This window comes from Pseudonaja textilis, chromosome 1, assembly GCF_049901715.1.
Source record: "Pseudonaja textilis isolate UNSWEBS1 chromosome 1, rPseTex1.2, whole genome shotgun sequence".
Taxonomy (NCBI): Eukaryota; Metazoa; Chordata; class Lepidosauria; order Squamata; family Elapidae; genus Pseudonaja; species Pseudonaja textilis.
In genome coordinates, this window is record NC_141990.1 from 206,778,314 (window position 1) to 206,850,402 (window position 72,089).

General features: G+C 40.7%; 1 protein-coding gene and 1 long non-coding RNA gene across 2 annotated transcripts; one reads left to right on the forward strand and one right to left on the reverse strand.

Annotated features, from left to right (window-relative positions):
* Positions 1-15,913: 15,913 nt before the first annotated feature.
* On the reverse strand, positions 15,914-38,812 carry LOC148128001 (uncharacterized). The gene is made up of 3 exons (XR_015740795.1): positions 38,677-38,812; positions 19,348-19,486; positions 15,914-17,745 (listed from the first exon to the last, which is right to left on the reverse strand). It is a non-coding gene; the product is annotated as an uncharacterized LOC148128001 (long non-coding RNA).
* An 11,226-nt stretch (positions 38,813-50,038) lies between these two features.
* Positions 50,039-55,952, forward strand: CXCR4 (C-X-C motif chemokine receptor 4). The gene is made up of 2 exons (XM_026714639.2): positions 50,039-50,174; positions 54,237-55,952. The coding sequence occupies exons 1-2, from the start codon at positions 50,157-50,159 to the stop codon at positions 55,299-55,301; spliced, it is 1,083 nt and encodes a 360-aa protein (XP_026570424.1). The 5' UTR covers positions 50,039-50,156; the 3' UTR covers positions 55,302-55,952.
* Positions 55,953-72,089: the final 16,137 nt, after the last annotated feature.

Below are 72,089 nucleotides of genomic sequence, written 5' to 3' on the forward strand. Positions count from 1 at the left end.
AAACTCAATCTATCTGCTTTGCCTGCTTTTGGGTAAAAGTTGTTCTTTTTTATAAAAAAATTCAATATTTACATACATGGTGTGTTGTAAGTTAATTTTGTGAGTTTGCTTGCAAGCAAATTTTATGTGACAGACTGAGCTAGCCAATGGCAGATAGATAGATCACTGAATGATTCTATGAGCAACTCAATCTGCCTGCTTTGCCTGATTTTGGGTAAAAGTTGCTCTTTTTTTATAAAAAATTCAATATTTATATAAATATTTATAATATTTACATACAAGCCATGTCCAGCCAGTCACATGACCACCAAGCCACACCCACAAATTAAGCCACGCCCACAGAACCAGTTAGTGGTCCCTGGAATCTAAAATTATGCGTTTGGTGGTCCCTGAGGTCCAAAAGGTTGGCGACCCCTGTACTAGAAGATCTTCAAGATTCCTTCCAAATCTTTTCATATTTTATATCTTTGTTCCCTAGAAAACTACAGAGTGGTGATGGTGAACCTATGGCATGCAGAGCCCTCTCTCTGGGCACACGAGCCGTAGCCCCAGCTTAGCTCTGCTGTGAATGAGCTCACGCTTCCCACAGGCCAGCTGGTCTTCGGGTCTCTGCCGCACATGCATGGGGAGCAGGGAGCATTCATGGGGGAGCACATGGACAGGGGGCATGCACACATGTGCGGGGCAGGGCGCATGCGCAGGGATGCATGTGCATGTGCAGGGGACGCACACGCACTGCATTTTAGCAATATGCACGCATGTGTGCCCATTGGGCACTCCGTGCCAAAAAAGTTAGCCATCACTGCTATAGAGACTTCCCTGTGTACCAAAAGAAATCATTATAAAAACATCATCACTTAACATTTTCGTCTAAACAATCTTGCATAACTGGGAGTCAAATTTGGCTTACATTTTAACATGAAAATTTAAGATTTCCCCATTTCTTGTGAGAACTAGCACTGAACCTGTTTTCTACAGGGGAGCATATAAGAGAAGAGATACCTTTTTGCAGTTCCCAAGGAATGGAATTAGTAGCACATATTACCTTACTACAAAACTCCTGAGTGGTTTGCTTGCTTGTGGCTTATTGCAACATAAGGACAAAGCCACCTTGATTTATGATAGTTTCTACAACCTGGGCACCCTTTAGATGTGTGGAACTCCCAGAATTCTCCAGCCACTGTGGCCTTTGCTAGCAATTCTGGGAATTCCAACCTACACATCTGAAAGGTGGACTATTTTCAACCATGCACAGTTAAGCCACCCATGCAGAGATGAATAATGCAGGCAGCTTAACTTCTTCAGAAAATATCATTTATTCTAAGCTGCCTTCCATTCCAAGCAGTTGTCTCCTTTCATTAGACATTTAAATAATACGACACTGTTCACAGGAAAAAGTTATAGAAATAGTTTTGGTCAAAGTCCAAAGAGCCTCTTCGCTGACCTTGGATTCTGTCCCAACTGTTCCCACATTACAGCGAAACTATTTTGCCGGGTAGTATTTTCGCATCTCTTGAAACAAGGGCAGGAACAGCAACAGAAAAATTGAACAAGAGGACTCGGGAAATGAATTTATATGAGATTATTTGTTTTATACAGTATAAAGGCTATTTTTTTCAGCAAAGAAATCAAATAAGGTTTCAAAACACAAGGGCACAAGCCTTGCAACAAAATGTCAATAATTTAATTAAACAAAACAGACAACAAGGGTTATTCATTTACCAATTTCATTCAACTCCCCTTTCCCCAACTTGTCAGCACCCACTCATAATTGATTAACCATTGAAAATCTTTTCCCCCCCGGCATTTTTATGGAACTGAATGAAATACGCAACAAATTTTATGCAGAAATAATTACAGAAGCAGACAACCGTAGCAAAAAATAGAAAATGATGAAATACCGACGCCAGGAATAGCTGAGAGAATAATGAACGCGATACTGATCCATACTGATCTGGAGAACAGCTTTTGACTGAGTGCAACCTATCCATTTCTAGAGTTTGAGCAATTACTATTTCCAGGAAGGAAGTTTTAAATACATAAGCTAGCGAGTCTCTTCATTCTGCTGCCTTAGGTGGAAAAATTTCTGATGTTACAGTGTTCAGTAGAAAAACTGATCAGAATCTGGAATAAAATAAATATAGAATATTCATATGCCTTTCGTATGGACCGTACTTTGCTAGAATAATAAGCATCAAATGACAAGACTTACTTAGCTCCTCAAAGAAGATATAAACAAACAAACATCTTCAACCAAAGATGAGCATGGAATTAAAAAAGAACTAGTGATACATTGATGGCATTGCTACAAATATACTTCTTTTGTGCCAAATAAGAATCACTACAGAGAGAAGATACCTTTCAAGTTTCTTAAGAAAATTCACTTCTAGGTTTGAATTTCAGTTACATTTCAGTTACATATTTGCTTCTGGATGCAAGCCCAGTCTTGGCTTAGGGTGTTGTGTGAATACAAAAAGAGAAGGAAATACTAATAGAAAAGAATATATGTAGCTCAGGGGTGAACCTTGGCATCCTTGATGCTCTCAGAGCTTGGTTGTTTTCATGCTGACATTTCATTATCCAGCTAGGGAACATCTTCAATGCTAAATGTTTAGTAAGGGTTTGCTCTGTTTAGTAAGGGTTTGCCCTGATAGAATTGATGGAAGTCTGGTTTTCTCTTTGATGGTTTTTTGATTAAGCTATTGTTTACTACTTGATTGTTTGTCTGAGTTGGTTCCTAGATTATTTTCTGGGCTGCTGGGTCTTTTGGTTTACTAAGGTGTTTCGGAGGGCTTAGTTGGTTTGTGTGCTATGGTTAGGCCATGTGATTGTAATAGTCTCATGGTTGTTTCTGTGGGTTTTTTTATGTATAGCAGTGCTATCTTTTTCACAACTTGTGTTGGTTGTGCTGAAATAGATTGAGAGGTCAGGCACTTGTGGAGAAAGTTACATGGATATCCCTTTGGGTGGAAGATCTTGTATACGCAGTCTATTTCCCCTTTCTGGATTGCTATAGTATGTTTGCATTCATCTGAATAAAGAGCTTAGAGTTTCTCTTGTAGGACATTGGGTTGGGAGATTGGTACTTTGGTAGTGGAACAATTGGTTAGGATGGGTGGTTTTACTTGTGTTTGCTGACTGCCAACTGTCTACAGAGTTTGGCAGATTTACCAGGCTCAAGGTTGACTCAGTCGTCCATCCTTCCAAGATGGGTAAAATGAGGAGCCAAATTGTTGGGGCAATATCTGACTCTGTAAACTGCTTAGAGAGAGCTATAAACACTGTAAAGCGGTATACAAGTCTAAGTGCTATTGCTATTTCTAATTTGTTGGCATTTCCTCTGCTGATGAGGATAACCATATATTTTCTTCCTTTGTTAATTTTATTCTTTGGAAAATGTTGATTGTTTCATATACCTTCTCTAGCTGTTCCTTTTTATGGTGTCATCTACATACTTGATCCATAATTTGGGTTGTATGCATGGGAATGATATAGCTTCTAGACACAGCTATGAATCCTGATAGTGGTGATCCCATAGGCATTCCTCTGATTTGTTGGCATATTTGTCCACCCAACTGAAAATAAGTAATGAGGTATAGGATGATATGGTTCTGGATATTTCAATCTTGTGTATTTGGTTAGGTTGGGTGTGTTGTGTCGTACTGCTGCCATGCAGTCTTTCACTACTTCTGGGTCTATGGATATAGAGTGCTATGATATCAAATAAAAGGAAATGATATATTGCATATCTTGGTGAAGGCATAGAATATAAACTATACAGTAATATACTATGGTTTATATATTTTACAAAGATGTAATTTGATAGATAAGATCCAATTAACTGGATTTATATAGCATGCTAAACAATAAACCAGGAGTTCACACACAAAACAAGATCTAGCAAATTATATTGGAGCTTAGTGTGAAGTGTGCACACAAAATTTCTTCAGCATTTCTTTACAAAATGAAGAATAATGATTCTGTCTTTCTTTTACTGGAAACAGAATACTGGAATATATCCCCATCAGCTATAAAGGCTGAATGTGAGCAAAAATTGATGGGAGTCTTTTTAAACTACACCAAAATGGCAAATAAGACAGTAACCTTGAGCATTTTGAAGGGATATGAATTGGTCAAGACTTCACTCTTGATAGGTCATGGACAGATATTGAAAATGGGCATCAGCGCAGTGCAGCAAAACATAAAGTCGCTCAGCCTGAAGTTCTTGTGTTCCAATAAATTACAATTTCAAAACTTGTTGGACTAATCTTTGAACTTGCTGATAATAATAATAACCTTATCTTGGTTTGGTATGGTTTCGGGTTTTGAAGCAACATTTTTAAAAATGTATAGGAAATTGATGCGCGGAAGAAAAAGAAAGTTCAAAGAAAGCAGTGGAAATATGCAGCTGTCTGGTCCTCTGACTGATCCCTTCTTCCTTTAACAATTACATTCAGTCAACGTTGCCCTAACTTAGAAACTTCAGAGTTTGCTGTTTTCCATTGGCAGGATAGCTTCCATTTGAAGGCGGGCTCCATGTTTCATTTTGTGTTTATATACTGCACACCACACATCACACCCCATATTGTTTCCAAGCTGATTTCCTAAGGCACGGGAGCTATAGAAAAGACCTGTAATTTTTACCATTTTTTCTAATGAGAAAGTCACAAAATGTTGGGTCCAAACTGACTTTACCACATGAAAATAATGGATGATTAAACTATTACTGATTCTAACTTACAATTTAACATAATTGAATAATCAAGCCCTTGATGGATGGACAGATAGACCATAGAAATTCATGTATCTACAGAAAGACTGAATCACATGTCGTACCAACCTATGATATGGTTCGGTTGGCTTGAATTTAGCTTAGCACAATATGTAAAGTCAATCGCTACTGTTTATAAAGCCTAATTTCTCATAGGGCTCAATAACTAAGGCACCAGGCTAGGTACAAGAAGATTGTGAGTTCTAGTTCTGTCTTAGGCATGAAAGCCAACTGGGTGACTTTGGGCCAGTCACTTCCTCTCAGCCCAATTCATCTCACAAGGTTGCTGTGGGGAAAAACAGGGAGAGGAGAAAGCACTGGATATGTTTGCTTCCTTGAGGTATTTATAAAAATAATAAAGGCAGGATAAAAATATAAATACATACATAAATAAAACCCCAGCCAACTTTAGTAATTGCAGAAAGCATAATAGAAGCATGATATAGAGACAGGATTTGTATTCAGACTAAATATTTGGTCATAAATGTTAAAACAAAACAAAAGGTCATTGGAATTCTAAGCTGAAAAGAACCCCCAATTTTCTCATACCACAAGGCCAAATTTGTTTCATTCAGGGATAATCAAAATTGTACTTAAAGAGATAAGTGCACCATCCTAAGCCGTTTGTGATTTGTTCTGTTTTGTCTTAGCGTGCTTTACAAAGCCAATCATTGTGGTTTGCCAACTAGGATTTCTGACTCCACATAATAAGTGAACTTACCTTTATTTAATAAAACATAGTTAAGCAGGTTAGTCTTAGCAAGATGGATTGATCCGTTCTTTGATTGCTGAATGCAATATAAAGCACAAACTTGCAAGACAATTTCCATGAAGATACCTTCTTTGATTTCCTACTATTGGTTTAGATGAGACTGACAGTTCTTGAATAGCCAAATATCACATTAAAATAAAACTTCATGAACAAAGTTGTTGAGTAGGGATTAGTATCTAAAACCTGAACAGGAGACATGAATATTGAGGAGACTTGGATATCAGCAGGATATGTATGTATGTATGTATGTATGTATGTATGTATGTATGTATGTTGGCTGTCCTGAATTAAGGAGGTCTGCATTTTCTTTGATCTAGCAATCCAAAATAGAAGCGGGTTTACTGAATTACTCAGATATTTTCCCAACAAATGATTCCTATGTAAAGCTGGCCTCAAAGATAAAAATAATCTCTCCTGGTGTTTCTGTCCTTCAATAAAAGGGCAGTGTAAGTACAAGCAGGACACATTGGATGGCAGCTAAAGATATTACAGGATAAGGCTGGTTTGACAATAGAGTGATAATTGAAAACAGAGTGACAAAGTACCTGGAAAGAATAAGCTGCCACTAATTAACTTCTTATCATTAAGAAGATTAATGCATATATGGGAAGTTTTCTTCTACTTCTCCACAAGGTTTCTGACATTTGTAAATCGGATCACATTTTCTCTACGCAGAGGAAAATCAAAGTAAATTGGGCATATTAATGCTCTTTCATCTACCTGTATCTATATATCTTGGGAAAGAATGAAGTAAAAAAGGACTAGTCTCTGCCTAGCACACCTGCACATGGTCTACTGTAGTCTGATGCACACAGGTACAAGAAACTTTGACATCCAGCAATGCTTTAGTTAATCACAGGTAGAATTTTGACATCCCCTTTCCTTCAGTGCTGGAGTTAATCATACATGGCATTAAACATACTATGTAATCCTGTAAACATTTCAGAAGGCCTTAAGATGTTTCCTTATGCAGTACATATAGTTCAAAACAAAGCAAAACAAAACCATACATAGTAAGAAAAATAATTTTATTATTCTATAGTTTTATTATTTTTCTTACTATGTATGGTTTTGTTTTGTTTTGTTTTGAACTATATTGTACTCTACCCACATACCATGATATATCATGTATTGCGGTATCATCTTTCAAATGACCTGAAATTTATATTGGCCACATCCTGACATAAATGACATTAAAAAATCATAAATTTGTTTTGTGCAATCATGGCATTCAATGTTAACCCTCATTCAATTCACCAGGAACAAAACAAATCACATCTATAGTGCAATGTGTAAATCAAGTTCTTTCTCCCACCCACAAAATGCTCAAAAGCAGTCGCGGGGAGACTAGAAAGGAAATAGGTGAGCCTTAAAGCCAATGCCAAAAGAGAAGCAGGCCGAATAAATGCTTCCTATGTAAAAGGAAAGAAGTATCAAGAGGCCACTCTTCCACAAAAACCATCAACTCATCTCTCAAGTGCACTTTCAAGCTTTACTTGTAAGCACCACGTAGTCATTCCATGGGATGAAAGATGTAAGTAAAAGTTCATCAAAACAGTTCTTTGCATTGATATTATGTTCCCTTCTCGTCTAGCAACATGCATTTCTCTTTTTATTTCAACACATAATACAGGCACTAGTAAATCTCCTCCTCCTCTTCTTCTTCTCCTCTTCCTCCTCCTCCCCCTTCCCCTCCTCCTCCTCCTCCTCTTTCTACCATAAAAATATTATAGAGTTTCATAATTAAACTAAAATAATGCCTGCTATTTAACAATCTTCAAAACTCTTAGTGGATTTTTTTTTTCTTTAAATGCTCAAAATCTTTTCACCCGGGTAGGAAGAAAATCACATTCATGTCCAGCATTTTTGAATGGATTCCATGACAATTGAAAGTTACCCAAAATCCTCTTGAACATTTTGAAAAAATTTTCCACCTACTCTTAGATTTCTTGGGAATTGTATTCTTTTGCCCAGGATATATTTCCAGGTTCCTCAATTTAATAATTCAATAATTCTATGACTACTTGGTAATATAGGATTATGTCAAAATCTGGCTGGAGAAAAGAAAGCCTATTTAATTATGATGCATATATAGGTAAAAAGCCAGCCTGATGAAGCAATTCAGATGAATTGTGGCTTTACTGATTGAAATGAACAGATGGCAAGATTAGTTGGATCAGGAAGTAAGAGTTAGAAATACCATCCTAATCAAATAAGTGAGTCCAGTTTGGAATCATTTACTGGAATCCTTGCAGAATAGAAAGGAAATCAATGCTTAACAAAGAGATGGTCTCTAATCATGATCCCTGTATCTGTTGCCTGCTTTTGGAGGAAGAACATTTAATCAACATTAAAGCATCACCATCTGCGAAACAGAAGACTAATTTTTATTGTTGTCGAGGTCAAACCATAAATCATTCTCTGTATACTTGCTTTTATGCACGAAATCAAGAAATTTTAATTGGTGAAATTATATTCTCTATTCTTCCTTGCTCCCTAACAAACACATAAGCATATTGGGAAAATATTTAGTCTGCCAAAAAGGCAACAAACCTATGAAAGCTAGATTGACAGCAATTATAAAGAAATGTTATTTAAACAGTAACTATAAGACTACAGCAGAAAGTAGCACCTGGCTGGTCTGGAAAAGCTAACCAGCGTCAATCTTAGTTAATGTCTGAATAATAATATGTATTATTCTAGAAATAAAATATTGGGCTCTACTAATTAGATGAAATGTTAATGTATGTATGTATGTATGTGTATATATATATATATGTGTGTGTGTGTGTGTGTGTGTGTGTGTGTGTGTGTGTGTGTGTGTGTGTGTGTGTATTGCTAGTCCGTGTATGATATGCCATACCCCAAATAAATAAGTAAGTAAGTAAGTATATAAGTAAGTCTGAATAAGAGGTCAGAAAACATCTCAGACCTGTAGGCTAGACACAGAAGTTAGACAACATTCCAGAGAAAGATAGTAGAAAACTACTTCTCTATGGTTGCTATGAAAGCTATTTGGAAATATCTATGCAGTTACCAGGAGTGAAGCACCATTTGAGAAAGAGTTTATCTTTTAGTAGTCACCAACTTTTTTTTCAGTGAAGGGCCTCTGTTGGCATTTTCCAGGTGTCTAGAATAATTTTTTAAAATAAAATAATTATTAAATTTCAACATCAAACATTAAAATATGAACTAACATAAAGGGAAAAGGGAAAGGGAGTAACAAAACAATTTAAAAGTGACCACAAAAAATTAAACATCAAACAAATACAGTAACAACCACCAATTTACTTTTAGTACAGAGATAATAATACAACCACCTCTCTTTAGGTTTAAACAAATAATCCCAATCTATAAAGTACCTTCAAATACTAATAGTCAACATACTAAAGAAACACAGTCTTCATAAAATAGTCTTCTCTTAACTTCATCTAAAATGTAGTAAATTATCAAATGTGACTAATCTTATATTTTAAAATATACACTATTTTTTGAGTCAAACCTAGTCAAATCTTCAAATTCCCAACTCTAAAGTTGATTCTTCTCTTATTTTTTAAGATCTAACAATGGCCTCCAGGTCACATGAAATTTAATCAAATTATTGTCTCTAAGCAAAGTTGTCAATGTTGCCATCTTGGCTAGTTCCATTAATTTCTAAATTGTCCAGAATGATTGTAGTCAGCAACATCTAGTAGCAGCTTAACATCTGCCCGAGCATTTTGAAAATCCCTCATTTTAATTGGTACAAATACATAGGAGTTCACAAAGATTGGGTCAAAAATCAAGAAGGCTGCTTTAACCATAATAATGCATGTAAAGAAAGGATGGGGCTTTGATCACATGATACACCCACCATCTTGATATTCTTGATCTTCCATTGTGGATATCCTGCCCAAAGTTATCTAAGTCATTAAAGCAGGGGTCCCCAACCACCGGGCCGCGGACCAGTACCGGTCCGTGGAACATTTCCTACCGGGCTGCCGGTTTGCTGGGCACTGCCATCTTGTTTGACGAGAAAGTGCTTCCGGGTGAGCTTTTCCGTTTGGAAAGCGGCATTCGGGTCCTGAAGGATCTGCGCGCTTAGTTTCATTGAAGGGGGGGCTTCAAATGAAACTAAGGCATGAGGATTCTTTCAGCACCCAAGGCAAGGCAAGCCGAGCGACCGTCCCGAAGCCCATCGACAAAGGTACAAAGGAGGAGTTGAAGGTGGCGGGGAGAAGTGGGGGACGGCTGGCTGGCTGGTCGCTCGGCTCGCCTTGCCTTGTCATGCGTGCTGATGCCGGTACTGGGCCGTGGATCATTTTGTGATGCCGGTACCAGGCCGTGGCACAAAAAAGGTTGGGGGCCACTGCATTAAAGAAACCAAAGCAGCTTCTCAGAGAGGCAAATCCAGGATGTAGTAAAAGCTACAAATGTATTTATACACCCATTTATACAGTAACTATTTACATGGAAAGGAAAAGCATTTGGATTTTCTATCTCCAGATACCAAAACATTTGCTGATCTTCCCAAATTCTCTTTGATTGGCTGAAATTGGCCTTGAGATTGTGATATCAAGTTAGGAAAATATATTACTGATCATTCAGAGCAATAATGAAGCTGAAGAGAAACATGAAAGCTGAGTCAGTTGAGAAACATGACCCAAGCTGAGTCAGTTGAAGTTTCATGTTAATCTAAGCAGTAGGCTACAGTAATCAATTCACTGTACAATCCATAAAGTGAATTGTACTCTGGGGATTTCATATATATATATATTCGTAGATTTTCACGGGTACAGGTATGCAGGTCTTGGTGTGTTTGGGTCTTTTCCCGTGTAAGATTGAGAGCATCTTGGCAATGTTTTGACGAGGTCCCACTCACCATCTTCAGGCTGGTGCTTTCGGCTTTGTGCTTGTGCAAGCAAAGCGTGATAGGAGCTGCCATCTCTCTATACATACTGGTGGGGAGGTTGGCTGTGTTGTCATTTCTTGATTGGTTGATGGAGTTGATGTTTGCAGATTGGCTGGCTTTTTCATAAGAACATGTATGGCTGAGGTATAGGCTGTGTGTCTATTAGCCTCCTGTGTTGTAACGACTTGGGTAATGGGCTGTGTGATGACCTTCTGAGTTCTATTGTTTTGACATCCTGGGTCTTGTGCTGTAATCTCCTGGGTCGTAATGACCTTCTGAGTTCTATTCTTGTGGCATACTGGGTCTTGTGCTGTTATCTCCTGGGTCGTTGGCTGTGTTGCAACATCCTGAGGAGGTTTTGTGGTGTAACCTCCTGAGTTCTGTGAGGTGATATCCTGAGCAGGTGGCTGTGATGTGACATTCCGGGTTTTGGTTTGGCTCCGAGTTTGAGGATATGTGTTCATGGCGTGTGTCCATTTGCTCGGTTTGTGTCGGGGTGTGTGGCAGCTGGTGATGCAGCCATGGTCTGGTTTCTGGAAGGTAGTTGTCTTTTGTCCGTGGGAAGGGTTTGGGTTTGAGTCTGGTGAGGGAGAATGGTGGTGGTGTCATGTGTTGTTTTGGGTCCGGTTTTGGTTTCCGTAGTTTTCAACAAACGAGTCCCAGCCACGAAAACAAACACAACATGTTGTTCTATCATTTTTCCAACCACATGCATATTCTAGGCCAATATTTTTTAGCCTCGGTACATGTCCACCATATGTGATAGTATGATCCAGGTATTTGATAACATTTCCAACATTTCGATGATTTATCCTTGAACTATTCTTGCTGGGGGTAAGTGCCATTTGTAAAACATCTTGTATAAGTTCTCTCTGTAGGCCGTTGACATAGTTAACTTGTAATTTCTGGTCCATAGTATCTGCCATTTATCCAAGTCTATCCCATATCCAAAAAATTTCCCCCATGCAATCACTGGGGGTCTCTCTAATGAACTTCTATCCCTTTTCTTCTTGTCCCTGCTGTCAGCTGCTTTGGAGAATAAGTTATTCCCCCTCTTGTCTGTGATAGCCCTTCAATGATTGGAAAAACTGCTATCACGCTATCCCTAGTCCTTCTTTTCATTAAACTAGACATACATAATTCCTTTATCATACATTCATCATATGATTTAGACTCAAGACATCAAATCATCTTTGTTGCTCTGTTCTGCTCTCTTTCTAAGTCCCCAGCATTTTTTTTTTTTTTTGCATTGGGGTGACCAGAACTGGACGCAGCATTCTTCCTACATCATTTAAATCCGTCTCTTTGAATGTGAGGGGGCATCGCCTGGGCTTCCTTCCTTTTGCTCCTTGTCTTGAGAATTAATCTTCGGTTGAGGTTTGGAGTGGTCATCCCAGGACTGGACTGGATGGGGGAGGGAGATTCTTGGAGAGCCACAGATGAGGATTTGAGTCACCAGGATTGCAAAGGGCTGTGGGATTTCATTTGTTTTCTAGATTCTGATACCATTCTTCTTCCTCTGAGGGCCTTCTGGGTTCAAGGCAAGGCAGAGATCGAAGAAGAGAGGGCCAAAGACAGAGCCCTGGCCCCATTCAGTTCCTCGCTTCTCTTTCCTGAGGAGCCCCTAATGAGCTCTCTAGACAGGTAATGATTGGCCAAGCCTGAAATCACTTAATTCTCCTATCATCCAGAACCAAATGTAATTGACTTAACAGCCTCAACAGTAAAGCCTTAACAGTAAAGACCTCAAGCAAGGAAAATACATACTGCTTCACAGTGCTTTACAGCCCTCTTTAAGCATATTGCCCCCAACAATCTGAGTCCTCATTTACCAAACTCAGAAGAATTGGGCTGATGAGAATCGAACAGCTGGCAGCTGGCAGTCAGCAGAAATCAGCATGCCTTATTCCTAAAGTAGGAATCTAGTCAGAGAATTCATTTTATAAGGAGATTGAAAACCATTTTAGCATGCTGGTTAAGGTGTAAGGCAGATACTGCAATAACCCAGATTCAAGATCATTCTCAGCCACAGAAGCTCACTGAGTAACTCTGATCCAGTCACTCTCTTTCAGCCCAAGTTATTTTATAAATTTGTTGTCAGGGGAAAAAATGGAGGACAGTGTATAGTACAGGGAGGGGGGGAGGGAGGGAGGGAGGGAGGGGAGGAAGGAAGGAAGGAAGGAAGGAAGGAAGGAAGGAAGGAAGGAAGGAAGGAAGAAAGAAAGAAAGAAAGAAAGAAAGAAAGAAAGAAAGAAAGAAAGAAAGAAAGAAAGGACTCATTAAATCAGACAAAGCTTAACTAGATGGATAAATCTGATCCCATACAAGGTAGCTTCTTATGTGTCTTCACTGTTCTTTCTTTCTACCAGTCATTTGCAGACAAATCAAAAAGAGAGTTGACAGTTCTACATAGCAAATGAAGGAGAAATATTGCTAGCTGAAATAAGGGACATCCATTCTGATCTGTGGGGACCACACCATCCGCATAAAATTTTCAAAATTAATAGAGAATAGGGGATGGAGAAGGAAGGTTTCTTGGAAATACTGACATGCAATAAATCACTGCCCAGCAAATTTATGGTAGAATGTGACTCTCTTAAGGTGTCACCTGATCATACTAAATTGAGAGACATGCAGTTCTAATTCCACTGGTGTTTCGTTTGGCAGCATTAGCTACCTGTAAGGTTTCCTCCCATATCATTATTCTTATCACACGAGTGGTCCCTTATTAAAACCCAGGTTATTGTAATTCTGAGGCTACCTTGCTTATTATGGGAGTGCTGAAACCAGCAATGGTGCAAACATCCAGTTTAACAGAATTGACAAAAGGTCACGGAAGAGCTTCGAGCAATTAGGTGTAGCACGGCAAAATACTAATCCATTATTATTAATCAAATGTAATACCACCCTACCACTAAAGAGCTCAGAAAGTATCGTTGCATACTTGGCAACTATTCCTGAGTCTTTTATCGTTCTCTGCTCCTAGTATCCGCTTATTTTTGTAACACTTAATAGGCTAGTTGAGGGCTCTCGAAATGTTAATCCTTTTCCTCGAGTCAATTTCCAAAGTCTTATCTGGCGATTTTTTTTTTCTCTCATGATGGGCCCAGAATTTGCAGGAGAGGTATTTTCCTTAATAGCTGGTGCTTTTTTTTTCTTAAACAGTAAGACTCATTAGTCAAAAGAAATACCGACGGCATCCATTTCAGAGTTGAGTTCGTCCAAGCTGCTTTTTTTTTTCCCTGTCAGACTTGTTTTTGTGGTCCTATCATAATCTGATGGCAGATCGGAATTCTCTCGTTTCAGATGTTGATCACATTTTAATCTGAAATAGTTGGAAGAACTATTTGAGCTTGAAATGCAATGAATATTTGAAATGATGGGGGGAATCAACTAGCACAGAGAAGAGGGACAGAGAGGAGGGAGGGGGAGAGAGAGAGACAAAGAGAGAGAGAGACAGAGAGAGAGAGAGACAGAGAGAGATTTTGTAAGTGAAGCCTACTAGTTGTATCTTTCAGGTAGCCCTATCAGATCTGAAAATATTTCCCCAGCTTTCCCCATAGCCCTATCTCCAATTCACATCATTTCCTCAATTACTGGGATCTTTACCCTTCCTAATCTACTAAGAAGATGCCTCTCCCACAGCCTTATAAGTAGCTTGTTCAAACTTACAAAATGTGCTCAATTGAAAAGATAAGAAAATGAGGATTAGTATAAACTGGAAATTGCATTTGTCTGCCCCTTCTTCCATCTACACTTCCCTTTGAAATGCCCTAAAATGTCTCAGGGTGCTAAAGGCAGTCATTGATATAAGAGAAGCAAAAGAGAAGGAGGGGACTTTAATATTGTTATTTCTTTCACTTAGTGGACCATCCACCACTAAAGTCTGTTGATGGTTTATAATGATGATGAATATAAAAATCTTCAACACCTAATGACTATAAAACCAGGAAAATCAATATTTCAAGGGTAACAACCAGTACTCCGCAATCTTCCTGGAAACAAACAGGCAACAAGAGCGGTGTTTAAAGCATAGGCACCTATGTGTTCTGCCCAAATCCAGCTACAATTTGGATATTTTAATGTTTTCAGACTAGAAACAAAGCAGCCTCACATAAAGCATGTTATCTTAGACAAACCTGGAAATTATTAGAAAATGTATTAAGAATTTTTTTTATCTTAATACAGTTTAAGATACTTTTTTCCAGAAGGAACTCAGCTGCCCTATCAACCAAAGTTAATTAAAAATGATCATAATTGGTGTCATAATCATAGAAATCAAACATAGAATGAAATCCAGAAGCTCACCCAAACAAGCTATTTAATATTCCATTTAAGAAAGGGGTGTCAAACTCGATTTCACTGAGGGCAGCATCAGGGTTGTGTTTGAGCTTGGGAGGGGGCATGGTAGGTATGGCCAGGGTGGGCGTGGCCAGCTCAACATCACTTGTGTCGGGGGTACCCGTGGTGGTCCGAGCGTTCTACCAATGAAAAAGGTCCCTAGCTCAGTTTTCAGCTGCAACGGCCTCCTGCAACACTTTGCCACTGAAAACAGAGCTTGGGAGGACCATGTGCAGCCCTCCCAAACTCTGTTCTCGCTGGCAGAGGCACCACAGACCGGTCCTTCGTTATTTCCAGGGCAGCCCCACAAGCCAGATCGAAGCACCCTGCAGGCCGGATCCAGCCCCAGGCCTTGAGATTGACACTGCTGATTTAAGAGAACTACTTTCCATTGTAAAATACTCAGTTCTACCAGCTCTCTGTCATTATGGCTGCTCAGAATAAACATCTCCATTTTTGCCTGTGTACACTTGTAATTTATCTCTCATCCAATCCATTACTGATGGTGGAAAACATACAAGGGAACCAAACCATTGTTTGAAAGTGTCACAGAGAAATAAATTTGAGTGTCATTAGCACACTGATAGTACCATAATCCTGCTCATCTAGTAGTTTCATGTGGTTTTTGGAATAGATATGAGACAGAATCCCGAAGGACAGTATAGTTTTCTCCTATTCTGAGGAAAAATTACCTTCACGCAACACCAATTGAACTCTAAATGTTCTAGTAATTTCACCTTTTTCCAGATATTACTCTCCTCACAATCCCCCAAAAATCTCATCAGGGAATGAATTTGCACGTGCAATGCACAGAAAAATCTGTTTCTTTACAGCGTATCAGTTTTTAGAACTTGGAAGAGTAGAACCAGGACCTCAAAGAACCAGAGTTTGCTCCTTTGTCATGCCAGGTTGGTTCAAAATAAATCTGAGATCATGCACAATTTGAGAATCAGGGATGAGAAGCCCAATTTGGTAGAGTTCATCTCAGTTCTCTCTTCCAGCTAAGAACTGATGTGGGAAGTCCCAGCTTCAGCTTCTCTCTCAGTCAAGGAAGGTCACCAGATGGCTTTGGACAAACCAAAGCAAGATGGATGGACTAAGTAACAGTAGCGTTTAGAATGGAAGAAATGAAGGACTAGCTTATGAACAGTTTATTATAAAGTTCGCCTATCTTTGTGGGTCATTATGAGTCAACACTAATTTGATGGCATAATATCCATCAATCAGCCTTGAGAAAACTTGGGAGTACAATGATGGGAAATCGCTTTTCCTCAGAGTTTTCATAAACAACTTAAACAATGATGAAAGTTGGGAATACCTTTATAAATTTCTTTTTGAACTTTTCCTGTTGGAAGTTTTCATTATCTGGTGAGTCTTGTAACTTGAAAGTAAAAGACTGTGGCACTGCTATTATCCACGATATCTTTGGAGAACTGGAAGCTTGTACAATAATACCTTACACTTAACAAGACGTTGATTTTTGCAAAAAGAATGGGCACCTAAAACATGAAGCAGATATAACACTGCATGATCTGATAAACATCCATCTCATCCATACAGAACAGAAAAGTTTTCTTCCCCAACTTTAATTCCTCTTCAAATGGCCAACTCCTAGATAATCATAAGGCTGTAGGCATCTGAAGCTAGCCCTAGGAACCAAGATAATAAAATGGGAAACATATTGTCATTGTCAACCCTGAAGCTGGCTTGTCTGGAGCCATCTTGGGGCTTCGATGCTGCCACATTAGAGCTGAGAGATAGGGATTAGAGATAGCTGGAGCTGTATAATCAAAATAAAATACTTTCTCTTGGAACCAAGGACCTTCTCACACCTGGCCGGAGGAAGGAGGAGTGATGTCACAAGACCAGCAGATGCTGCCAGGATTGGGCCTTGTGACTGGTTGTTTGGGATGGGGGAGGGAACTTTCATTTTAATTAGGTGAAAACCAAAGGACCCTTCAGTATTGGTTTTCACCAGATATGCGCCAACATGATATTTCCAATAAAGCTATTCTTTGAGGAATCTACCTGCCTTGAAGTTTTTGCTTGCAATGGATCTCTGACTTGAAACCCTGAAAGTCATAATGCAAGCTCTGCCCTTTTATATTTGTGTGGCAATTTCACCTACAAGGAGATGAGAGGTAGAGCTTATACTTCACAGCTGCTTGCAGATATCCCCCCAACAAGGCAACGCTGGTTGAGTTAACCCATTTTGCAAAGCCAAGGGTAAAAAATGACTGGCCTCTGGACCACATGTAGTTTTAGAGGAATCAGATGTGGCCCATGTTGTTCCTTTGACCTACATCTTTTTTTTTTTCTATCTTTACCTATTTGCTGCCATACACACTGTACTTTATCCACAGGCTTTTTCACCATCACAAATATTGTCTTTTCTTCTCACTGGCTCTCTTCTATGTTCTAAGTTGTTTTTTTCATGGTTCCAACTCCTCTTCAGCTAGACTATAATGCAATTTCCTCTTTACATGTTGTTTGAACAAGCATGATGGTTTATTTAATGAATCTCATTAAAGAAACCTTGATTTAGTATGTGGTGTGAATACAGTTCACTATTTGTGAACATAATTTAGTCATGGACAAAGCCTTGGAGTAGTTTAGAAGCATCTTGACTCCTGACTGAAGTCATGTCATCCAATGAAAACCAGTAGAAACCATAATAATATAAAAATGATGGAACATGCTTTGTGATATCCCAACATAAACTCCAGCTTAAACATCAACTACAAGTGCATAAGTCATGCAGTTTGTGCTATAACATGTATTCCCCTTTGATCATACAGTATCTCTCTAGGATAACTATGATACGATTAGCTTGTTTGGAGAAGTAGTCCAACTTTTCTTCTGACTTTTCACTGGAAGTTGAACCAAAATAGTGTCATTCCCCAACACCGGCCAACAATTCTTGCAATTTGTGGCTCCGCAGAACGTCTTGCCTAACAGGCCTTCCGTGTCCTACACATAGGAAAGAGAAAAGGTTTAGGCAGTCAATACTCTTCTCACCATTAAAATTAATAGCCTGTGAGTTTCGGACTGAATTTTAAAATGGCTGGTTGAAGAATTCTGGAAGTTGAAGTCCACATATCGTCATTTTGCCAAGGCTGAGAAATACCGATGTGGAGGAAAGTAGTTACACTAAAAGGAGTAACTTCAACTGCTGAATCAATTTGGAGGGAAGTTCCCTTGGGCTTTGGTGCTGAGACTCATTTCAAGAGGTCTTATAGCAAACTTCTGCCTGCAATGGTGCGTCAAACTTAAAATACAGGAAAAAGAGTCATTCCAAAGCCATTTGTCCACGGTATCATTCATTCCATTCCGCAATGGCTATTCAGATCTCCCAGCAACAGTAGACAGCAGCTTTTGAGAGCCTGCATAAACAGTTATAGCAACCCCAGCTCATAATGGATAAAAAGCTTCAAGTCAAAGGCTTAGATATTACATTGTGCAAGTTTTGAATGATTATATAACCCTCCTTGTAAACTGTTGCTCCCAAAGCCTAAGGCTATAAATTCTTGATCGGGCTAGCCAGTTTTAAAAGGCTACATCCTGCTTCTTTTTCCTGCCCTTAGGATCCTTTGTGCAAAGCTCATTGTTGAACTAAGCAGAGACACTAACAAAGGGAATCATTTTACAGTTTGAACGCTATGCAGAAAGAATATTGAGGAGGGGCGAGGCGTTTAGTGCTCTTAACTGCCAGCATTTCAGAGGTACCTAATTGATGATCCTCTACTGGTTTAACTCTTCCAGGCTTTATACAACTCCGAGTAAATTTTTTAAAAAACTGACCCTAATTTAGCACTGGTCACTCTAAGCCAGAAACGATGCTTTACAAATCATCATGCAAGTAACACTGTAATGTGTTGTATTCATGACAACTGATCCAAGTTAAGGTATAAAGAGAAACATATTATTAATTTGTAGGATTCATGAAGTCAGGCATCGTCCCACTAGCAATTGGGAGCCTGAAGATGACTTCCTGAACTGTGTTCACTGAACATGCAGTGATGTTTAACTTTCAGTGGTACAGTAGTTTAAAACACAAAAAAAACAACTTCTACTAATACGAATGAATACATACGTATGAATTCACTCCATCCTGTTTCCTCATCCCTAGATGGGATGAGTTCTAAGGCCGCAGATGAAATTCAATGTAAAATGTATAAGCATGCTTCAACATCAACTATAGTTTCTTAATGATCTAATGTCCTACATTCACTATGTCTCACAATTATTTAAAGTGCACCAACCTCTCCTCGACTGTATGAGTGGATGCTGCCAAAATGAAACCATGTAGGATTGAATTGACATCTATTGATCTAATTACAATTTATTTCAAAGTTATGCATGTTCCCCCCCCTCCATTTTTTTAATACTGGAAAAGAACAAAGAAGGCAACTGAAAAGAAAAAGGTGGCAATCATTTGTTGACCCATGAAATATTCCAAATTGGAAGGGCTGATAAAGGGACAGAAGATGTCCTAAGGAAAGAGAGAAGCATTGGGACTTGATAGTAAGGGTCAAGAGCAATGGGTGTATCAACTGTATGAGACTGTCAGACCTGGAGTATTTGACCATCCCTTATATTTCTTTAGAATGTAGTAGAAGTCCTTAGTCCATGTGATTCCAACTCCCATGATCCCCAGTGATTAGCCAAAGGGGAGGCACAGTTAGTATCCTGTAGAATTTGCAGTTCAATACTACCTACAAAGAAACAAAGGTTGACAAATTTGTTAAGTTTGATCATCCATGCCCAAAAATACCATGGTAGCTAACAGCTAGACTAAGGAGATTCTCAATCATCCAGGTCATGGCTGTCCCAAAGGTGTGGTTCAAAAGGCAACTGGACTTTCTTGGAGGGTTTTTCCCTTGAAAAAATTCAAATTTAATATCCCGTTGCTCCGCTATGGTCTGTGAGTGCTCTTTTACAAATGCAAAGGGGACAGGAGCTGTTTCTAGTTATGATTGGGAGGGCAATCATCTCATCAGCAGAGAAACTCTCTGCGGCTGGAGGAGTGCAGTGTGGTCTAGCGACATTTCACTATCTTATCCTGCATTGCGCCAACTCCATGTGCATCAACTGGTTTCAAAAGTTCAGTCATTTGGGCTTGCCTCTAACCACAAACCTCAGTCTTTCACAATTCTTCTCCAGTGAACCACCCTGGAAAGTGACTGTAAGACTGGGCTAATACAAAGAAAGTACTCAAAACCAAAGGAGTCCTGAGCACTTGACTGAAGGGAGACTGAAGCCACCAGAGCCTTTGGAAACAATTAGATCATGATTTGTAGAAAGGAATCCCCCAAGAAGGAATTTCCCGTGGTCTATTCTGCTTTCACAGAAATATATGCATGTGGGATTTCTATTCCCTATTCTACAATCTCCCTTAGAATCCACAGATGTCATTGCCCCAAAGATGCTTTTCCAAAAGGCAACTCAACTTTTTGGGTTTTTTTTTTTCCCTTGAAAATGTTTTGCTTCTTATCCAAGAAGCTTCTACAGTTCTGACTGAAGAAACTTCTTGGATGACAAGTGAAATGTTTCCAAAGAAACCACGAACATCCAGTTGGCTTTAGGAAAAAGCTTCTTTGGGACAACCATCACCTGGATGATTGAAAATCTCCACAGACATGCATATGTCATTCAAATCAAAATTCAGTTGGAATACCGACTACACCACTTGAGATACTGTTCTGTGATTGACTTATCGCAATTTTATACCACTTTTTAAGGAACAAATGCTTTTGCAGTCTAAGGAATTGCTAAATCGAACTGTTCAGTAACAAAGAGTTCCTATAGTTAAACAAAAGACCCATTGAAAACATCAGTATTTTTATTCAATTAGAAGCAAAGCGGAACATCCTTAAGCCTCCTTTGCAAATAAGTGAAGGAAAAGCCAGGTCCTTAAGTAAAATGAGATCTTAGTCATAGAAGAAAGAGAAGGTCTGGGAAATATCCAGAAAGAATTGACACAGAAGTTAGTTGGGGAGTTAAGCTTTGTGCTCAAAAAACGAATGAACATTTGCAAGTAGTTTATATATTTAATTATTGCAAATAAACTATCTATTGTTGTTTAATTAGATAGAGTTAAGAGATTTCCAGGTGTAAATCTACCTATTGATTCATTTTGCTGGTTTGTTTTTATACAATTTTTATATATTACCCAAGGCGGCCAATGTATCTAATTCTCCTTCTTCCTCCCATTTGCCCCACAACAACAACACTGTGAGATGAGGTTGCTGAGAGAGAGCAACTGGTCCAAAGTCACCCAACAAGCTTTTATGTCTACAGTGGCACTAGAATCCATGACCTTAAGTCCAGTACTTATACAATTACCATCAAGGCAACCCTATAAAGGCTGCAGAACTCCAAATGACCATTAGAGGCCATCAAAAAACAAACAAACCAACCAACAACCAGAGAACTCAAACTGAATTTCATGCCCAATATGGAATCTCTGCATGCAATTGGGTCACAATTGGGTCACAACATGGTGTTGCTGTGCTTATGATCTTAGCCTTCTGCTGTTTGTGTTTCTGCTGTTGGAACTGACTGCTGAATGAGAAAATTGAAAGGGACTGAAAAAAAAAACCATGGTTGTATCGCAAACCTGTTTTGAAAACAAGAAAGATCATCTTATGATCTTATGCCAGGCTATGGGAAGTTTCTTTGCAAATCAGTAGCCAATACTACATATTTTGAAACTGATAAGAGAAGCTGTCTAGAGAAGCCTCCAGACGTTCACTCATTTCTAAACTTCCACTGCATCCCTTGCAAATAGGAACGTATATTGCTTGGGAGGTACGTACTACAGGTGCAGAAAAACATGAGTTTAAAGTATACTTGCTCCGTGGTTTTATTTGTTGGTTTATTACTTCAATTTATATAGCTGCCCATCTCAGGTACATAACTCTGAGCCCAGGGAGCATCTGTTGCAATGGACTTAAGTGCATTGAAACCATTTTTTATAGATCCAGAAATAGAAATATTAACCTTAAAAATTCTTCCAATTAAAAAAAAAAAGACTCGGGAAGCAGCCATTCCTTATCGGTCTACATAGCTTGTATCAGTCCTGCTATTCTCTAAAGTAAAAAAAGCAGAACTAGAAAGGATGGGCAATGTGAGATGACCAATCATTGAATACATTAATGGCAGTACTGCCCAAGAAACAAGCCACATTTGTGTACATCTAAATACCTCAACAACCCCTCTGACAACGTCTTCTGTGTTGGGCAGATATCAAAGTATCTTTCTCTGCTTGATACTACAAATGAGTTTCAACAGATCCACGCAGTATCAAATTAATTAAGCTTGTTGTATTACTTGGTAGATTTTTCTTTCAAATGTTACCTTTTAGGATTTAAAGTACATCTCAATTGTTTCCCTCCCTCCCCCCAAAAAATTGTCAGGGACTTTCCATTAATGACTTCTTGATTTACGAAATCACAAAACATGAATATAAGAAAGAACACATAGCATAAAGTCCAAGCAGCCAAACCCAACTATCTAAAATTGAAGAAAATCAAATACTTTGCTTGCATACCCCAGAAAGCTCACATATCTGGGAAGCTGCATAAATGACTGAAGAGTGAGCCCAAATTCAAAACAAGGTAAAAATTATTTTAGAAATAGCTGAGTATTGTACAGTTCACTGGCGGCCTTGTATTGTAAAAGACTGATGCCACAATTTACAAAGATCATACCCTCTTTAAATAAATATTTAAACCAATATATTTGGCATGTAAGAATACAAAATGATGCTTTCAACAATGTAAAAAAAAACAAACAAACCCAACACTCTCTTCAGTTTATCTCCAGTGCTGTCATTCATGATAGCTGGTTCATTATGGTGAGTGCTAACTTTAACAGATAAATAGGAGGAGGAAACTATATTTTATAGGATAAGGACATATTTAGAGGAGAAGCAAAAGATAACCTGAGAGTACTCCTACGAAAAGCTGTCAAAAATAGTACACTCAGTTACTGTTGTGTAGATACGACAAGCTAATGAGGCTGAAGTGAAAGCCTCCAGCGAAATGGGGCAATCACAGAACAAGCCTAGTTCCTTATCTCACAAACATGATGGAGCGAATCCTTCACAAAGTATGATAATCCTGTGTATCTTTCATGCTTTGTCCTACAGCTTCACAATGACAATACTTCATTCATGATAACTAGGACAGGCAGACAGGAAAGGGCTCCAAAAGGAACCATGGGGCAGCAGGGGCTATGGTTCAGAGTTTCTGGAACCAAGCTGGAAGGCTGAGAATACACATTCCTTCGTGGAGGATGAAGTCGGGGGCACCCATCCATCATTTTGCCCGCCTTCTGCTGGCATTGAATAGAGCAATATCAACTGCAACTAGGAGGGGTTACAACATTTCACTTCCTTCTCCAAATGACAAAGCGAAGGGAGTTGTTTGCATAAACACCCCTGTTTATGCAACTAATGGGCTGCATAAACTCACCACTTAAGCCATTGGCTCAACATGAAAAAAATAACGAGGAAAATCTTGGGTTTTGTACTTGGCCATGAGGGAGTTCTGGTACTGTTGGTACATGCTCATCTAAAGAGTTAAAATAGAAGCCAGTTCAGTCTAGTGGTTCAGGCACCAGGCTAGATGCCAGGAGGTGTTCTGGTCCTGAGTTCTAGTCTTGCTTTAGACATGAAAGCCAGCTGGGTGACTTTGGGCCAATCTCTCTCTTTCAGTTCAACTCCACTTGCAGGGTTGCTGTTGTGGAGAAAATAAGTGGAGGAAGGAGCATTAGGTGTGTAAAGGCAGGATGATCAAGATAGATAGATAGATAGATAGATAGATAGATAGATAGATAGATAGATAGATAGATAGATAGATAGATAGACGGATGATAATGGAACAGCTTGAAGGAGAGGTGCATTTCTAATCTTGTGTGTCCCAAGCCAACTCATAGGGTTGATGTTGTGGGAAAAAGAGGAAAACATGTTGGATATGTTTGCCACCTTGAGTTATATGTAAAAAAGTAATAAAGGAAAAAAGGAAGGAAGGAAGGAAGGAAAGGAAGGAAGGAAGGAAGAAAGAAAGAAAGAAAGAAAGAAAGAAAGAAAGAAAGAAAGAAAGAAAGAAAGAAAGAAAGAAAGAAAGAAAGAAAGAAAGAAAGAAAGAAAGAAAGAGGCGGAGGGAGGGAGGGAAGGATGACAGGTCAATTTTACAAAAACAACTATCAGGACAGGCAAAACTGGCTTCAAATGTAAAGAATCAAACTATTAAGTGTCACTGGCAGGCCAAATCATTTAAATATGAATGTATATCAATCAAATATGAAAGGATATCACCATTTAGAGCAAGCAGTAGGGATACTGAAAGAAACTTAAGCCACCACCTAGAGACTGGCTTCACTCTTATTTTCACAATCCCAGAGTATTTTTTTTTCCAACTTTGACATTGGAAATTGTTGGATTGGGAACACATTAGGCCCGCCATGTATGTAATCTTAAGAGCATCCCTAAATTGAAATAATTGATCTAACACACATTGACTCTTGGTTTCAGAATTGGCAGCAGTACAGACAGGAAATGGGCGTTGGTACTTACCTGACACGCCCGTTCTCTTTGAGCTGTGAAGAGCATCCAGTAGTAGGAGGTGCTTCAGTCTCTGCATGTGTAGGCTGGGCTTAATTTGTGGAACGCTCCTCCTCCTCCACGGGACTCCTCCCCAGCGTTCCCCAGTTTTGGCGAAGACGAGAGAAATAAACGCCCTCGTCCTCAATGCCCTAACAATTCGTTGGCCAAAACAGGACCCTACCAGACGGAAAAGGGGTGGGGCTGGATGCTCTTCACAGCTCAAAGAGAACGGGCATGTCAGGTAAGTACCAATGCCCATTCTCCCATGAGCTGTTCAGAGCATCCAGTAGTGGGACATACCAAAGCTTGGCCTGTCCTACGGGAGAGACTCCGTCTCGCCTGCAATCTCCTCCTGGTCCCTGTGAACCCGTTGTAGAACTCTTCTGCCAAAGGAAGCCTCAGCGGATGCAAACACATCTATTTTATAATGCCTAATGAATGGCGATGGAAAGGCCCAGGTTGCAGCTCAACAAATTTCAGTTATTGGTGCCTGTGTGGCCCACGCTGCTGATGTTGCAGCGCTCCTTGTTGAATGAGCTGTTATGCCCCTGGGCACCTGCATGGATTGAGTCTGATATGTTTTTGCTATTGCGGCCTGTAGCCAACGGCCTATCGTAGAAGGTGAGACCTTGCATCCCTGAGTGTTGGGCTGAAAGGACACGAATAAGGCCTCCGTTTTTCTGAAAGCCGCTGTGCGGTTGATATATATTCACAATGCTCACTTCACATCCAGTCTATGCCATTGCAGTTCCATTGCTTGGGATGGTCTGGAGCAAAAATTAGGAAGTATCAGCTCTTGTGCCCTATGAAAAGCCGAGTTAATTTTGGGTATAAATGTACGATCAGGGCGAAGGACCACCCGGTCAGCATGGAAAACACAAAGATCTTGTCTGATAGACAAGGCTGCAATCTCCGAAATACGACGAGCAGAAGTGATCGCTACAAGGAAAACTACTTTATAAGTCAGAAATTGTAGACTTGAAGATTTTAAGCGTTCTAAACGGCCCTTAGTGAGTGCGACAAGAACCTTGTTAAGGTCCCAGGTGGGATAGCAGTGTACCGCTGGAGGGCATAAATTTGTGGCTCCTCGAAGAAAGACCGTATGCGTAGATGATGGGAAAGAGAAAATAGGCCTTCACAAGTGAGAACTGACGACAAGGCCGCCACCTGTCTTTTCAACATATTAGGTGATAACCCCTTGTCAAGTTCCTCTTGCAAGAACTCTAGAATTTGAGCCACAGAAGGAAAGGTGAGATCAATTCAAGACTCGGTACACCATTTGCAGAAGCTGGACCATGTCGCATTGTAAATGCGAGTTGTTGAGGGGCGTCTGGCGGCTAGGATAGTGGCGATAACTCTGTTGGTAAACTTTTCGCTCTTCAGACAACTTCGCTCAACCTCCAGACGGTCAGGAGCAACCATTGAGGGTCCGGATGTTGAAAGGGCCCCTGAGTTAACTAAAACCTGGCTGGCGGGATTCTCCATGGAGCTGATACAGAGAGACTGTGGAGGTCTGCAAACCATGGCCATCTGGGCCAGTAAGGAGCTACTAGAAGTAGTTCTGCCCTCTTGTCTAGCAATTTCTGGATGACCTTGGAAGTCAGTGGAAGGGGCGGGAATGCATACAGGAGTCCCGGGGGCCAACAAAAGCAGAGCGAGTTGAAGTTCTCCGCTCCTTGTGAGGGGTACCTGGAAAAAAATCTCAGGAGCTGAGTGTTGAGGGGGGAAGCGAACAGGTCCACCACCAGTTGTCCAAATGTCCTGACCACTTCTTGAAACAGGGAGGGATGAAGGCGCCACTCCGATTGATCGATGGTGGCCCTGCTCAGCCAGTCTGCCTGTGTATTCGACAGATCCGAAATGTGCTCTGCTCTGATGGAAAATAGGTTGGTTTCCGCCCAACGACACAAGCGCTCCGCTTCCCGCATGAGATGTTTCGACTGTGTGCCCCCCTGTTTGTTTATGTGAGCTTTGGCTGTTACGTTGTCGGTCAGTATTAGTATGTGCTGATTGCATACCTGAGGAAGGAAGCTGTGGAGAGCCAGGTATACTGCTCGAAGCTCCAGCCAGTTTATGCTGCACGACTCTTCTATGGCGGACCAGCGGCCTTGGGTTGTAAGTGATTGAACGTGAGCTCCCCATCCAAACAGGCTGGCATCGGTGGTGATAGTAAGTCTGTGTGGCTCCTTGAAGAGGCAGCCTCTGTTGATGACTGGTCTGGTCCACCAGAGGAGAGATATGAGGACCCTTGGTGGTACCCTGACCTTGTGTTTGGAGTTGCCTCGGCTGGAGCGCTGGTATGGAACCAGGAACCACTGGAGAGATCTAGTGTGGAGCCGGGCCCAAGGGATGATAGAGATACATGAAATCATCTTGCCTAACAATTTTGATAGATCAGCTAGGGACGCCCTCTTAAAACCCCTGATCTCTTTAACTAATTGCTGAATGCTGTTTAGTCTATCTGGTGACAGGTAAACCTTGCCTTCCACCATATCTATGACAGCCCCCAGGTGGGTTAATCGAGTCGATGGTGTTAATTGACTTTTTCCAATTTATTGAGAAGCAATGTTTTTGTAGTGATTGTAATGTGGTTTGAGTGTCTTTGACTGCTTGATGGGCGGAAGATGAGAAAATCAAGATGTCATCGAGATAACACTGGAGTCATATGGGGATATCACAGAGACGAGCAGCTAGCGCTGCGAGAATGTTCGTGAAGGTCCTAGGGGCAGAAGCTAGTCCGAAATGAAGGGCCACATATTCAAAATGGTGGTTATTATAACACAATCTCAGAAATGTATAGTGGGAAGGCCGAATAGCAATATGCAGGTAAGCCTCCGTCAAGTCTATGGACGTGAGGAGGTCCCCCTTTCTGATGCCAAGTAAGATAGATTGCAGGGTATGCATTTTAAACTTGCGATATACTAAGAAACAGTTGAGACGTTTCAGGTCTAATATCGCTCTCCAGCCTCCCGAACTTTTGGGCACAACAAAGAGATGTGTATAGAAACCTCGCCCTCGTTGAGTGGTAGCTTCTGGTTGGATGGCTCGTATATCCAGTAGGTGTTGTATAGCCAATTCCATGAGATTACATTTAACTGGGTCTCTGGAGAGAGGGCATGACATGAAAAAATCTGGGGGAGTGGATTGAAACTCCAGCACAAGGCCAAATCTGATCGTGCAGGAATCAGAAGTTGAGGAGTCCCATTGGTCCGCGAATAATTTAAGGTATCCACCAATGGGGGTTGGGTCCCGGGAGTTATCTTGGACACCGAAAAGGCCTGTTTCCTGCTCCCCGAAAGGATCTTTTGGATTGACCACCCCTTCTGCTCCTATCCCCGAAGTCGGACCTATCTGTCTGCTGCCCTGGTCTGAAAGATGGGGGTCTCTGGTACCTGGGTGAAAAGGATCCCTGGTAAAAGGGTCGAAAGGATCCCCTCCAAAAGTACTGGGGGTGTCTAGGATCTGACTTCCAAAAAAGGGAAGGCAGAATTTTCTTTTTGTTACGGGTTTTGATTAGTAGCAGATCAAGGGAAGGGCCAAACAGTCTGTCTCCCACAATTGGGGATGAAGCCTGCTTGCATTTGTGCTTAAAGTCGGCTTGCCAATGTTTTAACCATAGCAAGCATCGCGCTGTGACATGTGAAGTAATGGCCCTGGCTGTAAACTTGACTGCATGATAAGTTGCATCAGCTGAGAATTCAGCAGCAGCGATAAGTTTAGCAATATCTTGGTGCGCTCTAAGGTTAGAATTAGGGACACGTTCCTGTAAGAGGCGGAGCCATCTGAGAGACGAACGCATGAAGAAAGAGGCGGCCGTGGCTGCTCTGATGGCCCACGCATCAGACTGATGGGCTCTGCGTAGGGCTAGCTCGGCCTGTTTTTCCTCCGGCTTTAATGCCTCCAGTGCATCACTGGGAATGGGGGAGGACGCTAATCCCACTATAGGTTGATCTACCTCGGGAGTATTCAATAATTTTGAGAAATCAGGGGCCAAATTGAAATATTTCCTGTCATATCCAGTGGGGGCTGTGTACGCCGCTGCAGAGGCCCACTGCTTCTGTACCAGGTCCGAAAACATGGGAGGAACTGGGATCACCTCTGCTTCAACTACTGGTTGGTTGAAAATCAGATACTCTGGTCCCTCTTCCAAAGGAGTTGGTGTGGTGGAAGGGGTCGACTTGTTTAGGCGTGCAATATTTTTTGCCTTAAACAAGAGAGATCTGAAAAGCTGTGGGCGGAATAAGCCTGTGAAAACAGGTTGGTCAGAAATAAGGCCCTCATCCTGAGACATTCCCCTTTCTAAGGAGTCTGCTTCTGACAGGAGCTCGCTATCATGTATTGATCTTGATACAGTCTCATTCATTTGATCAATTTGATCCACTTCTTCCTCCTTCTCCTCCTCCTCCTCCGTCGGCCCTTGGAGGGAGATCTCCCCCTGTAAATGTACCTGGGTATGGTGCTGCTCCGACCTGGTCAATGAACTCAGCGATTGGGAATCATGATCAGTGATCACAGGATATTCCCTGGTCATAACTGCATGTTGAAGCCCCACTGCGATTCCCTGGCAATTGCCAGCTCCATCCAGGCCTTCATCCTCTCTGGAACCTCCTCAGTAAGACTATCTCCCTGACGAAGACCAGCAGCCGTCAGAGTGAATGTGGCTTCAGGAGCCCTTCGCATGGTCGGTGTCCCTGGCACTTGGGCCTGTTGGCCTTGGGGAGTCAAGCTGCGCCTGGATGAGAGGGAGAGATCTAGGGGAGGAGGAGGGTGGGAAGAGGTAGACGGACCTGGGCTGGAGGAAGGGGAGTCCTGTGAGATATTGTGTGCCTCCAGAGTGCGCATATCTATCTGCTTTTGTAAAGCTTTATGGCGCCTGATAGCGTCCCTTTCTGGGGCTTTAGAATTCCCCTTAGCCTGCTTAGCTTTGTGTTGAGATTTGGCTTTTGCCTTCAAGGATGAGGTCTGAGATCTACTACCATCTGCCATTTCGATTCAAATTGGAATTGCAGTATGCTTGTTATACAATGCAATATTGTGAAGGCGGTTGGCATGCCCAGGGGCCTGATCTGAGGATAGACCGTTTGCCCTGATAATGGTTTTATTGCCCCCTTTTCTCTTTTTTTTTTAATAATACTTATCTGAAATGAGTCGTATCTCAGTAATAATATTTTATTGAAATTAAAATATTATACTGAAGAGAAATTGATTATTATTATTATTATTATTATTATTATTATTACTAATATATATATATCTATGATAAATAAGTATAGGAATGTTAATTAAGTGGCACGATGTTACATGCAGAGCAAAACCAAACAGCCAAATTGAGAACGCCTAAAGGCCCAGATTGATAAGGGTAGAAGCCTTCAACAGCTTCCCTGCACAGGCGGACACAGGCCTGGGTGCTCGCTGTTGTGCCGCTGGGTTAATTGGGCTGTGAGGGTTAAGCCAACAATTTAAATGTAAGAATAGCCTTGAATGAAAACAAATCATGACGAGGGTATAATGGTTCCCAGAATATCTGAAGGGGACCTCTGCTCCGAGCAGAGCTACCTCACACAGCACGAGAATGAATACTGGCGCGCAGCCACGAGGTCTTGACAGAAAAGATGGCCTCCAGCCGTTAATCTTTTGGCACACTCCTTAGCAGCAAACTCCCGCCTTGTAAATGAATAGCCTCCGATGGCTTTTTCTATGAAGCTAAGTGGCGGGGAAGGGTGGAAGGTACCAAGTGTTTAAATCCTCCACTCCAAATGGTGTTCAGAAGGGGGGGGGAGTGATACGACTCAGTTTGGAGTGAAAAGCCATGCCACTGATTAAAAGAAAACGCTGCAGCAATCAGTCGAAATGGCAGGGGTAGAAATACCAGCTGTGGGGAGGGGGCGCGGAACAGCGCTGAAAAAACCTCCCGCCGCTTTGGGGCATGAATTGGCACTTCCCTAAGTAGGACTTGTCTGGCTGTGATCTCTACAATGCGAACCAACTTTAGAAATAGGAATGGAATAGAAGGCTAAAGTCAAGCTGATTAACTGTCAAACCTGCTGGCAACGAAAGAATTTTTTTCTTGTTTCGGCCAAGGAAGAATCACAAGCACTGCCTATCTCTCACGAGGCTGAGCAAAAACTGGGGAACGCTAGGAAGGAATCCCGTGGAGGAGGAGGAGTGTTCCACAAATTAAGCCCAGCCTACACATGCAGAGACTGAAGCACCTCCCACTAGTGGATGATCTGAACTGCTCATGGGAGAAAAGATATCTGCTACTTACTATTACTATTGCTACTGTTGAGAAGTGGATTTTTTTCTAGGCAGCTTTCACTTCCTCACTTTTTTTAAAAAAATTACTGGAATAGGAAAGTAGGAAACATACGGTATGTCACCAAGCTGTTAGTACCCAGTTAGATCCCATGAAGCTCATCCAGTGCAATAACAATCCACACACTACTCACTATTTCTAGGGAGATGAGATAGCGAAAATGAGTTGTTGGAAAAGGAATGACCTTTTCCATGACCAAGGATTGTGGTTTATTCCTGGGCAAACAATAGTTTCCTCCAAACACAAGTTTAATCTGAGGAAAATATTCCTCAAAGTTGCATTCCTTTTCCCTGTGTTGCTGAAGAATGCAACTTTGAGGAATATTTTCTTTTCCCTGTGTTGCTGAAGAATGCAACTTTGAGGAATATTTTCTCCATCCAGCAATGGAGAAAGAGAGATAAATTCTTCTGCGGCTTTTTGACACCAGTTATCTTTCAATCTGGTTCAAAAGAGCACACTTCTGAAAGTTCTTCGAGAGGAACAGAGAATTAGGGTGGTGTCGTTCTGGTTTATTTTTCAAGGGTGTGCATGAACATTCTGTTCTCTTCTGAGATACGCAATCTGAAGTCCTCCAAGTGTCTCGTACCGCAATTCTTACAGCCCCTTGCCACTGGCCAAGCTACATGGAACTGGTGTCAATTGTAATCTAAAATATTTGGAGGACTGCAGGTTGCCTGTCTTTCATTATACAAAACTATCTCCAGTGGTCTAACCTTCCTAGCTTCCTTTGCTTCAATGAAGACAACGTGTGGCAGCTTTTCAGGCTGGAAATGTTGAGCAGCCAGGGAGGCTTCCAAGGGGGGAAAGGTAACAGATGCACATCAAGCCCCTTTGCCACATCTTTACAACAACCAATTAAGTACTAAGGGCATGGTGGAACATCAAATATCCTAGGAATAAAGTAGAAAGAGATCCCTTATTAACCTTGTGAAGTACATCCTTTTGAGGTACACCCATCAGGAAACAAACCCAATTCTTTTTTATTGTAAGTTTCATTAACGGAATCTTGCAAATCTGAAAGTACATCTCCCCGCTCCCCTCTACAGTAAAAAAAAAACTAGGGAGAGTTTCTTCAGAGATTTTTGCCATGCCTCCCATTCCTTTAGCAAAATCTGCAGCCCTTTAATTTGATAATTTTGCAGCTCTTTGTCCTTTTTTCCAAGACCATTCCCTTATATCATTACCCGATACTTGTCAGCTCTACAGAGTACACCAGATTAAGAAACAAATGTCAGGTTCTAGTTTTATTACCATAAAATCTTGCAAGTCTGAATGTATTTCCTCCTCCCTCGTGTTATCTTTGTACAAAGGAACCTGAGATATTTTTCCAAATTACTTTTATGGTATGGGCTCAATCCCCACTTCCCTGACCTTTGCCTTGGCAGCTGTTGTTCTTCCTGTCCTTCAAGGCTGTTCCCTATGCCCTCTATACCTCTTTTTTAGGGAAGCAAACTTCTGAGAAACTGAGATACACGGACCTGTCAGTTGGAGAAGATTTCCAATCTTCCTGTCAGTTAGAGAAGATTTCCAATCTTGGATGATCACAAAGATTACAACTCAGAGAAAAAATAAACCCAAGGCACATTATCTTCTTTTATTCCGGTGTTTATTTTGATTCTCATTTGTGCTACTTGTTGGAAGGGTGCCAGACATACACTTGTGGTTGTTTTCTTTCCTGAGATTTGCCTAGAGAGGAACTCTGCTGGTTCCTTTGCTCATTCGTTTTACTCAACACAACTCTGCAGGAGTCCTTTCCATTCCTAAGAAGCAGTAGGTAGCTTGTGAGGTTCCTGACTTATCAACATTTCAAGCAAATTCCAAGAACTGCTTCGAGGGGTTTGACCCACAGTTGTCTTCAGCTCTCGGCATTTCTCTTTAAAGATATGTCTTATCTCATCTGGATCTGCAGAAACACCCCCAATGCAACATTCACTAACACCATAGACGTCTCAAGCCTCGTCAAATTGCACCACACAATATTATTGTACTCATAAGGCATAAAATAAAATAAAATTGGACAGAAACAAAGCCCACTTGAATTTTCACCATATTTTTGGAGAATAAAAGATGATCATTTCATGGTGAAGACAAATGATCTGGGTAAAATTAGTTTTCTTTCTAGGTCAACGTAGTATTTTCCCTAGAGTTTCTGGAAAAGAAATGGAGTCTCAGAATGAAGAAAGTAGGACATCTTTTGAGGTTTTCCCATGTATGGCTGTTGAAGGGACCACTACGAGCCTGAGTATATATTCTCTAACCAGTTGATTGGTTTAGGTGGGAAATATAGATTGGAAAGATCAGAGTCCATAATACATAGGAGATAATAATAAAATCAAATCAGATAGCAATAGCAGTAGCTTATATACCACTTCATAGTTCTTTACAGCACTCTCTGAGCAGTTTACAGAGCCAACAATCTGGATCTGCATTTTAACAATCTTGAAAGGATGGAAGCTTTGAGCCAGTCAGGATTGAACTGCTGGCAAGTTGGCAGAATTATCCTAAAATATTGCATTCTGACCACTGTGCCACCACAGTTCTTTAGGATAGATAAGATTTCTTTTGCTATTCATAATGATGAGTTGCAAAAACTAACGAACAGACTTAGATCTCAGGACATCGTTTGCCCCGGTTGAAGTAGTTTGCTAATATTATTTTTGCTAAAAAAAAAAAAGTTACCTGGGAAATCAGGTGGTTGACACTTTCTCAAGCTTCCCCTCGGAGGAACCAAAATGCTGGTTGATACAAAAGATACAATGTTGGAGAATGGCTGGATGTCTGGAGGTTCTTTCTGGTCCAGCTCAGGTATCTAGTAGCTTATTTCATTTGAGACATTTTCATATTGCATGTTGTGTGGACAAGGAGAGGTCATCTGGGTAACCAGTATAAATCATCTTACAAACCCAAGAATTTAAATACAGACATTAAAAAGGGGGTGATGTTGGATGGAATTTATATGCTACAATAACATATCTTCCTTTGCTTCTTTGAATCCCTCTGTGTAATTGTTCTTATTGCTTTTCTCCTCTTTGTTCTTTCATCTGTTGTTGATCTTGCTTTGGCTATACAGGCTTCTTATAAAACTTAGCCACTATTGTCTTTGTACCTGAATGCTAGATTAAAAAAAAACTGGCACCAGTTATATTATCACTAACAAAGGTATTCCATTTCCATCTTGTGACTGCCTCTGAAATGCAAAACTGATAGTTGAATTTAACAAATGCTCTAATTTTTTTTGAATTCCCTCTTATTTTCCTTTGCTTCCCATGTTTTTTGTCTGATGATAGCTTCTGAAGAACCTGAAGTGCTTAAGTGTGTGTGTATCATTTATTTGGCCCTAATAAAGAATAAAGAATAAAGTATGAATGTTTTTCCTGGTGGTTATGATTGCTTTGAATTGGCTAGGCTTGTTTTGCACCTTTTTAAAAGGGCAAAGTTGAAATACTCATAGGAATTACCATAGAAACTTTACTTGTGCTCCTAGCGTTTAGAAATGCTCAATTAAACAAAGTAGGCTTTTTATTCACTATGTCATTGTTCTGAATGGGTTCTGGAATTTCAGAGCATAAGAATGTATCCTCATTCAATATTGAGGGGATTGGTTTAACTTATGCAAACACAGGAGGTGGCTCAAATAGAAAGAGGGAACCTTGAACTCATGAATGAAAGGTTGGATACAAATCAAATAAATGTAGAATACATCTGCCTCAGCCAACACCTGTTACAATAAGGCAAAACAGAACTCCATCAAAAGAGCATATTTCAAAATGTGATACGATAGGGGTCCCCATTGACAGTGGCCATAACCAAATGGCCGGGACTTTTCCTTTACTTCATTTTCTCACCCCTTTCCTCTCTCTTTTTTGAATTCTTTCTACTCTTCCACCTGTTTCAGCATATATCTTTCAGGTTCCCTTTCCTTAATATTTATTTCTTCCCTGCTAGCATGAAATTAGGTCACGAGCAACATAAATCTGAGAGTCAGCCGCTACCACAAGTTGCCTCTTCTAGGCTAAATAGATAAATAATTTAATGTCAGCAAACTTTCCATATTAGCTATGAGAACAACTTGCACAGTCTGAAGAGGCCAACTGACCTTACATACCCTATGTGCTCGTTATAGCAGGATGTTACTTTGGTTAGGAAACTCGGAATTTCTAGCACATAATTATTAGAAGTTTGAAAGTAATAGATTTGGTCCTTTAACAAGTTTCCCACAGAAATGTGGGTAAACATTGGCAATATTTTATCTCTTTTTTGAAGAAAGGGAAGAAATCAGGCCGGGACACTTTACAAGAAATCAAGACAGGGATGGTCCTTTTAAATAGACATTCATGTCCCATAAGTGGATATCAGAGAATAAAACTAGGAAAGATGAGTAGCGTTGGGGTCTTGCACTACACAATGTATGAATGCATGTATCAGTATATCTTCACAAATAAACATGAGGAAAACCTACCTTCTCAGCCTAAACTTACTGTAGGCCTGCAGGTCTAAATTCTTTCAAGCAGAGGCAGTATACACATCACAAATGCTTTAAGAACAGGACAGGGAAAACTTTTTGCAGTTATGATTTTTCTTCCCGTGATGATGAAACTGATGATAGTGAGAACCCCAAGGAAATGGGGGCATGACATTATACTATAGACGTAACAGAGGTGTAGTTCCAGTAGCAGCTTCCTAAAATGCACTGATCATTTTCGACATACTAATGCAATGACGATGACCCTCATTTCAGCAGTGCGACACCTGCTTTGTGGGCATTGCATTAGTTGCAAAAAAGGTATTTGAATGCAGAAATGTGGAGCTTAGGCTACTCTCGGCAAACAACAGAACAGAAACAGCGCAGGCAGGAACTCAAGGATATAGAGCACTGAAGACTGAAGATGGCAGGAATCAGGGAAGTCACGTTGAATGAAGCAATTGCAAACACAAGCCTTGTGCTTCAAATACAGGCTTGAATTTTTGAACACCACCGCCCCACCTGTATCTTCTGAGTGGAAGGAATGATTTCTACCTGTCCCTTATTATGGTAGTCTGTTTCAGGCTGTTTTGCTTCTGATCTTGCCAAAAACAGTCCTTGGACCCTTGGACTCCTTGTTATCTCTAGGACCAACTTCTCCAAACGCAATGTACCGTTCCTTTGCTATTACTGTTGGCTCCCAGATTGCTAAATGTTCAAATGATAATTACATAAGCAGCCAAATGTAAACTCCCTTGTTATCAATGAAAAGATCCCAGAAAGAGATCCTGAAATGCCATTAGAAAGAAAATTTTAAAAAATCTTGATCTTAATATACATGGAGAGAGGAGGGAGGAGAGGGAGGGGGAGGAGAGGGGAGGAGAATTCCTTGAGTTCAAGCTTGACTTTTGGAGATCACATGTTCCTTTATCAGAAATAATATGAAAAGCAACCTTCATTGCCTTTTTCCAGGATATTTTTTGACTTCTAAATCTTTCCTATACTCCTGGAGTCTTCAAAAATGGCAACTATGTCCTAATGTTTTTCAGGATCAGCCAAAGCCAACTGTCCCATAGCACAATTCTAAGGGATCCTGGATTCACAAGAAAAAGGGGTTTGTAGTCCTTGAAGAAACGTGATTCAGTAAACAAACATTTTTCTTTCTTGTTACTCAACATATCCTTCTACCATGACCACTGCTGCCTTTCCCTCATATTGAAGGGGCATGTTTTTCTTTGTCTTCTTTCCCTTATGCTGCTGGGTAATAAAAGGTAATAAAAACAGAAGATACTTAGAAATGAGGCTATGAGACTTGATCCCTTTGGTGTAACTGGAATCCACAATCACCTTTTCCCATTCTTCCTCAGAAGATCTACCAGGACGGAGATGCCATTGAAAGAGAGATGATTGCGGAGCTTTTCTTCCATCAGTCTCTCTCTGAGTTTGCTGGTATCTGAATTGGTTTAAGTGCTCCAAAACAATGATTATCTTCACCACAGATCTCTACTCCCCCACCCTTTCAATACTTTTGTGGCCATAGGCCACGGCTATGGACCACCAAGACTTAACACAAGATTTAAAACGTAGCATTTCTTCAAGCCTTCACAAACCTCCGAGGTTGAGCAGAAAAAAGTAAATCTCTTATAAATCTATCAAGCAAAGAAAGCTAATACAATATTCAATATTTGGGGCATTTTATCAGCTTTTAGCAAATCACAGGTTGCTTTTACCACAGTCAAACTGATTCAGATTTTTCTCTGGCTCCCGGCTGCTTATGATGTTCAGTTCTTAGAACAAAGGAGATAAAGGTTTCCCAGAAGTCCCTAAGCTGCCATATCTTGTGTGTTTTCAAATATCCATGTATATGCTGAATTATTAAGCACAACATACAGTAGCAGTACTATATTTCAAATGAAGTTTCTTGGCTTAATTTCAGTTCTAAGCCATTCTAAAATTAATCTTTCTCTGGGGATATTCTTTTGATGGCTTTAATAATTATCTAAGCAAATTTGTCTCTATTCGTTTACTCCGACCACAAATAAATTTTAAAAAAATTGACACCCATAATGAGTGATTACATAAGGCTTTCACCCCTGTGGTTTTGCTGGGAACGATGCCAAATTTTATATACCGGAACTCAGAGGAACGAATACAGGTTCTTATGGTACTAAGCAGCAATACAGGATATTTCTAGAACAGACCAAGCAGGTAGTAGACTTATCCTCAGGGTCTTTAGCTGTACCATCTCTCTTCCTGTTTTGAATAGGATACCATAGCATCATAGAACACACTGTCCTGAACACAAACTGTACTTGATATTTTTAGCATGACCTTCTGTACTGTTTTTCACACCTTGTTGAAAAAGTTCTAAAGAAACCACCAGGAAGAAAAATCCTCAGATATCATACAGATTGAAGTTCCTCAAATCATAAGCAATGTTTAAAACCACTTTCCCCATCAAGTCTAAGTAATAGGCAACGTTTGCTGTTGGGTCTGTATAACAGCAACCCCAAAAGGTCACCCAGGATATGTGATACTAACAAGATTTGGATCAACTATCTGCTTGGCAGTAGAAAACAATTAGGAAGTTTATTAGCTAGTGCTCACAAAACATAAGTTAATGGGATGTGGACAAATTGTAGGGCTGCTGAAAAGCATCTATTCTATGTTAAGGATGTTTATGTATATAATGAAAAACAAATGACAAGAACCATTATGTTTTTATATACGTGAGGTGGCCACATGTGAAATGGTTTTGATTGTTTTGAACATCCTATTTTAGAAATAATTGAAAAAGTTTACCCATAACCAAAGAGATGAAACCTTTCTGGAGAAAGCAAATATATTAGGCTTTTCAGGGTAGGAAAAAAAATGGCAATTCTCTTTCTCATAATAGTAGAAGTCTGGGATCAACAGAGGATATTTGCTGTAGATTCAGTACATTTTCACATGATGGAGATTTGAGAAATCCATGGAGAAATATCATTAAACTAAGAAGAACTGGTAGATGCAGGATGGTATTTACTATTTTAAGACATGTTATAGTTTCTTTGACTAGGAAGCAGACTTCGTGAAACTAAAGTTTAGAAAACATCGGTGGTTAGCATCTATCCACATATTTGGAAAACCATTCAATTACCTCTGATGATTAGGTATATTGGATGAATTGAAGGGGAATAATATTCAGCATCTGAATGCACAGCTCTTCTATTCTTCATTAGGAGATCCTTGTTCTGATTTTCTAATTTTACTCTAGATTTTTCTTAGGATAGTCATTGTTATAGTACTTCATAATATGCCTCAACATCAAATCAATTGCAGTACATTATTTCTCCATGCAGTTGGCGTAACGGATCGGGGTTGTAGAAGTGGGGTCTCCAGCGTTTAACTCAAAAAGAAGCTTTAGAGGAGTGTAAATGTGAAGATGAAAACCATTGCCACATCTGGTTAAGTAAGCTAACATTCTGGAACTTGCCAATTGGGGTGAAGTGATGACATAATTCAAGTAATAACCTACTTTGCTTTATCATTCTCATCTTGATTTGATGGCAGTTCCGAAAAAGTCCTGAAGTGTCATCCCACCTTGGCCTGCAGTGTAATCCTCAGAGATAAAACGAACAGCTTGTCCTGCTGCACAAATGGAGGCATGTTTGCCAGAGAGATTAACTGAGTAATCTTGCCAGTCAGTTCAGTCTAAAGTATCTTGTCAACGTCAGTTCAATCTAAACAAACAGTAAATTCTGCTAGAGGTAAGCAGTTTCCCCCTCCCCAAATGTAAACACCCGCCCAAAGGGAGTAAACAAGCCATAGCTGCAGGGGACTTTGAAACATAGACATGTCCGTTTTCAACCAGTCCATGTCACCAATTAGCTTACCATTTAGGGCACTTAAAACAGGATCACCCCATCTTACAGATGGAGGAACAGACAGGGAGGTTATTGCTCTGCTAGAGATGACAAGGAGAAAGAAGCAAAAAAGGAATGAGTGTTTTTGCTGCTAGACCGTACAACACAATGGCGTGCCTTTTTTTAACACAGGTTATTTAACAGCAGTGCTTTGGGCTGAGTTTACCTGGACAAGCAAAATCAGACCACATGGAGACAGCAGGGAAGTAGAGGAAATTCTTCCCGCAACTTAGTCAGGATGGAAAGAGGGGAGGCAGGGTTAATTACTCCACCAGGCTGCTGAAGAAGACGAAGACGAAGACGAAGACGAAGACGAAGACGAAGACGAAGACGAAGACGAAGAAGAAGAAGAAGAAGAAGAAGAAGAAGAAGAAGAAGAAGAAGAAGAAGAAGAAGAAGAAGAAGAAGAAGAAGAAGAAGAAGAAGAAGAAGAATGGTCTAGACCATTGTTTCTTAACCTTGACAACTTTAAGATGTGTGGACTTCAACTCCCAGAAATCCCCAGCCAGCATGAAAGTTGAAGTCCACACATCTCAATGTTGTCAAAGTTGAGAAACTCTGGTCTTGGCAAAGAAATCAGCTATCTTCTCCCACTTCCATCTCTCAGCAAGCATCTTCTCTAGTTGGAGGAGAGCAACACTGGAAGGAGCAAAGTCCCTCCACCGATTCACTTTCGACACCAGTTGCCTTTGGCCCTTTTGTGTCCTTTTGGTGTGATACAAGAATAGCCAACTTATCACTGCAGCCCTGGCATTGTACTGTATAAGCTGCCCGAGGCCCCAGCTTCCTTTGAATTCCTCCTCTCCTTTCATGGTTTCCCTTCAAGATGCTGTTATGAGATGGAGCCCCTGAATATGTCTATTCTGTCCATTCATCCTTTTCTTTTTTTTGCCTGTGTCCTTCAAATTACGAGCCTACAGGCTGAAGATCCCCTGTGTTTAATATTCATTTTAAAGATAAACTTCTTTCAGGAACAGTAATAGTATAACAGATTTGGAAGGGACCTTGGAGGTCTTCTAGTCCAACCCCCTACTTAAGCAAGAGACTTTATATCATTTCAGACGAATGGCTGTCCATAGCTTTTTAAAAACCTCCAGTGATGGAACAACCACAATTTTTAGAGGCAAGCTGATACACTGGTTAACTGTTCTCCCTGTCAAAACATTTCTCCTTTGTCCTAACTCCTAAGTAGTCAGTTAACTAACTAGCCTAAGTCCTGCTGATTTCATAGATATCTACACATAATTTTCTTGGAAGAAATAGGGAAATGGCTTCCCCTTCCCTCTGGATTCATTTTAGGGATTGCACATAAGTAAATAATAATACTTGGCCCTCAACTCCCTTATTATCCTGTTACTGGCCTTGGTTTCTTCTTATTGTTCTTATTGTTCCTACTAGTATTAGTAAGTGCAGGTAGTCTTTGACTTATGACCAGTCACTTAGTGACCATTCAAAGTTATGACAGACTGCTTTGGCAGTACTTATGACCTGTTCCAAAGTTCCGATGACCCAGCCCTTTATGATCACATGACCACACGTTGGGCGCTCAAGCAACCAGCCCACATTTATGCAGCGCGTGTGCAGCATCCCACAGTCACATGACTGCCTTTCGTGATGGCTTTCCTGAAAACAGATATTTACTTCTGCTCTCAGCTATTCTTAGCAAGTCTGGTAGGCAATAGAATGGATGAAATAAATGCAGACCAAACAGACCCTCTGGTAGTATCTTTACTCCGTGCTACAAATCCAGCAAGCCCAAGAAACAATGATCCATTCAAAGTCAGCGCTAAGGCATCTGTTTCCCTGGCGTTCCTATATACCTTAACCCCACCCCTTCAATTTCCCTTTCCCTTGCCGCCCCAATAACTACCATCTGGTAGTTAAAACCCGCTCCAGAAATCTGTGCTGCACGCCTAAGTGTCTGCAGCGCCCGTCAGCTGGGAATTAGAACCGGCCCAGCCAACCGGAGCCAACATGTATGTCCCACGTCTCTGGACACACACACACCCCTATGCCATCACGACGGCCACCTTCCCCGTGCTGTCGCGATCCGGCTGCACCGTCTCTACCGCTCCCAGGACGCCACGGACGCAAAGGGTAGGAAGGCAGCTGGCAGTTCATCTCTCTGGGCCCAGAGCTCAACAACCACACGTTGGGCGCTCAGCAACCAGCCCACATTTAGGCAGCACGTTTGTAGCATCCCACAGTCACACGACTGCCTTTCATGATGGCATTCCTGAAAGCAGACATTTACGTCTGCTTTTTGGCAACACCAGCCCATAATGAACCATTGGTTCACTTAATGACTGCGGCATTAACTTAACAATTTCAGTGGTTACCTTATGATTGTAGCGTCTGCTTAATGATTGCCCAACAAAGGTATAAAATCTGGTTAATCATGTGGGTGACCTGATATATGACCATCACAACTTACAACCATGATGGGGAGGATTCATTAAGGTCATTAAATGAAGACTACCTGTATTTCTTTTATACAGTTTGTTGTCTCTTCCCTTTGAAATACAGATTCTTAAAGCTGAATGCCATCTTAAGAGGCCAAGGATGATACAGGACATACAATACACAGAGAGAGGAGACGGGGGAGGAAGAGGGAGAGAGGGAGAGAGAGAGAGAGAAAGAGAGAATTAAACCCCTTGCCAAATTACTTAGAACTCTTATTATGGTGGCTATATTGCTTATATTTAATAAAAGTGTCTGTTCACTGAAAATTACTAAGGGAATATATTCACAGGGTGACATGCTAATAAAAAAGGCTTTACAGTGTTGACATTACAGTTGTCAATTCCTACTCCTGCTCTATAGTAATTTCCCAGTCACCAAATATGCTTTACCTATTGCATACCACGGGGATCTAAGTCACCTTGACGTATCTTTGTAACACATCCTCAACCATGTTCAAGTGTCCAAAATATTCTTCCAGGCTCCCTGATATAAAACATGTTGCTATTGCTACATTCTTTTTTTAAAAAAATGCAGTGGTTTGGTTAGGCAATCTGCTTCTCTCTCAGTAGTATGCATGTCCCTCTTTTCAAGTTCATGTATAAATTGTGCAGCTGCCTTTTATGGTGATATTCTTACTGGGAAAGGACTTTAATTCAGTGCTTCACCTAAGTCAGATGTCAGCAATCCATGGCTCTGGAGCCACATGCAGCTCTATGGGCCTCTGCTTTGGCTCTCTGTTAAGTGATCCCACCACTGGCTGGCCACACCCCTCACCTTCCCCTCCCAGTGACTCCTCACTTGGCCTGAGAAGGTAAAACACAAAAAATAGAAATGGGAAGGAGGGAGGGAGAGAGGGAGAGAGATCCATTCCCCACAGAAAACACCAGGAGCAACAAAACCTGGGTAGGCATGGCGGGAGTTGTCATGTGACCAGGTGGGAGTGACATTGAGTTGGCCACACCCACCTAGGTTTTGAGGCTCCTGGTGTTTTCTTTTCTGTGGGAAACGGGTCTAAATGACTCTTTGAGTACAGATACAGCTAATCAGAGTTGGGAGGAACCTTGTAGGTCATCTAGTCCAACCCCCACCCACCCAAGCAGGAGACCCTACACCATTTCTGACAAATGGCAGTCCAATCTCTTCTTGAAAGTCTCAAGTGATGGCGTTCCAAGGGCAAGCTGTTCCATTGGTTGATTATTCTCACTGTCAGAAAGTTTCTCCTTATTTCCAGGTTAAATCTCTCCTTGTTCAGTTTCCATCCATTATTCCTTGTCTGGCCTACAGGAGCTTTAGAAAATAGCTTGACCCTCTTCTCTCTGTGATAGCTCCTCAAATATTGGAAGACTGCTATCATGTCTCCCCTGGTCCTTCTCTTCACTAGACTAGCCAAGCCCAGTTCCTGCAACTGTTCATTGTATGTTTTAGCCTCCAGTCCCCTAATCATACTGGTTGCTCTTCTCTGCACTTTTTCTAGAGTCTCAACATCTTTTTTATAATGTGGTGACCAAAACTGGATGCAGTATTCTAGGTGTGGTTTTACTAAGGCTTTATAGAGTGGTATTAGTACTTCCCTTGATCTTGACTGTATCCCTCCATTAATACAACTTAGAATTGCATTAGCTTTTTTGGCGGCGGCTGCACACTGTTGGCTCATATTTAGCTGGTTGTCCACTAAGACTCCAAGATCCCTCTCACAGTTACTGCTATTGAGCCTGGTTTCACCCAGTCTATATGTGTACTTTTGGTTTTTCTTGCCTAAGTGTAGGACTTTACTTTTCTCTATATTGAATTTCATTTTATTAGATATGGCCCAGTGTTCTAGTCTGTCAAGATCCATCTGGATCTTGAGCCTATCTTCTTGGGTGTTAGCTATTCCTTCCAGCTTAGTATCATCTGCAAATTTAGTAAGTTCCCCTTCTATTCCCTCATCTATGTCGTTAATGAAGATATTGAAGAGTACTGGGCCTAAGAAGGAACCTTGTGGCACCCCACTGCTTACTTCCCTCCGTGTAGATTTAGACCCATTAAAGACTACTCGTTGAGTACAGTTTGCCAGGCAGTTGCAAGTCCATCTAGTGGTGGTGCTATCTATTCCACTTTTATCTAGCTTACTAAGAAGTAGGTTGTGGTCTACTTTGTCGAATGCCTTGCTGAAATCTAAATATATTATGTCCATAGTATTTTGCTGGTCTACTAATTTAGTCACTGTGTTGAAGAATGAAAAGATTGGTTTGGCATGATCTGTTTTTAACAAACCCGTGCTGACTGCTAGTTATTATTTTACTTGTTTCTAGATGTTGGCAGATCCATTTTTTTATTATCTTTTCCAGTATCTTCCCGGGTATTGATGTTAGGCTGATTGGTCTATAGTTTCCTGGGTCTGTGTTTAAGGTTGCAGACCCCTGACTTAGGTGCCAGCCAGCCAGGCAGAAAATCATGGGCACAAAGATCATAGCCCGTAAAGATTATTACCTTTGTAAGCAGTTATGCATTAATATTCACATAAAAGGATCAGCTTTGATTTAAACAAGAATCCTCACACAAAAATGCTTTTTCCTGCAGACAATCACCCTGCAGGAATCAGTATTTTATGGAGGAAAGGAGGCATCACTCACATCATGGCAACTGGTTCGCCATTACAGCCCTTTGTAGCATCTCACAGTCATGTGACCACATTTTTTTGACTTTTTAAAAATCAGTTTCCAGCGTTTAAAATGTAAAATGCATTCGCTTAACAACCATGACTAAAAATGTCATAAAATCAGGTCTAGTCACAGGGTGACCCAATTAATAACCACAACCATTTACAATCATCATTTCGGGCTCAGTTACACTCATAAATCGAGAACTACCTAGATTTTATAAAGGAGCTGAAGGCAGTAATCATAGCCTTCCTACTTTTTGCTCAATAATTACTGAGAGAATGACTGGCCCAAAATATCCAATAAGCTGCCATAAAAGGTAGAGTTAAACCTGGGTCTCCTTGGTGCAGTCCAATGAACAATTATCATGAGGGCAAGAGAGTTACTAAGGGTGAGACGGGGGTAGAGTGGGTTTTGCCGATCAAGATGGTCGCCAAAACAACGGATCGAGGCCCTGCGCCTTTTTCACATGCATCCCAGTGCAAATTAAAAAGATATAGATCAGTCTCTCTGGAACATCATGACCATCTACATCAGCTGGCCCAATCATGACCATCTACATCAGCTGGCCCCAACCTTTTGGGCACCAGGGACCAGTTCTGTGGGGAGAGGTTTTTCTGCGGGCCAGAAAGGGTGTGGTTTCATGTGCTTTCTGCACCCCACGGATGGGGCTTCGTGTCAGCTTTGGAAGCCATATTGAGATTCGAGGCTCCCACGCTGCTACAATTGAGCCTGAGAAAGTGGGAGGGAGGAATTCATTTGAGTATATCAAGTTAGACAAAATAAAATTATTTTGCTGGTTCAAGGTCACTGAGTGTGGCGCATAATGAAATGGGAATCTTACTTTAGGACGGATGGTGATTGGACCATGTGATGTGATGATGGCTAAGGGGGGATGGATTTGTAGTTTTGACTTTTGCAAGGAAGCCCGAAACTTTCAAATTCAGGATTCCACAGATGTGCCAGTTACTATCCAAATAAAGGAACCTTTGAGAGGTGTCTGTCTCAGAATTATTGGTTGGAATAGAGGGTTGCTGGAACGCTGACATTTCGCTTGTTTGCACAGCCTGGTTTCTGGCATGCTGCGGATTGGTGCTGGTCCAAGGATCAGGGCTTAGGGACCCCTGATCTAGATCAATGTTTCCCAACCTTAGCCATTTTAAGATTTTGGACTTCTATTCCCAGAGTACCCAGGCAGCATTGCTGGGAATTGAAGTCCACACATCTTAAAATGGCTAAGGTTGGGACCACCAATGTGGACTCTTTCCTTCCCACAATGATGCCCATATGTGAGGCTAAAAACCGTAATGATGACAGTTTATTTCAATACAGGTCGTCCTCGAATTACAAGTTCATTCAGTGACCGTTCAAAGTTACAATGGCACTGAAATAGTGACTTATGACCGTTTTTCACACTTACGACCGTTACGGCAACCCTATGATCATATGATCAAAATTCAAATGCTTGGCAACTGGTTCACATTTATGACAGTTGTGGAGTCCCAAGGTGATGTGATCAAGTTTTGAGACCTTCTGACAATCATAGTCAATGGGGAAGCCAGATTCATCTAAAAACCAGGCTACTGACTTAACAATTGCAATGATTCACTTCACAACTGTGGCAAGGAAAGTCATAAAATGGGGGCAAAACTAAGTTAACAAATGCCTCACTTACCAACATAAATGTTGGGGGCTCAATTGTGTTGGTAAATCAAGGATTACCTGTACTGTATTTTTAACCTCCCTTTCTTCATTCACAGCCTACAGGAGTATGGATAACTATCCCTTTGATAGGATTTTCTCTTTATAGATATTGACAGTCAATTCTGTTGCCAGCATTAGTGTACCTGTAGCGTTTTATACTCCATAAAACGAATAAAATGATAAGAGTGTAAATGAATTCCTCTGCTTTGAAAGTTCCTCGTAAAAGCCTAGCATCACATAACTAAAGGCGTGTTTGTCTTTCTTAAGTTCAACAGCCAGTTACCTGTGTGAGCAATGCCATTAAAGTGTCATTTTGTTTGTCAGTGAGGGCCATCAGGTAAATTATTCAACAAGTATGCATTAATAACTCACCAGATAAATGAAGCAATATTATTGGAAAGGCACTTAAAATTTCACACTAGAAATACTAAAAAAGTTGCACACATAGCTTTGCTGAAATATATTGCAAATAGACACTTCACATTTCTACAATACAGTAATAAGGCATTTAATGTAAAAGCTAAAACTGAAAATAACTGCTTTCTCTGCTAACATACATTTCCCCTTCCCCTTCTTTAAGAAGGAGCTTTTGCCGGAATGGCCACTTATTTTACTACTTTGGAAATCATTAACCAGATATTATTCTGCTCCTTCTCAAAAGGAGCCTTTCACATTATTTCCATACAATCAGGATAACAAAAGACACCACGGAGCTTAAAAAAGAATAAACACCCAAAGAGTCAGCACAATCAATATCTCAATATACAAATCTCATTAATGGCTTACTGACTTTCAGAGAGTCTGGCACTCCAAAGGCCATAATCCACAAACTCCTAGGAAACTCAAGGCAAGGCTGTGCTTAGAAAATGGAAGACACCAGGCCAAGAGCGCTGCATTAATCTAACTGACAATCAATACTTAGAAATCACGGCAACAGTACCCAAACCACGCATGGAGCACCTGCTCCAGTCTCCAAGCACAGTTCCTCAGATTATCACAGGGATGGGAGCATGTGTGCTTTGGGTGAAAAGCTTTTTTTTTTCCTCATAAAAAGAAATGCATAGAGTTTCATCAAAAGCACTGGGCTATGGCTCTAAGAAAACTGATTTCAGTCCTGAACTTACAAAGTCTTGGCTTCTATCTGAAGACTTTTTTCACAAAGATTTCCGCCTGCAGGGTTTTTTTCATTTCAGGAACTGAAGCCCCTCTGACCTTATCTAATAGCTGGCTGAGCATTTACTGTTGAATCCCAGCTGCTCAATGAACCAGAAAATAAATGGATTAAAAGGGGGATACCACCTTGACTTTACGCCCGCCCTGCAAGGAAAAAACCTGAACAAATAAGGAGATAAGGAATTGCTTGTGGTCCTGCGGCCAGAGGGCAAATGGAAAGGGCAAGAAGTCTCAATGTGTTCCATTGCTTGGTAACCAATTTTCAGTTTTTATTACCAATGATAAATAAGGTTTGGTTTAACTTGTCCCAAACTAAGTTCCTCCACAAGCATTTGATGGCAACTCCCAGAGTTCCCAATTATGTGGGGTTCAAGGGCCAGGGTTTGGAAGATAATAAACTGGGAAGTACCATTTTTAAGAGAGCCAGTTTGGTGTAATGCAGCAGTCCTCAATCTTTTTGGCACCAGGGATCCATTTTGTGGAGGACAATTTTTCCATGGATTCGGGGGAGGCAGAGGGGAGGATGGTTTCGGTCACTAGCCGCCATTCACCTCCAGCTATGCAACCTGATTCCTAACAGGCCACTGACTGGTACTGGTCCATAGCTCAGGGATTGGAGGGCCCCTGGTGTGCTGGTTGAGACCTTAGGCTAGAAATTGGGAGGCCCTGAGTTCTAGTCCAGACTTAGGCACAAAGCCAGTTCAGTGACCTTGAGCCACTCACCCTCTCAGCTACTAGAAAGGAGGAAAGGGAAAATTATTTCTGAAATCTTTCCAAGGAAGCTGAAGCAGCTTGCCTAGGCCATTGCATAAGTAAAAATAAACCATCTCAAAGCTAGGCACATACATAAACGCCAGTGGTAGGATTCAATTTTTTTTACTACCGGTTCTGTGGGTGTGGCTTGGTGGGCGTGGCAGGGGACAAGATACTGTAAAATCTCCAGGAGGTGGTATTTGCCGGTACTCCGAACTACTCAAAATTTCCACTACCGGTTCTCAGAACTGGTCCGAACCTGCTGAATACCACCTCTGATACACGCACACACAAACACATGGTTGCTTTAGAATAGCTGATTTCAAATTCAGGTATTTCATCTAATTCATCTAATCAATTTTAAACAGAATTGCTTTCCATCCTGCCAAACCTCTAGAATTCTGCAAATGATTTCTTTCCCACTGAAATTCACAGGCTTGAAAGCACAGCACTGTATATAGCAACCACCACAGCCGGAAGAAAACATCAGAAATTGCAAAAAAAAAAAAAGTATGGAGGCAATCAGAAACTTATGCAATACACAGTATATGGAAAACGTGCAGCAAACAAACACAGAAGATTCCCATTCTGCATGACTTTGCAGCTTTAAGCAACACAATTAGCTTAGGCAAGTGGTGGTGCCTAGCCTGCACTCCTTTACAGGACGAATACAGGGAGTGCTACATTAAAAATAATACGAAGTATTCTATATTGGTTGGGCCCAAAGGCAGAAATGGCCCACTAGACCACAATACAGAATATTTTCCCATAAAAATAGAGAACGATTGGGGACTTTCTTACCATGGTTGAGATCTGAAGTTAGTAAGTTTCTTCTGTAGTATTCCTCAGTTTGGAATTGCAGTTTTTGTTGTTCCAATTACAGAGCAATTACACACATGCTTATTATGCAGAAGTCTCACTGTTTATGATCTCGCCAATATGAAATCAGTGTATATAGCAATCAATACTTTTCCAGGATCTGCCCCAATAACGTTGGCTGGAAATCAAGGGATTGTCCATTAGAGAAATCCAGCCGGTTAACAGGAAGGGTAATAGTATACTGGACTGGAGGCCTAGGGTCTAGATTAGGGACGGGTAAAACTATGGCCTTTCTACCGACTATGGCTGCGGACAATTGGCTGAGGAATTCTGGGAGTTGAAGTCCACATATCATAAAGGGGTCAGAATTGCCCACCCCTGATCCAGATTAAAAAAAACTGCAAAAGAGTTCTTGCGACAGAAAGGTTCAAGAACAGGATTTGCTGCAACACAAACTAAAGCTGTCCCAGTGAGGGCGGGGGGGAGGTTTGCAACCATCTGCCAGGGCAAGTAGAAACACAAATCTGCATACAGTATGCAGAAGCAGACAATGCAATTTGATAGCAAGGGTGAAGGGGGGAAAAAAAACAAAAACAGAGCAGGCAGTCATTGTCCTCAGAAACAGGAGCATTTGGGGCTGTCCGTTTTGAAAGTTAAGGAGCAGCGGTGTATGAAGGAATAAGGCAGACTAAGTACGGCATCAGGGCCAAAGGGGGCAGCACGAAGTTGAGAATATGGCTTGTACAGTATGTCCAAAGGAGGCGGGCACCAAGATTTGTCAATGCTTAGGGTACCAGTGTGAACCTTAATCCGCCACTGGTAAGGCGTAAACTCAACGAGGTGGTTACCGGGGGAGCAAAAGGAGTTCAAAACGTGAGTTGAACTTGCAGCGTAATATTCATTCCAGAGTCTGATTTAGGGTCCCTGTTTGCATCTCCGAGGAGAATTGCGTACCGTATTAAGAGCCGCAGGCTAAGATTTGGGTTCTTACAAAACGGAGCCCCACTTAAGTCAAAGTTTTTTGGGACTTTTTTCCAGGCATTGTTCCTTTCCTTTTTTTTAATTTTCTTTTTTTTGGCTACTAGCTATTTATCCTAGTAGAGCACGTGGCCTCGGGACTCTCCACGAGATGCCTTAAGACGCACAGTTGCATGACAGAAGAGAGCAGCCTCCATCCAGTCCCCGCGCAAGAGAGCAAAACTAAGCCGGGGGGGGGGGGGGAATTGCAGATTCCTATCTAAGGCACAGCTGCCGGCCACCAAACAGGTAGCTCGGCGCATGCTCGGGGTACTGGGTTGTGGGGTTTGATCCGTCAATCACACACCCCCTTCCCCCCCGCCGCCTGCGAAGCCCAGACTTGGGCGGAGCCGCCGGCAGTTTTGCGGGCCGGCTCTAAAGAGGTGGAGAGGCGGGGGAAGGGGGCTTTATAAGGGACGCGGGTAGCTCCGGGACGAGAACTTTTTGGCTGTGGGTGACGCCGAGGTTGTTGGCGAGGTGCAGAAAGCGGAGCCTGCTGCCGAGGAGCGCTCGAGGAATGGATACGAACGCGGATGTAAGGGAGGCGCCAGATGTTTGCCTGGGGATGGATGGATGGATGGATGGAGCGAGCGCCTGGTTAGAGGTTCCTAAAGATCGAGACGCGATCTCTGGCAAAGCTCTTTGGGGAGAGCGGGACATGGACACGCGCAACCGTGGAGCTTTTTTAAAAAAAAATCTTTAGATTACAAGCTGTGTAGCGGCTCTCTTGTTTCCGATCAGCTGAGAGTTCCCGGCTGGCTGTTTAGTAGATCTATCTAATCAGGGATCCCCGGAAAAATAATAATAATAATCCGCTTTTGCTCCAAGCGGAGTGAATCTTTGCAGCTGTGCCGACTCGCAGAGGTGCCGTTTTAAAAAGCGGACCGGGCGGGCCGTGGATCTCTGAATTGCACCTTGTAGTAAGCGCTCTCCTTAGAGGTCGTGCAAGCGGACGCCCTCTCCCCTTGCTTTGGAGTGCAGCGGGGAGGGGAGGGGGGGTGTTAGTGGTTTCTTGCCCCGAACCCCCCCACCCAACGTTGCACTTTCTCAACTTGTGGAAGAAGAGCGGCTTGCAGGCTCGTCGCGGAGAAGAGCGCCTTTGAAAAGCAGCGCGCCCGGCTGCGTAAAAGTGCGTGGGGTTTGGGCGGGAGGAGACGTGCGAGGGACGGTTTCTGGATTTCAGATGGAGAACAATGTTCTGGCGTTAATGGTATTAGGCTTGGATTTTGCTTTCGTTTATTTATTTATTTTCTTCTCCCCCCCCGCATCCCTGGGATTTTTATTTTTTTTTAAATGTCGCCGGGTTTGGAACACGTGAGAGAAACTGCACCGAATCTTTTGGGCTGCCTTAAGAAAGCGCGATTGACTAATATCAAAAGAAAACCTTGAATGTGAGGGGAAAAAAGTTTTTAAGACGTTAGGTCGTGCCGTTTGTGGACGTTTCTGAGCAGTCCTTGACTCATGCGGTGACTTGCTTTTGTCATTAATAGAGCTGAGAACGTGTTTAAAAAAAACAGAGGCTTTATGTGCAAGGAAAACTAGGTTGGATTTTTATTTTTATTATTTGTTTGCTCCCTAGAGTCTAGAGTGAAAGAGAAAAAAGAAAGTTTGGTCTGTTCCCAAAGTTTAAACAGACAAACAAACAAAAAAGCTTGGGTCTATCAGCAAAGTATAAACCTATATAAGCAGCAAAGTATGCAGGACATCTAACCCACCGAAATGTTTAAGTAGCATGGGTATTGGCATATTGTTTCACCAGCTTGAGAGGAGCATGAGAATCAAACAGCAAGGCTCTTTCCAGAAAGTGGAGATAAGCCCTGGGTTCAAGGGGGACGGGACTTTTTGAGGACGCTTAGAAACCGCTGCAGAGGGTTTTTCGTGCCGTTTTAATTTCTCCTTGAATGCGTGGGAATGCGGAGGCTGGTCCCGTTTCAAGCTCAGAAAAGTATCGCTTTTGTACCCTGGATGGGAGAATCCTCCATGGAGCCAGAAGGCGTCCTTTCAAAGCCTCCCAGCCTGAATAGACAGTCTCTGTTTTGAAAGTGTTGTCGTCGAGCCCTTTTGTAGAAGCGCCTCACAGCAAAGAAAGGACAGTGTCTCTGCAAAGGCAAGAGAGAGGAGGAGGAGGAGAGAGGACTGAAGGAGGTGGTGGCCAGGTGACCACTCCCTTAATTGCCTTTCAAACGGCTGGTGGTTTCCTGAGGTTGCACTTCTCTTTTTTTCCCCCCCATCTGTTGCCTTGCTAAATTGAAACTTCTCCCTCCTTTTATGTTCTTGCCCTGCAAAAGGATCTGGGATCTGAGAAAGAGCGGGAGAATTTGAATGGGCAAAGTTGGGCTTTTTACAAAACTTTTGCCACACCCTGTTTTTGTTGGTTTGTCATTTTTAAATTTACGGAATCTGCTGATGGACCACTCTTAAAAGCTGCTCAGAATCACCTGGAACTATAAAATGGGCGGCATATAAATTTAATAAATAAAATCTCACAGTTGTTTTGGTTGGGCATATCATTCAGGCTGACAAAGAGTTCCAATGAACTCTAAGCCTTGCTTACTTCACCGCCACTTTTTAATGCTGGCACACTTGGATTTATTTATTTATTATGAATCAACCTCTTGCCTATGAGTCAAGAAGTCTGGGCACATTTGCCTCCAAGGAGCGGGTGGGAATATGGAAGAAGTGATTCGTTATTGTTCAGGCCCCCAGGTCTAAGAAAATATTTTCACTATCAGGCTCTTGATGTCTGATTCAACTGAAAATAATTCTAATAAGATCTTGTCAGGGTCTTCTTTAACAGGATTGTTGAAATGAAAGGATTAGATTTACAAGAATGTTAACATCTGCTTTATACTTTAGTACCAATTTATCCCCGGGATACAAGTAGCCTTGTTTAGCAGCTGCCACATTTCATGACCACTTGCAGATGTGACAGGGATTTTTTAAAAGTGCTTTATGATCAATCCTGTCATTTTACGAGCTTTGCAAGTCCATAAAGCAAAGGAAAGCTGAAGTAAGATCATAATAAGCATAGTGGGAAGCTAACTTAGCAACTACTTCGCTTAACAGAATTGCTGGTCTCAATTAAGGTCACTAAAGGAGGACTAGCTGTATTGGGGTAGAGACTACTTCAATTTCTTTCTAATGGGTTTCTTTTGAACTAATGAGAAGATAATTCTTTTCTCTGGTAATACAGCAGCTTGCAGGTTGGCTGTTTACAAAACTGCCTCCTGAATCCTTACTAGTTTGCAACCATTGTAGTCATGATCTTCCACTGTTTATTTTGATTCTTCTTCAGAAGATTACAATAAATATCCCATCTATCATCTCTTCTTAGTTGAAGCATGTTTTGGTCTGGGCATGAATCACCCAATACTACTTCATCTCTATGTAGGATTGTCCATGCACAAAGCATTTCGTTTGTCTGTTTGTTTATTATTTTTTATTAGATTTTTATCCCACCTATACAGGTCGTCCTCAACTTACAACACTTCATTTAGTGACTGTTTGAAGTTACAAGGGCACTGAAAAAAGTGACCATTTTTCACACACAACTGTTGCCGCATCCCCATGATCAAAATTCAGACACTTGGCAACTGACTCATATTTATGACTGTTGCAGTCATTCTGGGGACAAGTCATCCCTTTTTGGTAACCTGACAAGCAGAGTCAGTGGGGGAAGCCAGATTCACTTAACAATTGTGTTACCAACATAACAACTGCAGTGATTCACTTTAACAACTCTGGCAAGAAAGGTCATAAAATGGGGGGGAAACTCACTTAACAAATGTCTCGCTTTAGCAACAGAAATTTTGGACTCAGTTGTGGTCGTAAGTTAAAGACTACCTGTATTACTTTATGAATAACTCAAGGTGGCAAACATACCTAATATCCCCTCCTCCTATTTTCCCCACAACAACAACCTGCATGTTTTACAGAATGATTTTCAAAGCTGAAACCACATCTAGAAGCATCCATTGTATAGGGTTTTTTTTATATATAAATTCTTCCGAAGATCCGTTTTCTCATCCTCGAGTTTGAATAATAAAATGCGGTGCATCTAGGGCTAGGCATTCAGATAATTCCTTGAAGCAATCATGGGAAAGCAGTGATTGACCTGGTGCATAGATGTATCTGTTGTTGCCTTTCACTTTCATTGAACGTGGTTTGTGTGTGTTTTCTTACGTTTGAAAAGTCCTTCAGAGAGTTGAGATGTGCCTGCTGGAATGAATGTGTTGAAAATGTGACATTTCATCTCTTTGCTTCTGCATCTGGTAATTGCCAGCCATTATAACAGCAGCCTAAATTGTTGCATTAGAAAAGGGGTCTTCACACTTGGCAAATTTAAGACTTGTGGACCTCAGCTTCCAGAATTCCTCAGCCAGTGTGGCTATGCTGGTTGGGGAATTCTGGGAGCTGAAGCCCACATGTCTTAAAAGTTGCCAAGTTTGGAAATCCCTGCATCAGAGACAAATACTTTAAAGTTGACTACTGAAGCATGATTCAGGCTGATTTTTTGCTTGCTGCTGAATGGGTCTTTTAGGGTTTGCCTGCCTTTGTTTTGCACCTAATTTTTTTTCCCCCTTTTTGTCATTTACAGATGTTTTCTTCTGGATATATTACACTTATGTTCGATAATAATACTGATGAGCTCGGCTCTGGAGAAGAAGATAACTTCACGGGGCTATGCTTTGAAGAGGAAAACGAAGATTTCAACCGCATCTTCTTACCCACCATCTTCTCCATCATTTTTTTGACAGGAATTGTTGGCAACGGCTTGGTGATTGTTGTCATGGGTTTCCAGAAGAAGCTGAAGAGCATAACTGACAAGTATAGGGTCCATCTCTCTGTAGCCGATCTCCTCTTTGTCATCAGCTTGCCCTTCTGGTCTGTGGATGCTGTGATAAGCTGGTACTTTGGGGAAGTCTTGTGTAAAATTGTTCACATCATTTACACTGTCAATTTGTACAGCAGTGTCCTGATCCTGGCCTTCATCAGCTTAGATCGGTACTTGGCGATTGTACATGCTACCAACAGTCAGAGAGCTCGGAAATTGTTGGCTAAAAGGATTGTCTACTTTGGTGTTTGGCTGCCAGCTTTGGTGCTGACTATACCCGACATAATGTTTGCTCGTGTTACTGAGATTGGTGGAAAATACATGTGCCAGCGATTTTACACTAACCTGAGCTGGCAGATCCCTTTCCAATTCCAGCAAATTTTGGTAGGCCTCGTCTTGCCTGGCCTTATCATACTGACTTGTTACTGCATTATAATTTCCAAGCTGTCAAAATCAAAGGGTCACCAGAAACGTAAAGCTTTGAAGACAACTGTCATCTTGATTGTGGCCTTCTTTGCTTGCTGGCTGCCATACTATATTGTTCTCACCGTAGACACTTTCATCCTCCTCCGGTACATCAAGAGAGGCTGCAGCTTTGAACTACTGGTGCGTAAGTGGATCACCATTACCGAAAGCCTGGCGTTCTTCCACTGTTGTCTGAATCCCATCCTATATGCTTTTCTGGGTGCCAAATTCAAGACATCGGCTCAAAATGCACTGACCTCCGTCAGCAGGGGATCAAGCCTTAAGATCCTGTCCAAAGGCAAGCGTGCGGGACATTCTTCTGTTTCAACAGAATCTGAGTCTTCCAGCTTCCATTCCAGCTAACATAATTTCCTGTTTTCTTTAATGCCTGTAATGAGGTGGGACTTAACAAACATACAGGCTCGTTTGTACATACTGTGTAGTCACAAGATTTTGGAGGGGGGAAATAACCCTCCAAGATAATATACAAGTTTATTCCCAATTGGAATATTTTGTTTGCTATTAGTTTTCTGTGGAAATTCATGGACTTATTTATAAAAAAAAATATTAAAACCTTTTACATGTTGATGAGAGTGTCTGTCTGGGCAGGGCCTAAAACCTTTGGTGGCAAAGTTATATTGCTTGTGTGCCTAGTTGTTCAGATAATGACTTTAAACACTTATAGGTAATAGCGTTGTCGATGTGCACAAGCTGTTTGTACATAAAAGAATACTTCCAAGATATTGACTGTATAATCATCATGGATATTTAGGATTTCTTTGCCCAGTTTGTGGGAAATGTTTTGTTTTATACTACGTCAGTGGTAGGCAGTGGATCATGTAATCGTCACCTTTCAAGAGGAAATGTCAAAATACATGGATTTGAATGCGGCTGGATTGCATCCCAGTGGCACTTAACAACCAAAGTACCTTCAGGCAGGTGCCTTTTGGTAATAAAGTAATTTTGCTGATCGCTGCCATTATAAAATTGTCAATAAAAATGTGAAGAAAATTCTGAATGTTACCAGTGTGAGTTTTATGCCCTTGTCGTTTGCCTACTTTTGATTCTATTTTTCTCTGTTTTTAAATTTATAGAGAAGAATGGATAGGTTATTATACAATCCAGATAGAGGATTCTTTGATCTGTAGTCCACACCATGTTTCCATATACCAAACCAAGATTTTGGTAAACCTTGTGCAAAAAGCTGTATTTTCCTTCACATAGATGGGATTTATCTGCACAACTACTTCCCCAATGAATGTCCAGCCCTAGAAAGAATCCAACATAACAACCATCCATGCTCTTATCTTGAGTAAGAGGGCAGAGCTAAAACAATGTGGTTTGCCTTGTCAGAATATATTTCAAGCCTTTTGATAAAATAGATGGCTCAGTACAATGACATGTTTCTGTCTTTGAAGTGGATTACGACCCTTGCTCTTTTTGAAGTTCACCTTTTTTTACATGTGCACCTTGACCAATGGAAGAGCTTTTGTTACAAACAAAACGTGTATGCATGCATATATGTCTTACGTAGGTTCTCCCTAGAGTGATGGGGAACCTTGCACGCACTTGAAATAGGAAGGACCAGCACCATCACATCCTTTGCCTTATTCTTGGCTGTACTTTGTTTCCCCCCACCCACCCACTCACAAACGCACATAACCTTGTCCCCTTAATTTAAATTTATTCAGGTAGTCCTTCTGCATCAGGGCCTGAAATGTTTCTGCAGCCAGGAAGGATATCACTTAGGTAATTAATGCATTGCACATCATTAGAACTGGAACCTAACATCTTGAACCTAACAACTGGAACCCTTGATAGTAGTCTGCCTTTTATTCCACTTCTGAAAGAAAGGAATATCTGTAATAAGCTTTAATTTAAAGGGAGAATGCCCTCTAAGCTTACTCTCTGATCATCTTGGGGTTATGACACTTCAAATGTCCTTGGGCAAATATTTTTATAAGAAGGGTCTTCAACAATCAAGTGCAACTAGAATAAAAAAAAAACAGCATGATCCATTGGAAAAAAAATAACACTTTGTTGTAGAAAAAATGATAAGCTGTGTTGTGCCTTGTGTTCTTCAAGGAAGCTGAATGAAGCCTATGGCAAAAGCAAGTGCTTCATGGATATATTTATGGGATTCATTATCACAATAAAGGTTTGAATAAATCTGAGATGGGTAAGATCTCTGCAGAGATGGTAGTTCTGTGATAGGAGTGGCTATGGCCAAAATAAAGTATCCAACAATGCTCCATGAAACCATTGTAAGAACTTTTGCTGGACAATGAAGCAAAATGCTGAAATAGAAATGCTTAATCCATTCCAACAGGGTTTGTTTTGTGCCTTCAAGTTAGTGGTTGACTCCTGGGGATTGTCTAAACTAGTCTCTGCAGTTTTCTTGGCAAAGTTTTTCAGAAGTGGCTTGGCGTTGCTTCCTTCTTCGGGCTGAGAGCATGACTGGCCCAAGGTTACTCAGCCAAATTGCTTTACCGTCTGACAGGTTTTAGTAGTCTGATATCTTAACCACTAAACCAAACTGGCTCTTTGCTAGGACTTTTACATCCCAGGGTAAGTGAGGGTTAGGTCAAGTTACACTTAGTAAATGATGGCAAAAGGAACTGAAATATAATTGCAGTTTGTTGTAGGGGTTAAGGCATCAGGCTAAAAACTGGGAGACTGAGTTCTAATCCCACCTTAGGTACAAAGCCAGCTGGTGACCCTTGGACCAGTTGTTTTTAGCCCTAGGAAAGAAGCAGTGATAAACCACTTCTGAAAATTCTTGCCAAGAAACTGCAGGGGCTCCTCCAGGTAGTCTGAGAAACAAATATAATCAAATGGAAGAAAAAAAAATCTAGCGAATTATCTAGCAGTAATTAAACATCTGGTCATCACCTAGCTTATCCGGAAACTAAAATTAATAGAGGACTGCTATAAATTCTAGTCTCCCTGTATTCTGCATTCAGTGAAACTTACCCTATTCATCTGACTGGATATAGGATTCTCGGCTCTACTCTGGTGATACTATAGGACTAATTTCTTCAGCCTAACCTGTCTCACAGGTGATAGCCTGCAAATATCTTTCTGAACTTCCTTGAAAAAAAGAATAGGATAGAAATGTAATAAAGTAATCACTGACTTCGGGTATTCATGAACCATCTTTAAAAGCAAATTTGTTTCAGAATAATGCTCTCATTTTTGTCTAATAGAACTATTCTTTTTTCATGAGGAAAATCATTTTCCTCCTGATAACACAATTTCAGCATCTGAAAAGGCTTTGCTTTCACAGCCACTCTTGCATCTTAGAACTAATTCAAATCAGCGGATAGCATCTTGGAAGAAAAAAAAAATCTAAACTTTATACCAGCACTGAGATGTTTTATTGTTACCCATGTTTCATCCATTTTACGGTAAGATCAGCTTGCGGTTCTGTTTGCATTAATTCCAATAAGAGCAGTTCAAATTAAATCATAGACCCATTTCTAAAATTAGATTGTAACATATTGAAAAAGTTTGGCAAACTACTAATGGATCCTTCCATTAGATCACAGTAACAAACGTTAAGAGGCTGCCAATTGTCACATTCATCCGTGAAAGCTGCTTACGATAATCAGCTGGGGAAGCCCTTTTTAAACTGGTGTGGAAACAGCCGCTGAGGCAGAGAAATAAGACATGGCCAGAGTGCTCCAAAAACAATCATTCTCTCTTGCAAGAGATGTTACTCATTGACTCACAGACCCTCAAAGGTTAGTTGTATGAGGTAAAGATAATATTGGTTACCCTCCTTCTGTTTCACATACCAAAGCCTTAGTGTTGTGGTTAGCCAGCAGCAAGTGCAGACAGCTGAGGAGAGCAAGGACTCAGATGAGGGGCCAGGACCATTAGGGAGTGGACTGCTACCTTCAGAGATTGGGGGGGTCGCAGCAGCGATGAGGAGGTTCCTGAGGAGCCTGTGTCAAGTGCGTGTGCACGCAGGGCTTCTTGCAGGAAAGAGCAGCTGCAGCAGCACGGGTGACTCCGGAGTAAGGCTGCAAGGTAATGGCCCCTCCTTCAAGAAGATAAAAGCCAGCGAATGTCCTTTGTAGGAAGCAAAGACGTTTTGAAACTCGAGCCTCGTGGACATTGCAGTACCTTAAGTTGGTATTTGAAAGCTCTTGTGTTGTAAAATATCTCTAGGTAACCTTACCTGTTATTCTTGGCAGCCTTGCACAGTTTTGGAGAGACTTGTGCTTATCAAAATTAATTAGTTTGCAGCAGCCTTTTAAACGGGGATTCGTAAGAATCATTAAAATGATTAAAAACCATTCCCTTTGGTTCATGTTTGTTTTATTGGAAAGGGGTTTGGGTCAGAACGCTTAGAGGATGGTGGCTGAATGTTACAGTCCTTGCTTAAGGATTGTAGCTAATCAACCATTTGAAGCTTCAATTAACACATTTCCCCCACACACACACACACGCACAAAAATGAACTCATGATCTAGTACCAGAGTTCCAATGTCAACGCACACATCCCATGATCACATGACTTGCATTTTGGGTGCTTGGAAACTGGCTCACCATTACAGTGGGTTGCCCTGTTCCATGGTCACGTGACACGGTTTATGATGTTTTTTTCTGGAAACCAGCCTTTTTGGCACAGAAACACCCATAGGAACACACTGACTCGTTTAACCACAGCATTCACGTAACAATGGCTACATTCACTTAATGACCGCCACAAAAAAGTTGTAAAATCAGCTTGATCATATACCTCAACTTATGACCATCATGATGTACAACAGGAATTCCAGGCTCCATTATGGGTTGCATGTCAAGGACTGTAGTTCAACATTGCAACAGATCGGGATTCTCTACAGCAGGAGTGTCAAACTCAAGGCCCACAGGCTGGATCTGGCCCATGGGATGCTTAGATCTGGGCCAGGGGGCTGCCCCGGAAAGAGCAAAGGATCGGTCTGTGACGCCTCTGCCAGCAAAAAATGGGGCGGGGGGGGCGCACAATCTCCCACAGGCTCTGTTTTTGCTGGCAGAGAGCTAGCAAAACAAACTAAAAACAAAACAAAGGGAGAAATGTTTTGTTCCCCTTTTGCATTTGAGCATTCAAGAAGGGACAGGAAAGGAGAATGGGAAAGAGGAAACGCAAAGGAGAAGAAGGAAAGTTGGGAAGAAAGCAAGGAAGGAAAGAGGGGAAGGAAGAAGAATGGAGAATGAAGAGAGAAGGAAAAAGGAGAAGGAAGGAAGGAAGGAAGGAAGGAAGGAAGGAAGGAAGGAAGGAAGGAAGGAAGGAAGGAAGGAAGGAAGGAAATTATAAAGAGGGGGAAGGAGGGTCTGAGGGAAGTCCTACCTTAGCACTTGGTCACCACAGGTGCCGCCCCTCCCAACACAAGTTACATCGAGCTGGCCATGGCCCACCCAGGTCAAACACAACCCTGATGCAGTCCTCAATGAAAAGAAGTTTGACACACTCTACAGCATTAGAAAGACTACTGAATAGCTCAAGAGAATTCAAGGCATATATAGCATCTGTTCTCCCAAATCTGTGCTTTGCCCTCCAGAATCAGTAGCCCCTTCATTCTGCTGAAGAGCAGAGTCTAAAATGGCATAGAGTTTAAGCCGGCAGATTAGATGAGAATGACTGAACAACAGTAACCAACCTGTTGAGAAATGTGGCTTTTGTCCTTTCCTAAAGTAAGAGATGAACTATCTCGCCATCACTAAATGCAGCATGCTAGCAAGTCAAGGAGACTCCAGTAAAACCCTGGAAATGAGAGAGCAATGGGCTCAATGTGTCTGCTAAGATCATTCTCTGGCACCTGACTATTCATGCTGCAAAGGATAAGACACCTTGAATATTCATGAAATTTCGAGAAAGCACTACGGTATATAGAGGGAACTTGGCTGAGAAAAACTAAATTATAATTTCCAGAACTCTTGAAAGACTCATTCCGTGCAATAGATATTTCTATTTCAAAGGGAATTTATGACTCAGTTGAAATGAAATCTCTTAAATTAATGCAAATGGAATTTGATATTTTTTTAAAAAAAAATTCCATTGATCACCTAGATGTTAAGAACAAGCACTTCAAAAGTTGTGATTTGTATTCCTAAATTCATCTCTGTCCAAGATGTTAATACAAATGGTTGAAACAAGAGAGATGGCTTGTGATTGCATTACAACATAATCCATTTTCTCCTTCAAATTGGTTAGAGAATATTACCTCATCTGAAAACAATGTTGAGTTTTTTGAGATAATGGCACAATTCATCTATAGGTTCCAGAAAAAATGTTTGTGTAAGTAGATGTCAAATATATAATAAGCACTATTACCTCCTATAGGAAAAGGTCCTCAAAAGATTAAAAAGTATGTTGTTAACCAAGTATGCTTTTATTCCAACTTTTTTTAAGAACCTGAGGCTGCCTTTTATATTTATTTGCACAATTTTGTGCGGTAGATTACTTCAAGTTCTTGCATGTCTCCCAAGCCATATGCCACATTGCTGACATATAAGTAGTCCTTGACATATGATTGTTATTGAGTCTGGAAATTACAGTCATAAGTCATGACAGTCGTAAGATGGATGATCACGTGACTGGACCAGATTTTACCACCCTTCTTGCTGCAGTTGTCGAGCAAATGCTGTGCTCATTAAATGAACACTGCGATTGATAAGCAAATACGGCGGTCATGAAGCGAATCTATTGTTCTTTATCGCATTTTTTGTCCCAGAAGATGCTGGAAGTTAGCAGGGATTTTTCAGATTGTAACCTGCAGTCACATGACGGCAGGCTGCTGCAAACAGTCATAAATGCAAGGTGGTTTGCAAGCATCCAAAATGTCATGAAACCGCAAGGGGGAGAGCGGAATTCATAAGATAGGAACAGGGTCATAAGTTGCTTTTGGGAGGGGTATATCAAAATCTTAAATGGTTGCTAAGTAACCAGTCATAAGCAGAAGGCTTCCTCGTACCACAAGGGTGCGGAACTATGGCCCTTTTATGACTTGTGGATTTCAACTCCCAGAAATCCTGAACCAACCATGCTGGCTCAGAAATTCTGGGAGTTGAAGTCGACAAATCATAAAAAGACCTATAACTCCTCACCCCTGTTGTATAGGGTATCTGTTTTACTGCAAAATATTGCTGTACCTCTGATACTGCGGAGACAATATTTTCAAGACAAATGCCATACGGCAATATTCTTCTCAAAAGGCAGTTTTGAGATAGAGATAGTTCTCAACTTACAACCACAATTGAGCCCGAAATTTCTCTGGTTCAGCAAGACTTGACAACTCTGCCCCATTTTTCACCTTTCTTGCCACCATTGTTAAGTGAATTGCTGCAGTTGTTAGGTTGGTAATATGGTTGTAAAGTGAATCTGGCTTCCCCATTGAGTTTGCTTGTCAGAAGGTTGCAAAAGGGGGTCACCTGACCCCAGGACACTGCAACCGTCATAAATATGAGGCAGTTGCCAAGAGTTGAATTGTAATCACGTGACAGTGGGGATGCTTCAGCGTAAGTGTGAAAGGCAGTCATAGATCACAAATTTCAGTGTCATTGTAACTTCAAATGGATGGTTGTAAGTTGAGGTCTATCTGTACAGAGGTGGTATTGAGCAGGTTCTGACCAGTTTTGGAGAACCAGTAGTGGAAATATTGAGTAGTTCGGAGAACTGGCAAATACCACCTCTGACTGGCCCTGCCCCCATCTATCCTCTGCCTCCCAAGTCCCACCTGATCGGCTAGGTCTTCATTTGTTGCTCTGCATAGGAGAACAGAGCTGGGAAGCAGGTTAGTGGAGTGGGGAGGGAATGGGGATTTTGCAGTAACTTCCCCCTGCCATGTCCACCAAGCCACGCCCACAGAACCAGTAGTAAAAAAAATTAAATCCCACCACTGTATCTGTATGTCTCATTCATTGGAAGCCTTTTTTTAAAAAATGACGATAGTAGTTTAAAATGATGATGGTTATAATAACGTTAGTGAAAGAAGTGAGGTGAATATATTTGAATTTCTCCAATCCACTGTATTGTTAACAAACCAACCAGCATGAATACCTTCAGAGCTGCCATTCTCTCAGCACCAGCGGTCTTTGTAAAAACTGAGTACTTGGCATGGAAACTGAAGTACAAATAATAGAAAATTATGGAGAGATCAGCCAGTCCTAATTCAAGCAGCATCACCCACGTATCGCACTTTTCCCTACGTAATTAAGTCTTTCTTTTTTTATTTATTACATTTTTATGCCAACCATCTCCCCTACAAGATGACTCGAGTTTACAAGTTATAAAGCAAATAAAAAATAGTTAAAAGGTTAAAATATTAAGAACTATACTAAAAGAACTATACCAAGAGAGCTAACATCCAGACAAGACAGGGATGAGGTCTTCTTACCCCATCAGTCACCTCCTGTGTGGGTGCCCTCCTCAAGACCCCAGATCCTTCTTTTCTTAAAACAATAATCTTTTTCTTGTTTTTTACAAACACCATTGTGTGAATAGTGTGGCACCAGAGTGTCTTACATTTTATAACAAATATGATAATATTCTTCATGTTTAATATAGCTGACAGTCTTAATATTGACACATATATTTTGTTAAACTGTAATATTTCATTCTTTGATTATTCACCATTTCAATATCTTATTTTTGTGTCAATCTCCATATTCTGAATATCCTCCTTTTAACTACAAATAACATATTATTAATCATGTTTGTGGTGTTTAACAGACTTATATCATTCTAATAAAAATTCACCAATTTATATTGGATTATAATCTTCCATAATTTATCCCCTTTCTGATTTTTAACTATGCCACTATTATATGTAGAAAATAGTATTCGTCATATTTACATTTGACAAGTTATATAATATAATTGAAATATCTTATTTCAATATAATTGAAATATAATTTCTAATATAATTGAAATATCTTATTTCAATATGTTATTTTTGTTATTTTTATATCATTCTAGATGTCATTCTAGATGTCAAAGACCCCGGGTCCTGATACCCTTCTGGAAGGCCAAAAGGGAGAGGGCAGTTCTCACCTCCTATAGAAGAATGTTCCACAGGGCTGAGACCACAGCAGAAAAGCCTTTTTTCCCCTGACTCCTCCTGCTTCAATTCCTTAGAAGAGTGGTTTTCAACCTTTTCTTTACCACAAACCACCTTTAAATAAATTTTGTGGCCATGGACTCATAAGATGTAACTCAAGATTTAAATAATAACATTTCATCAACCCTGTGATGACATCATGGCCCCCATACTGCTTTAGAAGATAGGATCCATAACAGGCCTCTTCCACTGGTGTGACTGGAGCAAGCTTGTCTCATCAAGGAGAGATGGCTTCTCAGATAATCTGGATCCATGCGATGTAGGACTTTTAAAGGTAAAAGTGACTCTGGGTTGTGTGTGTGTGTGTTAATAGAACCAACCTTGATACTTGCCAAATATTAGTCTGGTATTATTCTGTATTATCTCACCTCCAGAATAATTTTAATCTTTTGAGGGGAAGGGCAAAATAAATTTCATGGAATAAAACTAAGACAGGTGAGAAATGAAATTAATTAAACTACATTTGTTTACCTGTGATGTCCAGTTTGATTAAGAGATAAACTGATTAGACCACAGGCTATGTGCAATCCATCCTAATTATATAGTCTACTGAAAGATGGCAGTCACTCTGAAACCATTAAAAATAAATCCTAACATTATGTTAAGTTTTGCTCAAAAGCATCAAAAATTAGTGTACATTTGGTGTTGTCATGGAAAATTGTGTGCAATTTGGGTGTTATTGTGCAAGATTTCATGAAATAAGAGAGGAAATTGAAATTATAAGAGCTATTATTTGATTTTGTGCAATCTACAGGCTTTTTTGTAGGTTTCATAAGTGTTCCATATTTTATAGTAGCCATGTGGCTGAAGCCTTGTCTATTTTCTTAATTTCAAGATAAAGTAGATAATGTCATAATTAGGATGGAATAAATGGACAGGTGGAACATTATGCATGTGCTTGTGCTCAATAAACTTCTTCATTACATGAATACAGGTAGTCCTCAACTTACAACAGATCATTGAGTCAAAATTATATTTAAAATTACAGCAGTTCTAAAAGAAGTGACTTATGACTGTTTTTCATACTTACAGATGATTGCAGTGTCCCTATAATCACATGATCAAATTCAGATGCTTGGCAACTGAGCCATATTTATGACAGTTGAAGTGTCCCAGGATCATGTGATCACCTTTTATAACCTTCTGAAAAGTCAAATCAATGGGGAAACCAGATTCACTTAACAATTGTGTTACTAACTTAACACCTGCAATGATTCACTTCACAACTGTGGCAAGGGAAGTGGTAAAATGGGGCAAAACTCAGTTAACAAATATTTCTCACTTAGCAACAGAACTTTTGGGGCTCAATTGTGCTTGAGGACTACCTGTACCATTGTTCAAATATACATATAATCCAAGTGAATTCCAGAATCATGAAAATTGCTGTACAGATTCCTACCTTTAAAAAAATAGTATTTGCTTTATTTTTGACCAACTGGCATGTCAAAAATAAAAATTCATCAGGTTGGAGGCAGGGGGAAAAAGCCAGAATGCTCTTAACATAGATCAACTTTTCAAAGATCTGCCTTTTTATGTGTATGTTGGTGCCCATATTGCTTGGCACAATTTGAAAATTGAGTTTGTTTAAGGAAATCTGCATAGTGATTGTTCGAAGACATTTTAAAACTGTTTCAAACAAACATATGTGCTTATCTATAAAACATACCAGGGGTAAACAGAATTTCGAGTTAGATTGTTGATCCCACTTTGTGTTTATGATTGGTACAAGAGCAAGGTGCAAAGGGAACTACATAGTTAGAACAAGGAGTCACTGAGACTATTTTGAGGCCATAGATCTCAGAATTTGCTTTTGGTACAAAAATTTGAGTTTATAATCCTATCACACAAAGTTCAGTCTTGGTTTTGTTGTCCGAGTTCAGGTGATACAAGTGATTTTGTTAAACCTATTGTGAAATATCTGAAACTCTTGTAGATATACTACAAATCACCCTCAGATCTAGCCCTGTATTCTAAGCAAGTTTCTAGTGGCTAATTCTGACGAGAGAGAGGATGTAATTAATAGCCATCTCAATGAATTGAATGCTGGAACTTATCTATCTAAAACCACAATGTCTCCATATCAACCATGGGGGTTTGCACAAATACAAAAAAAGAGAAAAGAATGGGTAGAATATCAAAGGGAAAACTGAATGAAACTGAACAGGCCGAATGGCCATAGAGAGTTAACTAGTGGGAGAGTAAAGGGGATAGGAAATTTAATGAAGTGTCCCAATTTATATCACAACGCTTTGTTGCAGCTTCCAAATTATTTCCAATATTGAGGCAGTCTATGCCATCACTTAGACAGGCACAATCAGGCCATCCACCAAATCAAGGATCAAAAAGGCCCTAAATTCTTACATTAAAAAATAAATAAATCTACAAAAAACATCTGTAGAAAAACAGAAGGGGGAGGGCAGTTCAGTCAATGTGGAACCACCTAGAAGAGAAGATGGGCTACTAGGAAGGAGAGAGGAAGAGTGGGGGACACTGGCAAAATGTATAAAAGAGCAAATAGAACAATTATGAAGAAAGACAGGTCTGCCTGACTGTAAAATGTACAATGCTACAAGAATGTGTTGTACATTTCTTTCTTCTTCTCCCTGTTTGTGTATTATGGATTATAATAATACAAACAACCAAAAAACAGATGTTTTTATTCATTAGAATTATATCCTATCTTCATAACTTTATAAGTAACTCAAGAGAGTGAACATACCCAAAACTCCTTCCTCTTCCTATTTTCCCCACAGCAGCAACCTTGTGAGGTGAGTTGGGCTGATAGAGAAAGACAGACCCAAAATCTCCCAGCTAGCTTCCATGCCTAAAATGGAACCAGAACTCATCATCTCCTGGTTTCCAGTCTGATGCCTTAATCACTACGCCAAACTGGGTCTGAACTCTCCCTAGAAAATTCCGTCTCATGTGCAGATTTTCTCACAGATTTACCAATAAAGATTACAACATAATACACGAGGAAGTTGTTATAGTAAAAACTTGAATAAAACTAAGAATCTAGTTATTTACTGCTTTCCCCAGTTGGTTGTCCTTGACTCCAACTCCCAAAATTCTCAGCTGGTAGACCCTTAGATTGCAAACAGCAGGCATACAGGGATCTTTCATGGGGTTTTCAGATTATGTGTATCTGTGTTTGCCCAAGAAAACCAGATGATTATGTATCTATTGGAAGCTGTCCTTGGGAAATAAGCTTCATTGAAATTCTGTTGTTTACCCAAAGGTTTTTCTAGAGAATAAACACCTCCATAAATTAGTCTGCTCTCTGTGAGATTACATTGAGTGGTTTAAAGGAGAAATAATTCTGAGGAGGACAATTATCTATCCTATCCAAGATATCCTGTCTGTTCTATACAAGATATCAACCCAGCACTGGAGGGGGGGAAAAGTGTCTATTTGTACTCTTTATCATCTTTATCTGACTATGCAAGAGAAATTATTCTCACTGTTATTAGCGCGCACAACAGCTGAAATCTTCTTGCATGTATAAACTGAGTGGATTTGCTCTTCCTAATTAAGCAGTATTTTTAATCCGGGAATAATACATCTGATTTTCCTTGAAAGTTATTGCCAATCTGCAAAATAAATAACTGTGTTCTGAATGTAACCATGCAGAGCTGTACACTCCTTTAATCAGAAATGGTGTATGCCCTACTAAATGTACTGTGGAGGGCAGCTGAGCCCTTTATAGTAAATATTAAGAATTAATCATCACCATCGTGTTACATACTTGTAATTCCAGTTTATTACCCTATCAGGCATCCTTCTTGGAAGCTGTTTAGAAGCAACACACAGCGCTGTTACAGATCTGCAACTTACTTTTACTGCGGAGCAAAAATTATACCTTGGCTGAAAACAAAAAGAAGTCGAAATGCAAAAGATTAACAGCAATGTGGTTTAATGGGATAGCTAATCTTATTTCAAAGCAATGGGTGTGCAAGAGATGCGCAGCAGGGCACACAAAATGAACACAAGCAAGAACATGCTCACAAGCTGTTCTGCTTCCACCACCACGCCATGGCTGCTTCTTCTCTTTGAAGCCTTTTCCCACGGCTGTCTCTGCAGATCTTCTGTCCTGTTTTTTACCACAGAATTCCTTTTTCCTCTCCTAGACCACCAACAAAAAGAAAAAAGGGGGGGGGAAAATCACCCCAGTCAACACTTTATTGAAAAGACACCCCTGGCTAACATGTCACCATCCGTCTGCCTTCAGAAAGAACTCTTGTTGAGATCAGTAATCCCAGGCCAAAGTCTGCCCATCATTACTCCGGGCAGCTATGATTTCTGAATGAAAGTGGTAACCTAAACAGAATGAAGCTGAATTTTCCTTTGCTTTTTCTTCTCCCGGCCTGGCCCTTTCTCTATTATCCCAGTGTCTTGAGTGTTTTCTTTAAAAATAGCTTAGCCTTTAGGAAAGAGACATTTTCCTTGACCAAGGAAGACGCACCTATTTAAAAAATGAAGAAAAATTGTCTTCATCAGAGTGGGAACTTTTTATGGCTACAAAATTAATTATATTTAATCTGAACTAACTGTAATTAAAAGAAATCGAATGCATTATGAGCCACGGCGGCACAGTAGTTAGAATGCAGTACTGCAGGCTACTTCTGCTAACTGCCGCTGACTGCAATTTGGCAGTTCAAATCTCACCAGGCTCAGGGTTGACTCAGCCTTCCATCCTTCCGAGGTGGGTTAAATGAGGACCCAGATTCTTGGGGGCAATATGCTGACTCTGTAAACCGCTTAGAGAGGGCTGTAAAGCACTGTGAAGTGGCATATAAGTGCTATTGCTATTGTGGTCTTGTCCCACCCATTATTTTGGGAGTGTGGGCCTCTGCTTACTGCTCAAATGTAAATGTAGCCCTCAACCAAGAAGAGATGACACATTCTTGGCCTATAACACTTTTAGGGGGTGACAAGGAATGTTTTTGGGGTAGATTGCAGCTTTAAACAAAAACAAACTGTCTCTTGTGATTAAAACGTGTATCTTACAATCAGGACATCCCACTAGGCACATTTTTAGGTTCCATAGAAATCTAGAAAACTTCATTCTCAATTCTGTTTGCATGAATTCAGCATCATGATCACGTGTCTATCTGAAAAGAAGTCATGGGGACTCCTCCCCTTCCACACACACATTCCATCCCTGGATGAATCCTAATTTCAGACTCCCCAACTTTCTACAAAGCAGAATGAAAGAAAATGTGTTTTCACTCTTTTGCCAATTTTTTGTTTGTTTGTTAGAAAAGCTGGTTCCTGCTTTGTATCTCCTTAGCCAATGGCCGAACTGTCCTCATCTTAATTGATGTATGCAATTTTCCACAGGAGGGGTTTCCTGTTTATCTTCCCTGGTCAGAAGCAATTTCTTCTTCTAAAAAAACAATTTTAAACAATGGTCTTTTGATGTAGCCATGATTGGACAATAGTAGAAAGCAAAAGCAGGAATTTATTTTATTCTTACCCAAGATCTGATTTGTATATGAGTTTCTAAACACTTCAAAAATACTCCTAATGCTTTAAATGCCATAAATACAGACAGTAAGTTCTGCCAACCTACACAAAAGCTCGTACTGTTATATCTGCTTGCAGGATCAATTCAGTTGTGTATGGCAATCTTACCAACTCCACTTAAGTCTGCAATCCTGGTTATTTTTCACCCAAGTACTAACCAGGTCTGACTCTGTATAGTTATTCAATATTAGCCAAGGTAAACAATACTGCCAACTAAGTGGGCTTATAATACAGAACATGAGACAATGCTACCCTGTTTCTCCAACAATACGGCCTTCCCCAATAGGAAGTCCCAGCATGTTTTATAGGCATGTAATGAAATTAAGCCCCTCTCCCCAAATTAAGGCCTATATTAAAACATGCAAAATGGGGGGGGAATGATGGGGGGGCTTGCTGTTAGGAAATACTTTTGTGGCACACCCGGATATGGTGCTGCCTGCGTTGACCCTGATACAAAGTGCCCCACCAACACCGAGGTCAACTTCCAAGCCGTCGCCGCCCACCCGCCCGAAGATGCAAGCTGGGGGAATTAAGTCACCTCCGAAAAGATAGCCTAGCCATTTTTTCAGGGCTCAAAAAAAAATAAGACTCGGCCTTATTATATGAGAAACACGGTAATTTCTGAGGAGCTTATTAGTGCCAAATTCTGTTCTAAGAAAAAGGGAGAAGCAGAACAAAAGTAATATTGTACCCTTACTCAATAATATACATGCATAAGCCAGAAACCTTTCAATTCCTTAAGAAATTGCAAAGCTATTGCAATCAGCTTCAATCTCCACCAACTATATTTCCTTTAAAAAAAAATAAAGCAGAAGGCTAGATTAAAAATATTGGAAAACTACATAGCAGTCTTTAATAATTATTTCTAGTATAGTTTTACATGTTTTTTTTCTTTTTTGTTCTTAGGTGATATAAAATGATACAACACAAGAAATTGATTCAGTTTTTTGTTTTAGTTTTTGGATGTCATCCAGCGAAACCAAACACACGCACCCCTCCCCAAACCCTGAAGTATGTCTTTGTTTCTCTCAACGGTATTTAAACAAATACGAAATACCATTGCTGAAGTATTAGAAATTAAAATAAAAATCTTGGAGAATCTTATAATTCAGTATTTTGAATCCATTTGCTTATAACAACAAAGTCGTTTCTAACTGATTTCCTCCATCTTTACAAATATATTTTTGTACATAAGTCCTGGGTATGCTTATTTTAATTTTTAGGTTTTTGCTTTATATCTGCATAATATAGACTGTTGTAGTTAAGACATCAAACTAGAAACAGGGAAGTCACGAAGTTCTGACTCAGGCACAAAGCCAGCTGGATAAACTTGGCCAGTCACTTTCTCTCAGCCCTAGGAAAGAAGCAATGGCAAGGCATGGCTGAAAAAACTTTACCAAGAAAACTGCAAGGGCTTGAGTCTCTGAGAACAGGACACAATTGAACAGGAAAAAAAAATTACATTTCTTATGCAATCAAGGGATCCAAGAAAAATATCTCAAAGCAAATTAAGAATATTTGTCTGCTTGCTTCTGCTTCCTTCACTATCTTATGGTCAACTTTGCAGCTTTGAAAGGCGCTAAATACTGTTGAGGGAAAAATGTTTCTCAACTTGAGGCCCTGCAGCTGGAATAAACAGAAGGGGAAACAGAAACAAGTGTGTCATTTAAGATGAACAGTTAATAAATTTTACAAATAAATAAAAACAAATGGAATTTAAATGCAAAGGTGTGTTTGAAAGCTTCATAACAAAGAAAGAATCATATAACAGTAGTTTCACTGTATCATGGCTTAATAATCCAGCTAGATAAATTTTATTTCTGATTATTGAAGCTGAGTAAAGGCTCTGTACTGAAAAGGCATAGTTGAAAATCAGCACAAATCTAAGGTAGAGATTGTTGTGGTTCGAAGGAAAGGAGAGGCTAGACCAGGGCATACGGTTAACAATGTTTATTTGATGAACGGTGGTTGTCGCGTCTGCCGGTGAACGGGCAGACTCGCGTGCGAACAACGGCTGGCTTGGCTTGACAGCCGGCTTTTTATATGCCGGCTGTCAAACGGCGCCAGCCAATAGGAACGGTTGTTGAATCTGCTCAAAGAGCGGACCCGGTTGGAGCCCCAACCGGTTCCCAAGACATAACAGAGATAGTCCTCAACTTATGACTATAACGGAACCTGGTCATCACAGTCATAAGTTGGGACAGTTGTAAAATGGGTCGGTCATGTGACCAACCTGATTTTACAACCTTTTCTGCGGTGTAATTAAGTGGAGTCTTTAAGCACACCAACGGTTTTCTATGAGTGCAGTTTTCCTGAAAACGAAAAGTAAATGCCTAGTTTTCAGTAAAACTGTTGCAAAACACAATCGCAAGACCACAGAATGCCGCAAATGGCCATACCTGCAGGCTGGTTGCCAAGCACCAAAAGTTCAGTCATGTGACTGGGGGGGGGGGATGTTTAACCGTTGGAACTTTAAAATCCAGGTCACAAGTATCCCTTAGATGGGACTGTTGTAACT